This window comes from Phalacrocorax carbo, chromosome 3 (genome assembly GCF_963921805.1).
Source record: "Phalacrocorax carbo chromosome 3, bPhaCar2.1, whole genome shotgun sequence".
NCBI classification, from domain to species: domain Eukaryota; kingdom Metazoa; phylum Chordata; class Aves; order Suliformes; family Phalacrocoracidae; genus Phalacrocorax; species Phalacrocorax carbo.
The window spans coordinates 87797047-87869135 of NC_087515.1; the positions used below are offsets into that span (position 1 = coordinate 87797047).

The 72089-nt window shown below is 39.1% G+C and overlaps 1 protein-coding gene across 6 annotated transcripts; it reads left to right on the forward strand.

The window, feature by feature from the left end:
• Window positions 1-6993: 6993 nt before the first annotated feature.
• On the forward strand, window positions 6994-59245 carry MAP3K7 (mitogen-activated protein kinase kinase kinase 7). Of its 6 annotated transcripts, none has more exons than XM_064447615.1 (17): window positions 6994-7702; window positions 20918-21028; window positions 22654-22719; window positions 23629-23674; window positions 24326-24464; window positions 25591-25715; window positions 30093-30221; window positions 32250-32380; window positions 32792-32873; window positions 34055-34206; window positions 34852-35011; window positions 37627-37707; window positions 44053-44120; window positions 50597-50705; window positions 53563-53624; window positions 54174-54289; window positions 56137-59245. In XM_064447615.1, the coding sequence occupies exons 1-17, from the start codon at window positions 7613-7615 to the stop codon at window positions 56315-56317; spliced, it is 1848 nt and encodes a 615-aa protein (XP_064303685.1). In that variant the 5' UTR covers window positions 6994-7612; the 3' UTR covers window positions 56318-59245. The 6 variants fall into 6 exon arrangements, with proteins under 6 accessions (XP_064303685.1, XP_064303686.1, XP_064303687.1 ...); XM_064447616.1 differs by having other exon boundaries at window positions 44056-44120; XM_064447617.1 differs by lacking the exon at window positions 37627-37707.
• The last annotated feature ends 12844 nt before the right edge of the window (window positions 59246-72089 follow it).

Consider the following 72089-nt stretch of genomic DNA (forward strand, 5'->3'; position numbering starts at 1 on the left):
GTTTTACTGTGACTTTTGCTCCTATCTGATCCCATTTAATTCTGAGCATCATGTGTCTAGTGCTCCCACTAAATCAGAGGGCAATGTCCATATTTCATTACCAAACAAGTGATACAACAATATAAACCGCTTCCTTCCGTGATTGTATTTGCTTTAGCCTTCCACAGGTGAGACATGTTATCTTGATTAAAGATGATTTTGACTGACCATTTGTTAAGATGCCTTCTAGAAAGATGTACCAGCCTAATGATGTATGGCAAAGCACATTGACAAGTACCTCTTTAAAAAGAGCCAGATCTTTGTGATTTTTATTGTACATTACAAAACACTGACTTTCAGCACATTGGTTATATAACATGTGAATCAGTTACCAATTAGAAATATGACTATTTGGTGGCATCTTTGATTCCTCCACATGGATACATAGGCTGTTAGCCAAACACACAACTTGTATCCATTGCCCATTGTCTTCTCCATGTGACTTTTTATGAAGGGAGAACCTCCATCCTCTTTGTAGCTGCCATTTAAGTACTGGAATACTGTGATGAGGTTCTCTCCTGAGCCTTCTCCAGGGAGAAAAGACCTAGCTCCTTCAGACTTTCCTCATAGGGCAGGTTCTCCATTTGACCTACAGGTCTACATGTTCCTTGTTTCTATCAGCTCTAGTTGGTCTGAAACCAGAAACTAAGCACACAGAGCATCTATTCCTGTTTCTCATTTAAATAGCAGAATAGATCTTCTAGAATGGGAAGATTTTGAAGACAAGTTCCTCATCCACAGAAGCCTCAGTGTACATGTACTCAGGCTATGTTAATCTTTATCCTCATTACATGGTGAGCATCATGAACAGTCTCCCCTCCTACTTCCAGTCCACTGCTCCAGTGCTTTGTGGTACTCTACCCACTTGAGTGTCTTGCGTAAAACATAGAAGCCTATCACCTCCCTTTTCTAATACTACTTCAAAATCATACATGCAAGAATTCCCTCCTCTTGCTCTAATTCATGAGTGTGAAGCCTTAAAAGATGAAAAAGAGATTGATATTCTTTCTCCATGAAATAAAAAAATAAAAATCCCACCCTCCTTCCAAATTGCACCCTGCACTTCAGAACAAGGCCTTATTCACATACTTCCATCAATATAATTTTTAATTCATCTTAAGAACATACCAGTTCATTTCAATGTATACTCAGCTAAAGAAAGATCATGATAAGAATTCATTTTATTATTTACACTTTCAATAGCACTTGCTTTGGCAACATATGATTGGAAAAGACCTCCCTAGGCAATGAATACAGTACACTGCTCTCTCAGACAGTTATGACAATTAAATGATTTCACTGATCAGGCACCATCCAGTGAAGCAACTTTTGCCCTGATAGCAAGAAACCTTTTTCAGGTTTCCAGTCTGCATGCATTAACAGGATCGTTGTGCCAAAAGAAGTTCCCTTTTGCCTGAACATCACTTTTCCATCAGTACTGTTTACCTCCCCAATATCTTTATCTTTCCAATCTCTTTAAAAAGAGGCAATGTACATCCTCTCTGTCTTTGTTTTGCAGCATTAAACATGCCAAGTTGTTTTATTTTTCCTTCTGTGGTAATCCCTCTCAATTTTGACCATCTTTGTAGCTTTTTTTCTGCAACTAGTTAGGTCTCATTCATTTTTCTTGGAAAGCAGACAACCAACACTGTAGAGTCTTTTAGATGGGGTCTGCATAACCTTGTATAGCTTTATTGGATATATCATACAGGAAATATAAGCTTGTATATTTTTTCTATGCAGATTATCTACAAGACTCATACTCCTCCTAAAACTAGCTAAAACATACAAGTTGTATTCTTCTTCATCCCCTCCCAATAAGTATGTTATAGGATAACAAGATGCTATGAGTTCTCAAATTAATTAATGAACTTGCACTCTAATATTTTAAATATCAGCCACTTTATTTCTCTTGTCCTTGGAGTCACATAATTTTTCCCATTTGATGTTCTTATCCTCCTCTCCATTAACTATGCTATCTAAGCTTGCGTCACCAGAATCACTGTCACTCTCTTAATTCTCTTATCAACATCATTAAACAATTTATTAAGATTAAAAAGGTTGCTCTCAAAATTGAATCTTTAAAAAAAATTCTATTAGTAACTTCATTCCAATACTTCCCTTTTGATAGTCCCCATTGTCTTCTGACTACTCCCCTACTCTCCTTACCCACTCTCAGTTCTTTTAATGATTCTTATCATGCCCAGCTTAATTAATAATTTCCCACAGGCAATATATCAAGTACAATCAAGATAGTTCTATCCATTTCCTTTGCCTAAAAATATCACAGAATTTATCAAAAATGATCTTTTGTTAATCTGATATAATCTACCTTTGATTAAAAAGATATGACATTTCATTTCATTTACCTCCGTGCTCTTTATTATTCTCTCCTTCACATTTTATTTTAAAGCCTACTGAGAGCAGACCAAAACATACGTAGATGTCTGGATCAGTTTTTGCACCCTTCTAAAACACCTTTGCTACTTTATAGTTACCTGGTAATATTTCTGCCTTTCTCTAACACATCTTTCTATGAGAAATTTCATGTACCAGATCTTTCAGACCTCTCAGTTGAAGATCGGCCAGTCTATTGCCATCTGTCTCTCCTTCTGTGTATTACATTTTTAGTATCTTTTTTCCCACTAGCCACTTAGCCAGCCCCAGCTGCTGACAGCTGAAACAGGGAAAATGCGTTAGTTTGGTTTCAGGACTGCATCTAGATAATTTTTCACTTTTACTTTGCCCTTACTGCACAGTGGCTGCATTACACCTCTTTCCTAGCTCCTAGATGGTTTAGGCTGCTGGAAAACAAGAGATCTAACATGCCTCAGGTTAGGAGGCAAAATAAGGTTCAGAAGCAACTGTGACCATTTGAGTTCCTGTAACATTCATACAAGAGAACTTCTTTTTCTTTTTACAAAAGTGAATACAGTTCCTTGCACACAGCTGTGTTTGATATTTAGCAAAGCAGCTCATGGATTTATTTTGCCAGGCTTTTATTTTTGAATACATGCATTTTATCACAAATGAAAAGGCATGCCACAATTGAAGGAATTCATACCTCTTTAGAAGACTTTACACAGCGTGAGGAAGTTTTCCCAGAAAGGTAAAGAAGTAATAAGACAACACAAAGAGTGTTGGGGCTGCTATCTCAGTGTATTTGGCGGAAGACACCCTTGTGCTGCTTTGCAAAAGTTTGCAAACCACTCATGCAAAACAGAATTTGTGAAATCATTGAGATTCATAGTGAAATCTGACACACAAAATGTTGCAACCTGCTCTTGGGAAATCTTAACACAAGAGCAGAAGGAGCTACGTGAGAAGAGTGGACTAAGCAACAACTCTGTCATGCCAGGCAACAGAAATCTTTCAATACTATCATGGTGGTTTGCCCTCACGAGACATTGTCACCGTACCTGCACTGGAAAAAGAAGTGGGCTTCTCCAGGGTCCCTCCCGGCTGGGACCTGAATTTGTATGGCACATGTTTCATGGTATGCTCCATACTGCTGGTCACCAGGGACCTCACACTTGCAAGGCAATGCACAAAACAGTCCATGCACCAGTTCTTGTCATTCAGTCATCCAGGCTAATTCCTCTCCTTTTAATCCCTGCAGATTTCCTATGAATAGTGTGCATCCAGACGCTTGCCAACACACAGGTGAGATGAGGCTGATGACTCACAATCAGTTCTACAGGTGGTGTCAAGATCTTTAATCGCACAAGGTTCCCACAGACTGAAATGACAATAATTTCATATTTACAAGACAATATTTAACAAGAAAAAAATAGTCACCCTTGTCAGAAATCTGAACTATTCCTGTGCTTAAAGCTATAAGAGAACCTTTCTTGTTGTAGGTATGCCAGCTGTTGAGACCATCCAACACCTTGCAGCATTGCTTTCTAGTATCATTCTTCTATTGCTTAAAATGAGATATTTTAACTGGGAAAAAACCGCATATACTGAAAATATGACACAAGTTGAAATCTTTTGAAAGAAATCACTTAGCTTTTTTCTAAATTAAGTTAGAGAAAAATAATGCTGGTTTGCTCTCAAAAAATACTACAACTGTTATGTGGAGTAATTTTAAGGGAGGTGGAGACAGGTTAGCCAGGATAATGTCTATGCCTTTATCTGTACTCATTAAAATGCGCCCAAATTCTAAGCTGTAAGATTCCGTATATGTTGGATAAATTTTAACTAAGATATGCAGACATTAGGGCTAAATCTCAGGTCTGTTAAGCTGGCCATGTCGACTTATTTTATATTTTGCATAAGACCCACTTCTTCTGATCTTCTGAAAAAATATAGCTCTTAAACCTGCTCTGTGACAGGAGCTACAAACATGTCTGCAGCAGTTATCTCAGGTTTGAGCATCTGTGCATGCTCTGACCATGGTATCCTGAGACTTCCAACAATTTTTAAGTGTTCACCTTCCCAGCACTGTAACCTCTTTCCAATGTTAGAGACAGGCAATTGAGACCCAGAATGTGGGCTTCCCAGGTTCTAGGCTTTTTTTCTAAACACAAAGGCAGCTTGGCTCCAAGATAAACACAGCCTGTGGTGGATGCAGGTTTTCTTTTCCTTCACCCTTCAGCTGTGTTTGTTGAATAAATATTTTAAATATTCTATTTTGGGGGTGTTCAAGTTAGACTCAGTCCCCAACACAGATAATTAAGACTGTGTCAGTCAGAAAACAAAATTAAGTTAGATCAAAATTACCACATCCTTAAAACCCTACCTGATCTTCATGGTAGTGACATTTTGATAATGATGATGACTCTGCCTTCACAAAGAGAGAGCTCATTATTTTTGAGATACATATTTCTACATCAATTTCTGAAAGGAAATGAACGTTACAAGCAACTATAATTGGAATGCTCTCCTCTGCGCTCTTAATTCTCATCAACAAAAAAAAAAAAGGTAACAGAAAAACCTCACCACTAAAATATAAAAGACTGGAGCTGGCACTTGCCTGATATATATCCGAGAGAGAGGTCTGTGAAACATAACAAAAAGCCATATATTCAGTTACTTTTACTAAAGATCAACAACTGCCACCTGAAGTACCACCACCCATCTGGCAGTCTTTCCAAAAAGCACTGATATAGTTCACCTTCCCCAAAATGCATAACATACATCTGCAAAAAAAAAAAAAACCAAGAGAGAGTCTTAAGTTCAGAATTCTGCCTGACACCACACTCAAGATTGCAACTAGGTATCAAGACCAGCAGTGATAGATTTTCACACGTTCTTTTTTTCATTCACTCCTGTTCCTTGGCTTCAGTTGACTTTATGTGTTGGCTGCCTTGAATCCCAGTCTTAAAAATGTTGAGAGCTGAAGCAATTCATCCAGCACTATGAATTGATCTGAGAAAAGTCTGGTTTTCATCTGAACTGCAGTTTCTCAGTACCTCAGAAATCCATATCCTTCATCTTCCAAAAACCAATATATTGTGCACTCAGCAACTGAGACAGTAGCAGCTGCTTATCAAAGTAATACACTTTTCTTTAAAAAGTCATCAGGTCCCGGTACAAACGTGGTACTTAGTGACTCCATGTCACATTACGATCAAGACAGGTACTAAGAGTGGCTTTCATGAAAACAAAACTCAAAAACACCTCTGAGAAACTAGGTGCTCTGAATAAACCCATTCCTTGATGAAGCAGATATTAACCAGACTTTATGGTACCTGGAACCTTCACATCTCTAACAGAAGCCTCTTTAGATCCTTCTAGATCAAATCATACCAGAAAAAATCAAAAAGCAACAGGAACTTCACACATTCAGGATACGAGTCAGCTCCCTATGCACACACAGATCATTTGCATGATGTAATCGCACTGACCCAACCTGTTCTGGAGACTAGTTTGATCTTGCATGCAACACAGTCTACTGGTACCTGCTTGTCTGGGATTTCTGGATTGCTCGACATCCGGAAATCCTGGACAAATTACTAAAGCTGACAGAGAAAGGCAAGAGGGGAGCAAACAACAATGATGGCCTGTCCTCGATTTTCTCTTTCCCGGCTAATGGCTTAAGCGGCTTTCTTAGGCTGGCTCTGTACACCGGCTCTATCGCCCATATACAAATCTTCACTGCAATGTACAGACATTCACTAGCATTTTAGCAGAGAAAGATCTATGAAAGGTTACTAGATCTACTAAAATTACATACTATTAATAGTATTGCATAATAACATAACTTTTTATACATAGCCCCGAGGCTAAACACATCAAAATGATGCACAGCTGTTTCAGTGGAACAGGGAAACTACATCCACTCATTCCCACCCTGATTTCATACCGTGGGTCGTGGGTCACCCTGAAGCCTCAGCCTGGGAGATTTACCACAGGAACATTGATGTGTTGCTCTAGCCAAAAGTCAAAGCCGGCACTAGCTGTCAGAAGAGTGGGCCAAAATTCTTATTAGCTGGGGACTGGAGAGGGAGCAATTAAGGTGTATGTTCACTCCCGAGTCCTATCCCTTACTGCTATGTGTTTACATCATTTGCTTAATTACCCACTGCTCCCCAGCTACCCTCCTACGCTCAGGCTTCCCCCTGAGAAAGAGGGGCTCAAGAGCACAGGCTACCCAACACTGCGCTGGGCTTCTGCGTTCAGAGAAAACACACGCCCCCTGTACGGACACCTCTTCTCCTGGGGAAATACACGTATACACATATATATCTATGAAAAAGAAAAAGGCACATTCACTGCACTCGAGGCGCGCTCCGGCACGGAGCTAAGGCGCGGCGGGCAGCTGCCTCGGCCCCCCCGGGCCACCTCCACCCCCACCAGCCTCCTCCTGACCCTTGGCCACCGGCTCCCGGTCCTGCCGGCGCCAGGAAGAGGAAGCGCTGCCGGGGCCGCCGCCGCGGCTGCTCCCTCTGGCGGAGGCGGAGGCGGGCGGCGCGGCGGGGCGGGGAGAGACGAGACCAGACCCCGCCCTCGCCCCGCCGCCCGCCTCCGCCAGGCCGTGGGCCCGAGGAGAAGCTGCTGCCGCCGCCGTCGCGTTTCCCCTTCCCGCCCCGTCCCTCAGCGCTCTCTCCCCCGCCTCCCCGGCTGGGGCAGCAGGAAGCGGCTCTGATGTCAGCGCCGGCGGCCGCGGCGCGGCTCTGAGCGGCTCCCCCACTCCCGCCGCGGCCCCCCCTCGCCCCGCTGCCCGCTCCGGGGCTGGCGGAGGCGGCCAGCTTCGGCCCCGGGGGCGCCCCCCTTCTCTCCGCCGGGGACGCGCGGCCGAGGCGGCTCCCAGGCTCCGCAGAGGCCGCGGCCTAGGGCAGCCGCCGCGGCGCTCCGCGGGGGTGCGGGAGGGCGCGGGATGTGGAGCGGCGCCGCCGCCGCCGGCGGGGCCTCCGCCCGCCGCCACTGAGGCCCGCGGCCGCCGCGGATGCGGCCTCGGCCCGCCCGGCGGCGCCTCGGCCAGGCCATCCCCGACCTGCGCCCGTGCGGAGGGCAGGAGTCGCCGCCGCGTCCCGCGTAGCCCCGGCCCAGGCCCTCCTTTGCCCAGCGCCGAGGCCCCCGCTCGCGGCCTGCCCTGGCCTCTCCTCCCCCAGGTGAAAGAGGAGGGATGTCCGCTGCCGCCTCCGCTGAAATGATTGAAACCCCCCCGGTCCTCAACTTCGAAGAAATCGACTACAAAGAGATCGAGGTGGAAGAGGTGAGTGAGGGCCCCGCCGCCGGGCGGCCTCCCCACGGGCACCCGGCTGCGGCCTGGCCCCGGGCCGCCGGCCCCCCCCCCCCCCGGCAGCCCCCGGGGCTGCCCGCCTCGGCGCCGGCCCCCGCGGGGGAAGAAGGGACGCCCCCCGCCCCGGCACGGTTCCCCTGTCCTCCGGATGCTGCTGCCGAGGTTGGCAGCGGAGAACAAAGGCGTATGGCCGGGAGCCGAGGTGCCAGTTGGCTTGCACCAGCCCTGCTGCTGGGCGCTGCGCGGTGGGGTTGTGTTTAAGCGGCATGGGTTTTCTCAGGACTTTAAAGTTTCGCCGCCCGTTTTGCCACCCACTTCAGTATGGGTGGCAAGCACAGTTGTCAAACGCCGTCACCAGAGGGAACTGTTAATTCTGATGTTTCTTTCGGATCCCTCTTTCTGTACGCCCCTGCTGTCTCCTTCTGCCACCTAACTCAACCGTTGTGCATGTAATCATCATACCAGTGTTAATTACTTGCTAAATTTACAGCTGTTAGCTGTGTGTATAGCTCTTTTTTAATTATTTTTTTTTAACGTAACTAGTGATTTTGCACTAATGGATCAGTAATGATCCACAAATGAAATATCGTTTGTGACCTGTGCATGTTACCCAGGAAGTGATATTCAGTTATCATATAACATAGTTGGAAGAAAGTATTTCGTTGGAAGCAAATATTTATTCTTCTTAGAAAGTTTTGTAGTAAAATTATTGCCTTGAATTCTTTGAGCCAGGAATGGGATGGATGAAGTACAGAATTTTGTGTATATCTTTCGTCTGCCTGGATTTCCTGTGAAAGTGGGATGGGTGTAACTGAGGATAGCTTACATGCTTTACTAAAGGACTCAGTAGTGTGTATATACCACAGTGTTGTTTAACTCTCAGAATCACACAAAAATATTGCTGCTATTGGATTTTTGTCTTCCTACTCTCCTGCTAACATGTCTAGAGGAATGAAGTTGCTTCACACAGATCCATGCTGAATTTGATGAGGCAAGCTTGGTCCTAACAGATACCCAACACTGCTGAAACAGTCTGTGCTTTTGTTTGAGGAGTAACATCTTTCTCGTTCAGCAATAATTACCCTCTTTTTCTTACAAAGGTGGAAGTTAGTTTAGTTTTGTGTAGTAGCTTTTACAGATACGACAACCAGTTTCTCATGTTTTTAAAGTGGTTTGCTAGATACTGGTTTGCACATAATTATTATGCTGGGCTTGCATGGCCTGGGAGTGTTCACAGAACATAAAATCTGCAGCATTTTCGTATAACACCGGGGTGCTTTCTGCTGTATTCAAGTAGTGATGTGGTGAGTTTGGCTTTCACAGTAGCAGACATCGGAAATTCTCAGAAGATAGTATCTTCCAAAAGATTGCCTTTTTCCCCTTTCTGTGAATATGGCAACCATGAAGAGTTTTTACTTTGTAAGTCTAATCATTCTTCCTCCCTTTATGCATTTAACTGTTCTGAAGAAATAAAATTTTATGGCACTTGGGAACTGAAAGTATTTTTGCATTTGATAATATGCTAATGTTTTTGCAACACTTATTAATGGACAGGGATCAACTCTCATACTTTGGGAGAAATGGCTTTTCTCACCCAAAGAAGACAATAAAGTTGATAGGAATTTATCCATGATAAAAGGTGTCCCATGATGACTCAAAGAAGTGGGTAGCACATCTGATGTTACACATAGCACTTGGAATGAGTAAAACACTATACAAATCTTTAATCCTCACAACACCCTTGAGAAGGCTGTTAGCAAGGATTATATTGCTATTTTACATGCTGCATAGTGTGTAATTGGTGTAACTAGAATTCATCATTCGAAGGTTTGGTGTTCAGAGCTTATCTGTATACGCACAAAAATGTGCGTAGAGACAGTGCCTAAGCAGTAATTTGTGCTTTATGTAATGTGATTGTTGCATTAGCCTCAAAGTAGTATTTCTGTTGGAGACGATAAAACTCAGGTAGTATAAGCAGGGGATCTCTGATGAAGTGTTCTGTCCATGAGGAAATCTGATGACAGCTGGTGTAGCATTTTGAGCTACGCTCAGCGTACCTGTCCTACCAAAAATTCTTATGGGCAATGGGGATACCATAGTGCTGAACACAGTCTAAGCATCATTGCACAGAGGAAGAAATAAGATCTACTTTATAATAAAACAGGTGGATTAGAGGCCATTACTTAGACCTTGCTTTTTTCAACTGTGGGTGTTGACCTTTTACTCATGATGCAGTTTCAGTGCAGACAGTCAACTCTGCAGTTGTAAGAATGCATACATCCTTACTGAGGACCTTCTGTGCTCTCACTTCAGGCTTGGAAGTTTTCAAGGATTTTAAAATGGCTGTGAGGACTCAAAATGGTCAGATTTTAAAATGCTTGGCAAACTTCAGATGTTTCAAAATGGAGTGTCAACAGATCTACACTGGGAACTCAAACGAATGCTTGTATAATCATAGCTTTGCTGTTGTATTATCAAGACTGTCTTGTCAGCAGATAGCAGTCCCACTCTGCCACTGGTTTATTAATAGATATTGAAGTTCTGGAATACTTGCAGGCCCTGAGTCCTTGCTAATAAATGTGAGATCTATAAGTGCACTTTCATTTAGGTTTGGCTGGACTCTACTGGATAATATCGAGAATATACCATATTTTGTTTTAGCTACCATGCACATGACTAACTGCACTGTAACATTACTTCCCACCCGTCAAACATGTCTCAAACTTCAAGCTGCCTTTTCATTATTTAAAGTGCTTAGATTGAAGTAAAATGTAGAGATAAGTATTATGAATGAGTTGGAGTCCAATCAAAATTGATGTGACACAGCGGGAGCATCTTCAAAACTAGAAGGGGAAAAACAGTGTAAAACTTGGGTTCAGCAGAAATGTTCCCTACTTTGCCATGCAAATTTTTGACAGTGAGAATGTCCTCTCTTAAGCTTTCAGGTATTCAATAGACAAATCATTAGAAACTGAATAAATAAAACTACAGAATTTATCTGAAAACTTAATATAACTGAAATCAAGTCAACATTCAAAAGCCTAATAGCCCTATTTTAAAATCTGGTATTTAAATCTAGCCTAAATATTGCTGTCTTTTCTTCCCAGAGGAGTTTTCACATCTAAGCAACGAACAGACTTTGGTTTTGAATTGTTCTGGCAACCTGCTCCCTGCCACTCTTTCCTGAAAATCCCACAGCCCTTCCTCCATCATGTAACTCGATAACAGTCCCATACATGACGAAAATGCAGACCTCTTCATCACATGATGTGTGTATGCCTTGGATTGCACAGCCAAAAGATGCATGTCTGGTCATGTATGCTGTGGCCCTGCCCAGTCACTCTCTGATGTAGCCAGGTGGAAAATCATTGCCATATTTGTGTAGTTGCAAGTTACTTTTTAACAGTCTGAAAGTTTAAATTATTTGAAAAATGTTGTTTAATTCTCTGCTAGTATACTGTAGTATACGCTGAAGTTTATTTTCAACAGTCTGGGCAACAGTAGCTAATTCTAAGGACATTTAGGGTAGCGTTTTTGTTAGGATGAAGAGGTAAGCTTTCTAAATATTTATTTTAGAAAGCCTACTTAAGGTGACAGCAACTAAGGAGGTGCAATTTATGGCATGCTCACCTACCGTAGACATTTCTGAAACAGTTGAATAATTTCATTAACTGTCGGAGAAGTGTGCTGAGAACTCATGTGCTCCTCGCAGTTATGGAGCAGAGCAGATCAGAGACAAGACAATGAGGAATAAAGTGAGACAGCTGGGTTTTGCTCCCCTTTATAGTAGTTAACTTTTAAAAAGTTAATGAGATGCAGTGACCAATTATGTCCATTACACTACAAGGCAGAGCAGATTGGTGTAAGCTGCTGCTCAACATGGAGTTGTTACTACCTCCATTGTTTCTGTCTCCTGGGGGACTGTGTCCAGTTGTAGAATACCAATCTGCAAAACTGGAAGAAAGTTGGATAGGAACGGCAGGTGTGATTTGAGGTCTGAACAATATCCATGGATATCTGACATGAGTACGAAAGGCTTGGTTCTCAAGAGCCAAGGGTGGTAGTTAGGAATCCATTTGAAGTCAGTCACATCTACAGTTTCTCAGCCTTTTTCAGAAAGTAAATCTTCAAGGTGCCAAGTTGGGCGTCCAGCAGCAAAGGCAAAAAATTAGTACATGGTGAAAACATATGCCAGAATTTGCTGTGATTTTACTCTAAATACATTTCTCATCTAGTTCAAACCACTATTTAAATTTTGTTCAGTTACACCAGTGGAAGATTCTCTTCATTCATCTACACAAGAAAATAGCTGGAGTGTGAATTTATAGTGGAAGTTACACAACACCAATTTCATGTGGATGAAATTTAGGGTGCAGTAAGTGTCAGAAGATGGCTAATACGTTCATTAAACTGTTAATGTAAGACTTTACACTTATTTCTATACATGCAGATTTATTCAATGAATCAATTTGTGTCCTGTAAAATAAACTTACATTTTATTCTCACAAAGAATGCATGGGAAAGAAACCTCACAGGCTTTTCCATTCCAATGATGAAAGCAAGATGTGTGTTTATGAGACAAAAAAAGTTCCGTGTCTAATGCAGCAGCTAAGGTCACAACTAAGGGACAGTGTAAGTGCTATCAGAAACTGGAGGGTGGGGAGGCCTTTTCTTTCCCTAAAAAAACCCCTAAAACAACAGAACAAGCTTCACATGTCCTTTATTTATCCCACCCAGTGGATTCTAGCAGTGTTTTAGTGACTGCAGAATGATTATTTGTTTTTCAGAGACCAGTAATTTTAGACTTTGCTAGCCCAGCAAGCCCATCTCAGGTTGGAGTCCTTCACCCTGAGTGCCTCATTACCCAGCATTTTGTGTCTAAGACTAGAATCTGCCGTCTGGGTTGCTGTAACAGAAACTGATTCATACTGGAACGCCAGACAAGTGTTTTGTTAATGTTTTTAAATTACTGGTAATTAAAGTGGGTTCAGCTCTTGACAGATGTGTAAAAGGCTATTAGTGTGTGAAAAGCTGGAATATAAGTCTAACCTGATAAACTGTTATCTTTGCTTGAGCTGCTCACATTTCTTAGAATGACTGAGCTATCGAAATGCAAAGAGGGTTGGTTGTGTGTTTAGAGCAAAAGGAAGAATTTCTGTAAACACCTGCAATTTTAGGAACATATATGATGGTACTTTGATTCTCCATAAAGATGTTCTGAAGAAGTTGAAGAGAGAATGATTTCTTAAAAAAGAAATCAATTCAGGTAGCCAGGTCACTAAATAATAACTGTACAGTGTTGTGCAGCTCTAGCAGACTGTGCTCAGAATATGGACCAACTGTATTAGTTTGTGGCAAGCAGAAGTTATATATATTTATTAAGTATATAAGTTGATTTTTAATAACTGATTTTTTTCATTGTGAAATATTTTTTCCTGCAACATTTTGTATAACTTTAAAGTTGAAGCTTGGAAACTAAATCTAAACAAAATTACTTAGTTCATTTAAAATTAGTGGGATTGCTTATGGGATTTTTGGGGGGTGAGGGCGGGCATGGGTTAGGTTTTCTTTTGTTGCTTTACGAATCCCAGAAAGAGAAAACAACATTAAGAATTGTTTTTGCTCTACAGTTGAGCACTAGTTCAAATAAACTTAACCAGCCAAAGAACGTAGCTGTAAGAATTGGCAGATCTGAACTCCTTCCGAAAAGTGCTGCCAGGGTATTGGCCACAGTCATTTGTGGCATGGGGCCGATTTGCTTCAACCTGCTTAATAAAGCATAGCACACACAGCAGAACCAAAGTTGGAATTTGAGGCTGGTTGAATGAATGATAGAAAATGTAGGCATATATTTTTAGGGGCTTTAAACTCTTGTTCATGGATTCTTTTGGCTCTTAATTTTTTTTTTAATCTGTATGCTTTCTCTGTCGTATGGGCAGATGTGTGAAAAAAAATGAAAAAATTAGCATGCTTTATTGGTGCTGCTGGAACTTGGGTAGATAGAAAGAATAGAAGCAACTAGATTTTAAAGTGTGTTTTTGTTTTTACAAAGCATTGTAAAAAAATTTTTTTCCCCCTCTGTCTTACATTATGACTGAAGCTTGAGAGATCCAAAAGTTTAGTTTGCATAAACCTTTCATTTGCAAATATACCAGTAACCAAAGGGACACGGATATGAGGAAGAAATTCTTCACTCTGAGGGTGGAGAGGCACTGGAACAGGCTGCCCAGAGGAGCTGTGGATGCCCCATCCCTGGCAGTGGTCAAGGCCAGGGTGGATGGGGCTTTGAGCAACCCAGTCTAGTGGAAAGTGTCCCTGCCCATGGGAGGTGGGGTGGAACTAGATGATCTTTAAGATCCCTCCCAACCCTAACCATTCTGTGATTCCATGAATAAAGATAATTTAGAGAGATTGCTATCTGTTTAGAAGCACAGGTTTTGTTGGTTTTGTGTTGGTTTTTTTTTTAACTCCTTGCCTTGCTTTTCAAAATCATAAACAAACATGTCATGTAGATACTGCAAATTATAAAGCCAGTTCTCCAAAGAATACTACATCTGCTATCCAGGGAGCTATTACATTTTATTGCTGTCTAATATATCCAGCAAGGTTTTAGAAAGAAAAGCACTACGTATCTAGCATGCAGAGCTAACTAACATGGAAACTTCACGGGAAGAGAACAACTTTGTATCTTTATATTTTTGAGTGAATAGAAAACCTGTGCAGTTAATGCAGAGTAGAAATTAATTTTTCCAAAGTTTTGATATTTCATAGGGGAATAGGGTGCATAAAGAGATGCATTTTTCTTGTTTCACTGGGGGGTGGAGGGGCGAATTACTGGTCACATCCCTTAGGACAAAATACATCCTTGAGGGCTTAACATATCTGCAGTCTCTATTTCCTGCATGATTTCTAGTCTACATACTTACCAGTCAGTATAGTCTACATACTTACAAGTCGGTATCATGTATCTTTGTTTATGTACAGCATTTGATACTGTTTGTACACAGAGGCAGAGGTAATGTTTGTTCCAGGGATCTTGTATGGTTCATATTCTTTAAATAAGACTCCAAATACATTATCTGGAAAACATGTAAATGGCACTCTCTTTCACCACGTCACTTTGTCGTAGAGTAAAATATAACTTTTTACTGGTATGAGTTTTACAAGGAGAGGATTAAAATTGTATATAGTTTTCATTCTTTAAAGCCCTTTAAGCATTTCTACCAGTTTAAAATGTGTCTGTGTCATGTACTAACAGAGTGGTTCTTGACAAACTTAATTCTATTCTGTGGAAAAGTAGAAGCACTGGTGTTCTATTTCTAAACGTGTTATCTGCCCTATATTTTCCTTTTTTCTCCTAGAAGATATTTAGAGGGATAAAATCTTTTACCAAAAGAATGCGTTTATTTTTAGATCATTTTCCAAACATATGCAGTGCTACAGATCAACTTCTGTTTATTGATTTGTTGTGTCAATAATTCCATTAACTGTGCTTCATATAATTCAGAATATGCACTACTGCCCAAACATATGGTGTGGCACCAACAGCAGGGGACAAGAAGGAATGAGCGTGAAGAAACTAAAGTTCAGGCAGCGCCTCCCTCCTGTGCTATTAAGTTACTTAGTTCCAGCACACGGTGTTGAAGGAAACTACGTAGCATTTAAACTGTTCTGATAAATTCCAAGACTTACTCCCTTAAACAATAAGTTCAGAGGAAACTTAAAGGAGGAGAATGAAATGTAAGTGGAATCCACCACAAGCTCCATTCTGTCGATTGTAAAGGATGTTTTTATGATCAGAAAGATACTTTTTCCAGATTAAGTAAGAAAGGCATACTAGGCTTTCACATACAGTAAACTTCAAGTTTGTATCAGATCCGTCATTGCTTCTGACGGTTGCTGCGTTCGTATGCTGTCCAAGAGGCTGAGCTGTTTTAATGGAAGATTAGCTCTTCTCTGTTTTCCCTGTATCCTAGGTAAATATTCAGTGCATTCGTGTCCTCTTCTCAAGTTCAACCCTCTGCCTAAGCAGGCACCAAGTCACCGATAAATTGTTATGAAACCTTGACTGCATAGTCATTTATCAAACTCTTTTCACCAACCATAACATTCTAATATCTGATGGTCTCTCACGGCTTTCTTTTACATAATTAAGATTTAGATTGCCTGGTAACCTCTTCCTGTTGGTGCCTGACACTAATTTTGCGACACACATACATACCCCGCCCCCCCCAGTCATCAGCAGGGCTTCATAAAGTGCATCTGATTCTTGGCATCTATTCCACTTTTTAACTAGATCCCAAGTATTGTAACATTCAAGGCACAATGTAAAACATCCCACTGGGTGATACCCTCATTTATCTTAGTTTATTCATTGAATAGAAATGTTATTTAAAAATTTGGCAAAATTGAAAAATTATGGTTTCTCTAGTATGTGAACTAGAAATACATGTACCAATTATTGGTATTAAACTTGAAAATAGTCATGGGTTTATCTTCAGGGGAACAGTATGCAATTGTATTGGCTTATGGGCTGAATTTGACCACATGGAATCACATGCAAGAGATACTGGGGCTTTCTTCTTTTTTTATACATGTAACTTTATTTTTAATGCATGTGAAAAATAAATATATTTATTGTATAAAAAGAAAAGTAGTATATATTACATAGTTATAATATTAAAATTATATCCATAATACATAACGTATTTGTACCTATGGACATATACAAGTCTCTTCATCAAGGAAACATATGTCTAGCCATAAAAAATAAGCCTGATCCATCACAAACTGACGTATATGCACTGTTTTCAAATAGCAAATTTTTTTTCCATGTCACTGAATAAAATGTAGCCAAATGTAGTCAAAAACCATGAGAGAGTGTTAGAAAAGGTACATTGAGAAAAGAAGCCTTCTAAAAGAAGTCTCACTCAGCGTTGTTCCATGAAGCCAGTTGTATCCAGCTAGGAGAAATTATATGCACCCCTGCTTTTTCCCTAAGTGGAGGGAAGAATTCTTCCCAGTTACTTGACCAGTTTGGGTTCCTCCATATCATGGGGGAACAGCAGACCTTCAATTGCTGCTGCTAGTGCAATTTGTCCTGCCTGAGTTGCCCTGTGGCATCCTTCTCTCATTAACTGTCTGTCCTTAGTACTTCCAAGGTGTGAGCAGGCTGCTGTCTGAGTTACGTGTGCTTGCACAGTGGATAATTTTCATGTGCTCGGTAAATTAGCACTTCTGTGAAATGCAGACTTAAGTGCACAGAGGCTGATGAGATTTTTTTTTTCATATCATTCATATTGATTGGTGTTTCCAACCTCAGTCATGGACTGCAGGAAAATAGTTGGCATATGTTATATCAAGAGAAAAGTCAAAGCTCTATAATGCAGCTGGAGGAGAAGGTTACAGTCAGCAGGTCCCTGCTTACATGGGGCATGTTCTGTGGATCTGCTCTGGATGTCTTGTGGTAGACTCAGCCTATGAACCACTGTTGTGGAGACTGAGAAGCCAGGAGATCCTGGAAGGCTAAATGCATGTTGTAATGTAAAAGAGAAAAATACTTCTTTGCATGTATTAAAGAAACCAGAAGAGGAAAATGCCATTGATCACCATTCCTGGGCAGCCGTCTCTCATATCCATATGTAACCTCATCTTTCTTAATGCAAAATCTTGATTATTTTTTTAATTTACACTTTTCCCCTCTTCAGATTGGGCCTTTGATTGCAGACTTTCTCATATTCAGCATGAAAGTTTAGCAGATCTTGAGCTATGCACCTGCAGCCTTATCTGCCCCATTCTCAGGGGAAATGAGCTTCACTATTGATTTATTTATTAGGAAAGCATGTAGTGAGAGCCTAACCCAAGGATGGTTTACATACGTGACAGTCAAGGTGCTTTGACATGGAGCCTTGGCAAGTAAAATCTGGTGCTTGTACATTCCTGGCTACTGAGTTCCCTTCTCTGGATCAGCACTCTTAATTTACGTTCCAGGTTATTACTGGCATCTCAAAAAGAAAGGTAAATTACAGTAAAATTAAATTTTGCTATAAATAAACTGCTATAGTAATTGCATTCATAAATGCTTCCACACTACCCTCTCCCTACTCCACTTCCTTACCCTTCTTTTCTCATTCACCTCCCAAAAAAGTGTGGGTTTTTTTCGCTAGAAATGACTGCTTTGATCCTCAGGATACCTGCAGTATTACTTGAAATCAAGGATTAGGAACATGAGCACAGAATGGTGTTAAAACCAATGGTGAAGAAAGGCTGCGAGGGCCAAATACAGAATCTGAGTCCAGCCCACCTAGCCCCTTGTCCGTTTCTTTCCCCCCATCCTTCTCATCTGTTCTGCCTTGCATTTTTTTGAATTGGAGGAGCTCTTATCCCTTAGCTTCTTCTGTTCCTTTTCGTGCCTTCCATTTCCTCCTCCTCTTCTCTCCACCTTTTGGGCATATGCATAACAGTTTGCTTGTCTGTGCATTCCTGTGGCAGCTAGAGTCACTGTTTTGGTGACACTTTAGTTTCAACTTTACATTGCATGTGCATGTTTTGTTGTTGTTTCTGTATCTTGTCTTTTCAGCCCCACCCCACCCCAGAGAACAAAATTTAAAGGCTCGACATTTTAATTTACCTTAGTTTATAACTCACCAGTAACTGAAAGCGACCTCATAGGAAAAGGGCACTTTTGTCTGTCCTGCTTTCATTTTTGTGCTTGGTTTCCAAGAACTACTCCAAATAGTGGTGGTGTTAGAGCTTCTTCACAGCAAACATTAAAGAATTCTTGAATAGTATAGTATGCAGAAGCTGCTACTACTGCTTCCGGGAAGTTATGGTAGAGAGTAATGACTCTTGTCTGGTTTTGTGTATTTTTAGGCAACATTAATTCCAAATAAACTAGAAAGCAGACATCAACAAAAATAGAGAAACATAGTTTATAAAGACACTATGCTTATACAGACACTATGCGGACTCTCTGGAGAAGTTATTGTTGAGGCATCTGTGAGAAAATGGATAATTTTAAGCACATTGAACACCTCATGCAGGCTTCAGCATAGGTGTGTGCAGTTGTTTGCATATGCATTTAAATTTCAGGATTTTGAATTCCTATTACTAGCAAGCATAAACAAATATGGCAGATAGATATAACTTCACTGGTCAAATCTATAAAAATTAATTTGCCATCATTCCCCTAACTGTCTTCTGACCAGATCTTGTTTGAAATAATTAAGATCATGTTTTTCTGAAATACTGTTACTGCATGTTAATAATACAGTGTTTTCTCTGTGTGTTTTCCTATATCTTCTGTAAATGATGTCTGGAGGAAGCTTAGCTAATCTCCAGTTACTCTTTGACAGCATAATATTAAATTGCTGCTGCAAAATGCACAGTCTTTAACAGTCAGACCAGTTATCCCCAGGGTATTCATCCCCCTGAGCTGGAAGGCAGGGATGGGGAGCAGAATAAACCCCTTATAACCCAGGAGAAAGCAGTTAACAACCTGCTGCATCACCTGGATACTCACAAGTCTATGAGGCTGGATGGGATCCACCCGAGAGTACTGAGGGAGCTGGCGGAGGAGCTCTCCAAGCCACTCTTCATCATTTGCCAGCAGTCCTGGTTAACAGGGGAGGTCCCAGATGACTGGAGGCTTGCTGATGTGAGGCCCATCTATAAGAAGGGCCAGAAGGAACATCTGAGGAACTACAGGCCTGTTAGCCTGACCTCGGTACCGGGGAAGGTTACAGAGCAGATAATCTTGAGTGAGGTCACCAGGCATGTACAGGACAACCGGGGGATCAGGCCCAGTCAGCATGGCTTCAGGAAAGGCAGGTCCTGCCTGACCAAACTGATCTCCTTCTATGACCAGGTGACCCATTGAGTAGATGAGGGGCAGGCTGTGGATGTTGTTTGCCTGGACTTCAGTAAAGCCTTTGCACTGTTCCCCACAGCATCCTCCTAGAGAAGCTGGCGGTTCATGGTTTAGACAGCTGTACTCATTGCTGGGTAAAAAGCTGGCTGGACGGCCAAGCCCAGAGAGCTGTGGTGAATGGAACTTAAACCCATTTGGAGGCTCGTCACAAGTGGTGTTCCCCAGGGCTCAGTTTTGGGGCCAGCCTTGTTGTATCTTTATCAATGATCTGGATGAGGGGACTGAGTGCACCCTCAGTAAGTTTGCAGATTACACCAAGTTGTGTGGGAGTGTTGATCTGCAGGAGGAAAGCTCTGCAGAGGGATCTGGACAGGCTGGATCAATGGGCCGAGGTCAACCGCATGAAATTTAACAAGGCCAAGTGCTGGGTCTTGCACTTTGGTCACAACAACCCCATGCAACGCTACAGGCTTGGGGACGAGTGGCTGGAGAGCTGCCTGGAGGAAAAAGACCTGGGGTTGTTGGTTGACAGCTGGCTGAACATGAGCCAGCAGTGTGCCCAGGTGGCCAAGACGGCCAACAGCATCCTGGCTTGTATCAGGAATAGCGTGGCCAGCAGGAGCAGGGAGGTGATCGTGCCCCTGTACTGGGCACTGGTGAGGCCACAACTTGGGTACTGTGTTCCATTTTGGGTCCCTCACTACAAGAAGGACATTGAGGTGCTGAAGCATGTCCAGAGAAGGGCAACAAAGCTGCTGACAGGGTCTGGAAAGCAAGTCTTCTGAGGAACAGCTGAGGGAACTGGTGGTGTTCAGCCTGGAGAAGAGGAGGCTGAGGGGAGACCTTATCGCTCTCTACAACTACTTGAAAGGAGGTTGTAGTGAGGTGGGTGTTGGTCTCTTGTCCTAAGTCACTAGTGATAGGACAGGAGGAAATGGCCTCAGGTTGTGCCAGTGGTGATTTAGATTGCGTATTAGGAAAATTTTCTTTATTGAAAGAGTGGTCAGGCACTGGAACAGGCTGCCCAGAGAGGTGGTGGAGTCACCATCCCTGGAGATGTTCAAAGAACCTGTAGACATGGGACTTCAGGGCATGATTTAGGAGGCATGGTGGGTGGTGTTGGGTTGACGGTTGGACTTGATGATCCTAGAGGTCTTTTCGAACCTTAATGGTTCTATGATTAATTCTGTTCTAGGAAAACACGGTTCTGTGTGTCTTTAGTTTTCTAAAATAAATTTATTTTCTGTTTATGAAGTCTTGCACAGCAAATGAAACCATTTCAAGTTTTAACTCGAGTGTTTCATATTATCTTGTTCTAGGTTGTTGGAAGAGGAGCCTTTGGTGTGGTCTGCAAGGCAAAATGGCGAGCTAAAGATGTAGCCATTAAACAGATAGAAAGTGAATCTGAACGAAAAGCCTTCATTGTAGAGGTACAGTAAGTTTGCTGGAAAACACAGGGTAGAGCTTGTTTTCTTAAATTCATGGCTGTATTTAGTGTACTAAAAGTTATGTCTGTATTACAAAGTAAATGCAGCCTATGGTGTACCCGGTATAGGCTTGAACCCTTTGTCATGCAGAACAGAACACCTGTCAGAGCACATTGCAGCTCCTTTAGTTCACTTCCCATAAAAACTGGAAGGCAAAGTGGGAGAGGGGAAGGCACAGAGGTTTGGGAAACACCAGTTCCTGGATTCTGTCCCAGTGTGGAGTCAGAATGCAGCTGAAATACCCACCAAAATCCTGGAGCTAATTAACGCTCCAGGGGCTACAGTGTAGGTTCTTCATACAATCAGGCCCATAGTTGAAAGTGTTTCTCTCTTTTTCAGCAGTTCTAATAATTTCATTATTTTTTCTTACATATAAGTTTATTAATACATGGAACTCATTTAAGGACAATCACTCTTCCCATTCAATGTCTACTTCTTCAGAAGGATCTTGAGTAGTTCAGATGTACTGATAAACTTCCCAAGAAACATAACATTTTCTAGAATCAGAAGTTATCCATGTAATTTAAATGAGATTCATTGTGATGTGCTGGTTAGTACTTAGTAAGAATCTTGGATGTTCAAGATATACAAAATATGTTAAAAATAAATATCTTGATTTTGGAACTGAACATATAACACGCTGCAGGACTAAAGAAAGCATATTTGTAATAGGCTTCTCTGTGTAAATATTAATATGTTGTTCATTACCGTGGAAAGTTTTTAATGTTATTAATTTGAATCTAAATTAATACTGAGTAGATCTGATCAGTTTCCTAGCATTTTTGTGTTAGAAAGAGATCTAAGAAGATAAGCCCAGAAATATTTCAGTAATTACTGGGATTCAAGAAACCCTACAAAGTGCAAACATCAGTTATGTTACTCCATTCTGGTTTTTTAGAACACCTGAAGTGTACAGGAAAAAAAATAACATTAGCTCCCTGTATGATGAACAGCATAAGCTGCCCCAGAAGTTTGTGTAAAGGGAAAAAATCCTTTTACTACCTACTGGTAAAGAAAAAATCCAGTGCAAAATAGCCTGATTGTCAATTAGTAAAAGCCCCAGTAGGTTCTTGGAACTATGTCATGTTAATATTAAACTGGCTGGCTTATTTTATAGGATTGTAGGGGTTGGGTTTTTGGTTTGGTTTTAGGGGAAATTTTTGTTTGGTTGTTTTTTTTAAGAACAGTAATTTTCTATATTGTGAATAAAGCCAATATAATGCAGATTGTTTATGAAGTCAGACAATCAGGATTCCAAAGTTGGAGGCTCCCAGAAGAGTGCTGAACCTGCTGAGGTCATAGTTGCACAGTGTTAATGACTTGAGTGATTTTACTACACCATAAAAAAATACTTTCTTTTAGATACAGTTCCAGTCAGACAGAAACCTAATTACATAAATTAAAATGCAAACAGGGATATCAGACTTGTAATTCCTAAAATCACCATCTAGTGTTATGCAGATATATAAAGCTGTAATTGCTGTTGTGTTGTATGAATTATAGATGTGAAAATAAAGCATTAGCCTTTTTTTCCCGTGGTTTGAAATGAAGTGTGATTTGTATTGCAGCTTCGACAACTGTCACGAGTAAACCATCCCAACATTGTCAAGTTATATGGAGCCTGTCTAAACCCAGTAAGTTATAGCTTTGTCAGTATGACAGAAGGTGGCTAGCTTAACACAGGCAAGCATCAATGCACAGAATGTGTATTTTACACACAAAAATATATTTTTTATATGTACTTCATATGTTTTAGCCATAATAAAGAAATACACAGATATGTAGGCTGGTTGATATTTTCAGATTTTGGGTTTTTTTCTTTCCCCTGCTATGAGAAAAAAGTTCTTTCAAGAAAACCCCAAGTGTTGTTTCTAAATGCCAATTACACTTCAGTTTGTCAGGATGGCATCTGGTGTATTACATATGTGGTGTCATTCATATCTACAGTCCTATTAAGTGCAAATCAGCAATACAAGAAAGAAAATACATTAGCAACACATGATTCATAGCATGTAAATCAGTTCCTATTCTCATGCAGTTTTCAGTATTTGCTTTCTTTCTGGCACAGCTGCAAGCAGTCCCACAAATACTTAAAGCAGAAAAGCAAGTACTGTGACAGGACAGATGTATCCATAGCTAATTCTAGTATGGGCTATTGAATTGGTTAAAATAATGCTGCATCACTTTTTCCTTAGTACTAGTTAAATTCTTTTCACGTAGTATTTAATTTTTTTTGTAAGCCACTAAAAAAAAAAGAAGTAAAGTTAAATGACTTGCAGTTTGAAGGCAGCATTTGCTTTTCAAGAATGTGGGGGGAAGGTAAATCCCTTCTTTCCTAACTTACAGTGGGAACTAAGTATAAAACTGATTTCTGTTTCCTACATGTAAATATGTACCATTCAAACTGACTCTCATAGATAAATATTCCATTAGCTTAGGTATGGACACTTTGCAGTTCCTCTCAAAGAACTTTCAGTTTACAAAAGCTGTTTTCCACCCCTACATTTAAAACATCCCTATTTTTTGTCCCCCCCGCCGCAAAGGTGTGTCTTGTCATGGAGTATGCTGAAGGAGGTTCTCTGTACAATGGTGAGTATCATTTCAACATAGTGTCTTCCTGGAGCTGAAATGGTAGCATTAGGGCAAACATGATCTAAGATATAAAGTTGTTTCATACATATGTCTCTATCCTTGGAGATACTCAGAAGCCACCTGGACACAGTCCTGGCCTGCTTGACCCTGCTTGGTGGACCTCCAGGGGTCCCTTCCAATGCCAACCATTCCGTGGATCTTTGAAATTCTTAATTTTTTTAAGGAGAAAGGACTGTAATTTTAAAAACCACTTTTCAGTCCACTGGTTTGTTTTTTGATATCAGTTTATTATATTTTATACAAGTCATTTAAGTTTTTCCAGTGGGACGTGTGAAAAGATTCTTCCTTAACTTGTAAATTCGCTGAGCATTTGTTTAACACAGACTTTACCAGTGTTAGTTGAGAACAAGCAACACCTTTCATATTGAATTTTAACATCAAAAATTATGAAAAACATATTAAAAATTGAAAATACTTTTACATTTTCATTATTTTAACAGTCTGCAGAAGCATATTTTCAGTTGCAGTGATGAGGCATTGATAACTACTTAGATTCCATAGAACTTTCTGACTGGTATGTTGTTAACTCTGATGTATCTGTTGTAATATGCAATAAAGTTCTTTTTAGTTTGTGCCTTTGTTTTGCAGTGCTACATGGTGCTGAACCTCTGCCTCATTATACTGCTGCACATGCCATGAGTTGGTGTTTACAGTGTTCCCAAGGAGTGGCATATCTCCACAGTATGAAACCAAAGGCTCTAATCCACAGAGACCTGAAACCACCAAAGTAGGTTTATGGCTCACATTTTGTATTTTTTTACAACTGGAATTTAAGACCATTTACAACAATTTCATTGCATTTAAAAGAAATACCTTAATTGGTACTAACTTTATTGGATGTACTATATTCTAAATGAATGCTGTGCATTTGAAACTTCAGTTGCAGAATGATGGTGTATGGTACAGGAAATTAACTGTACTCTGTTACTTTCTGTTAAGCTGGAAAAACATCCTGCTTCTGCCGTGCATCACGGAAGAGGATTTTGGTAGGGATAGGGCTTCTAACCAGAAGCATTTAAAATGGCCCTGTTTCACAGTGGGTTGTGGTGTTCAGTTAGAGAACATTAGGTGGGGCGTTGTTTGGTTTTAGCATCGTATTTAATCTGATACGTTAGAGCTCTTTCCCCACATAGCCATCCTCCTTTATCCTTTCCTTATGCCTGTTCCACTACCCCAGCCAGAATCTTCTATCACTTTCCCCTGAAACAAAAAAGAATAATTTTCTGTGCAGTCAATTTGTTCTTCTGACTTATTTTACAGCTTCAGATCTGGCTCCTCAGATTAGGTAGAAACAGAGATTTGGGGATCAGCAGGATCACCCCTTTTGGTGGTAGCCTGCAGTTATTACCAGATAAAATTACAACGTGAAGCCACACTTTCAATCTTGAATTCTTTCTTTTATCCCCAGTGTTGATTTGGAGAGCTGTTAACATGTAACTTTGAGTGCTTTCATTTATTTAAATAGCTACATTGACTGACATTAATGGGAGACTTGATCGTTCTTCTTTTGGTAAAGTTGTTACAGCACTTCTTGTTTTTCAGCCTCTGGAATGTGAAAGACTAATTTTGTCAATATATGCTTAGTGGTTTACTTATGGCTAAATTTATTGAAAATATAGCATGTATAAATATTAATAAATTATGTATATTTGATTATTTTAAGATTTCGTATGTTCAGATTAGGCACAAGTGACTTCACATACTTTTCAAAATATAAAACTAAAGCACTGAGAAGCAAAACCTTTGATATTCAACTATATTAGAATTATAGTTGTTGGGATAAAAATATCAGCGGTTTGTTACCAAACTATTTCATCCTACAATTTTAATTTTGGTTTTTTGTACTTTGACAGTTTGCTCTTGGTAGCTGGGGGGACAGTTCTAAAAATCTGTGATTTTGGTACAGCCTGTGATATTCAAACACACATGACCAACAATAAGGGAAGTGCTGCTTGGATGGCACCTGAAGTTTTTGAAGGTAACAATCATTTACAGTGTCAATATTATGTGTTATTTCTAGAGATGCAGCTGTGAATGAATTTGATGTAGGAAGAAGAGCATCATGTAATCTTACTTTATTTCAATCAGTGTACTGAAGTTTGAGGTAACAGCTGAAAGAGTCTTGGCAGAGGTCTGGATCTAAAAACCTCTATGATTGTATATTGCCAAATAATTATGCAGAGTTCCAAAGAGCAGCACTGAATTGACTCTTATCATGTTAGTATTAGTTAATTACACGAAGATGTGGAACCTTTGTGTCATTGCTGAGATTTACATACGAAGTACCTTTAGACAGCTGCTGTTTCTTACTTTATAAGCAAGTAAAACACAGCCAGAGGGCTATTTCCCTGGGACTGTGCTGTTTCCAAGATTCTTAAGTCATTTCAAACTCTTCTGACATTTAAATACACTGTCATTACTTTCACTCCCTATTCTGATCAGCTTTTATCTTTAGAATTTCCCTGTTAGTGTCTCTAAATTGAACATAATTGCCATCATTTTCATTCCCCCACTTTCTTGTAACTCCATCTTTGTCTGCTTTTTGTGTAATCTAGAGGTTTGATATACTTCCTCTTTCCTACATACTGAGGAACTTGCTGTTAAAAGTTAATTTAGATAAGTAGGAAAACAAGCTGTTTCTTGGAGTGTAGCTGGGGAAGACTCATGACACTTCATAATTGGATATAATTGCTGCATGACTATCAGAGAAATAATCCTGTCAATATTAGATTGCAAATTAAACACCTTTCAGCCAGTCAGTACCTTAAATTCCCATTGCAATTAGCAGAGTGGACTGGAGAAGTCAAATTCCTGCTTTAGGAAGCAAGCATCCTGGCTTTGATGGATTTGGCAAGTGCCTGTGTGCAGCAGTGGTTTCCCAGATTCTGGATCCAAGTGGCTTCTTTTCTTTTACTGTCCTTATTCCAGAGAGCAGCAAATTATATATGTCCATATACGTTTTTAGGAGGTGTCTTCTCCCGAGCACCACCTTTGGAGCTTTTGTTTTGAAGGTATCTTTTTTTCTTCTGCATATTGCTTAGAGGACACACCCAAGGGTGATCTGTTTCATTCTGGTGCCTAAAAAATTTCCATTATGTCACTTTATATTGAGGCACCTACTTTATTTCTTTAACTCTAGCTAGGAATGCGTCTTTCATTGACATTAAATTGCTTACATTTTAAAAAAAAAAGTTTACTATTAAATGAAATCATAAGAAATATTTTTTTCTTTTAGAAATAATAAATTGGACAATCATGTTAAAGCTAGGGTTTTTTGAGTGAAAAATCTTAATCTAAACCAGATTTTGAAATAAGCAAATTTTAGTAGGGATTTACAGTGCATATACTAATTCCTCTGGTGTATGAATTCAGCAAGGCAGAACAAAGAAATCTCGTATTGCAAATTTGTTGTTGGACAGCAGCAGAAGCCTTTAGTTTACAGTTGGTTTTATGTACTTTTGTCTGAAAGCATTTACTGATAATGATACAAAGCTTTTATACAAGTATCAAGGAAAGAAAGGAATCTAGTAGCTTCTATGATGCAGCATATCAAGTTAGTCTTGAAACACTCATTAAACTACTAAAACTATCATGTCAAATGTCAAAATTGTTAACAAATTATTTGCTTATGTTACTGCATCAGAATTCAACAATGGAATAAATACTGATATTGTTTTAGTACTGTTCTAGTACTAACGCTTTTAGGTGAGAACAATAAAGGCACAAGAAGTATCTGTTATAGATGGCAGAGTGCTCATTGAAGTAATTGCCCTAATATTAAGATTTTACCTCCATTTTAAATATTAGGGCACTTAAAGCCTTGTACAAATCAAACAGTCTAACTGAAAACAATATAATTTAGATCAGCATAAAGTGAAAGAGAGCGAGTGCTCTAATCTCAGAACTCCCTTTAGAAGGAACTACTTTAAAATTGGTTTGGGATAATTGCATAAATCAAAGAATGATGTGTCTATCTGTTATCTTACCTTGGTCTGGTACATAATGAAACAACACAGAATACTCTCTCATTTCTTGTGGACTCTCAGTTTTCAAAATTAGTTCAAGACTTCTTAGCCACAAAATAGAATTTCCTTGCTCAAACAGGAGAATAACACTACTTGCCTGTCATAGGCTGTGTGTCACAGAAGTGCTGTGGCTGCACAGATGAGAGGGACTGTTTTGCTTCTCTTAGAAATCTGCCATTGTTAACAGATACCTTTTTTTGTTCCAGCACCTTTGGAAAAAAGCTGACTGATAAAGCTGACCTTGCTATTCCCCTTCAATAACTTTTAAACACATTAGTCACATTCAGCTACTTCGATACAGGTGTAAAGAGTTTTAGAGATGCCACGTTCTTAGAGTTTTGTAAAATCAGTAGCTGGGGGAAGTCCAAATTAGTGCCTTCACTTAGAGAGGTCTTGTGGTTCATTGTGCAGCCTGTCTCTCCTGTCTGCCTTGCAAACTTACTGGTCACAGAATCATAGAATCATTAAGGTTCGAAAAGACCTCTAGGATCATCAAGTCCAACCGTCAACCCAACACCACCCACCATGCCTCCTAAATCATGCCCTGAAGTCCCATGTCTACAGGTTCTTTGAACATCTCCAGGGATGGTGACTCCACCACCTCTCTGGGCAGCCTGTTCCAGTGCCTGACCACTCTTTCAATAAAGAAAATTTTCCTAATACGCAATCTAAATCACCACTGGCACAACCTGAGGCCATTTCCTCCTGTCCTATCACTAGTGACTTAGGACAAGAGACCAACACCCACCTCGCTACAACCTCCTTTCAAGTAGTTGTAGAGAGCGATAAGGTCTCCCCTCAGCCTCCTCTTCTCCAGGCTGAACACCACCAGTTCCCTCAGCTGTTCCTCAGAAGACTTGCTTTCCAGACCCTGTCAGCAGCTTTGTTGCCCTTCTCTGGACATGCTTCAGCACCTCAATGTCCTTCTTGTAGTGAGGGACCCAAAATGGAACACAGTACCCAAGTTGTGGCCTCACCAGTGCCCAGTACAGGGGCACGATCACCTCCCTGCTCCTGCTGGCCACGCTATTCCTGATACAAGCCAGGATGCTGTTGGCCGTCTTGGCCACCTGGGCACACTGCTGGCTCATGTTCAGCCAGCTGTCAACCAACAACCCCAGGTCCTTTTCCTCCAGTCAGCTCTCCAGCCACTCGTCCCCAAGCCTGTAGCGTTGCATGGGGTTGTTGTGACCAAAGTGCAAGCACTTGGCCTTGTTAAATTTCATGCGGTTGACCTCGGCCCATTGATCCAGCCTGTCCAGATCCCTCTGTAGAGCCTTCTTACCCTTGAGCAGATCAACACTCCCACCCAATTGGTCTGCAAGAGCTGGCCCGAGAACATGCTTCTTTCCTCGCACAGTTTGTCAGAGGTATGGGGGCAGGGGAGGATTGCTCATAGGTAATGTGGAGCCCGTTGCAACTGGCTGCTATGTGATGGGTATCCATGTGAAAGTAGGCTGCTTTAATTCCACTGCTTATGAAATGTTTTGTCTCAGTGATGCTTTCTGATTACATATTAAGAAAAACATCTCTTGGACACTTGATGCCAATTTTTTTCCTTTTTTGAAGACAGACAAGCAAATCTCTATAATTTTATTCACACATTTGTTATGTCATTAGCCATTCATGTTCGGTTTTAGTATTTGCATGAGTTACAGCTACAGAGCATACATTCTTTGCAGTTTCTCAACATTTTAATTCATTATTCTATATCACCTAAATGTCTTCTGCACCTATAACAGGAGTCTTTGAAATATTGAACTTATGGTGAAAGAACTTTAATTCAGCAGTGATATGATGAAAGAATCATAAACAGGGAGGAAATAAGATGGTGAGGAATTGAGGAATCTGCTGATTTGTTACTTACTAGTTCTTACTAGTTCTGCTGAAGACCTGTAATCAGTAAAGAGCAATGGATATGACAGAGATGTTATTGGCTGGCATATTGTGACTAACATGGAACAAGTGAGTTGAAGAAGAATATTTAGAGGATGCAAGCATAGTCAGTTAAATCCTGAAGGCAAGAGATGTTTGAAACCTAATAAATTGCATTTTATATTATGTAAGAAAACTGACGCATTTTATCATTTCAGGGTGAGTCCAAGTGGAAAGGATTGATTTCCAGAGAGAGGCATTCTTAATGATCCTACTGTCAAATTATTTCAGACTTAAGTTAACGTGAATCAGCCAGCTTTAGAAAACTGTTTTTTCTCAGCAAAATAAATGTGAAGTGAAAGGACACATATAGAGCTATTTATCAGCTCAAACTGTACTTCTTTTTAATGTGTTATATAGAAAAGAGACAAATTGTATTGATGGCTTTCTTCCAGGTAGCAATTACAGTGAAAAATGTGATGTTTTCAGTTGGGGTATTATTCTCTGGGAGGTAATCACCCGTAGGAAACCTTTTGATGAGATTGGTGGTCCAGCTTTCCGCATAATGTGGGCAGTTCATAATGGTGAGTTGAAAATACTTTATTGCATTTGAAGTTGTGTATTTGACCTATAAATTTGCTGAACAGTTTTAACTGGGCAGCTTTAAATTACTCGTTTTTCCATTTATACTTCATTAAATATGCATTTTTGTCATAAAGGCTTAATAGACACTCCTACTATAGTGTCAGTGTGGGTTTTGTGTTATTTGACTGATTCAGTGCTTGCACTTCCTGCTACATTTAACTGGCATATGAACAAACACAGGAAAAGAGCCATGTTCTTTTTGTTATGACGCTCCATTTTTAAAAGTGATCTGAATCCTATACTACAAAAAAACCTCCCCAACCCCTCTGACTGGATGAATTGATGATTTTATTAGCCAGGTTGGGGGGTTTTGGGGGTTGTGTTTTTGTTTGGTTGTTTTGTTTTTTTTTTTTATTGGGCGTCTACAGTAAACGTGTGAGTTTAACTTGACCTATTTTTAGAAATGCTAGAAACTGTCCAACTCCTGCAGGACCATTAGGTATTAAAAATGGTACTTTGTTTTTTTTTTTGTTGTTGGGTTTTATTGGTTTTGTTTTGGGTTTTTGTTGTTTTGCTTTTGGGTTTGGGATTTTGGGGTTGGTTTTTTTTTGTTCTCTTGTTTGAATTGTTTTACCCTTATATCTAGGTACCTGCAGTCATGGAGCAGGACTCTACTGTGCTAGGTACTATACAGAACAGATTCTCAGGAGCTTAGAATACAAACAGGAGACAATGGTTGGATTCAAATGGACAAAAGAAAGCAGTGGTACAACATTGGTCAGAATAATAGACTGCAGTATCTTCATGCTAGTGTTGTAACTTTTTTAACAGTGTGTTTTTAGGTACCATGCCAAAGCAGAGTTTTAAGAAGAATAAAATAATGATAGTGAAGTAGTTCAGTGAATGTCTGCAAAGAGTTTCTGCCATTTGTGAAAGACAACATCAAAGAAAGCACGAACTTGTTTGGAAGATGTAATTAACAAACAAGCAATGAAGGCCGGTACTCTGCCTGGGTGTCATTGCTTCAGTACTAAATGATAGAAGCTTAAGGTGAGCACAGGCATCCTATTTGATGAAGAAGAGAAAGGGGCAGACAGTGATAGGATGGATGAGCATAACATTCATAATAATGCACAAAGATAGATGTTTGCAAATGGCATTTTGAATGAAGAAAGACTCCATTTCAGTTTTTCAAGGACATGAGTCGTTGAGACTAGGAGTGATGAGTGCCTTGCATAAAAGCATTAACTGTAAAAGTAAGTGTAAATGTAATAGTCAGGAATCAGAAACCTTTGGTAAGGTGCGGAAGTATCTTTTAGCGGACGACAAATTCCCTACCTGTCCCTACTTTTGCTTTAAAAACTTCTCATTTTCCCCCCCTTCTTCCCCTCCTTTTCTCCCCCTTCTTAGGAAGAAAGTGTTAGTGCACTTCATCTCACTTAAAACTATTGTGGCACTTGTTACAGTTGTATTGTATTACTTGTTACAGTTAATATATTTTTAAATACTTGCTGTTTTCTATGCAAAATGTCACTACATCTGGTGTATTAAACACAACTTGATGTCCATTAATTGTACTCATTGTTGAAACAGTAAAAAGAGTAGAAACTTGAAGCAAAAAACAGCTGAACAGTTATACAACAGTTGAAGTAAAATATATAATAAAAACTGTGTATAGCCTGTGAAAAAGTCTACTGAAATTGGTACTTCCAGTTCTCAATAATTTTTCAGGAATTTCTTAAGAGCAAAATCAGCCCTCAAAAGTACTTTTTTTTCTTTTTTTTTTAATTTTTTTTCTTCTTGTGAGTACAGCATTAGGAAACAAATGTATGTAGTGCAAAGGAACTTTTTTGGTCAGTTTTTTGTTCGTAAGGGAGAGAATTAAGTACAGGCCAGTTCTTTCAGACTACAATTAACTATATGTTTTCCTGTATCTATTTAGCAAAATACCGGAGCAGGATCAGTCGCTGTCAGTCGTCTTGTAGTCTGTTTAACAAATTAAGGGTTTTTTCTAATTTCAATTATAGGTACTCGGCCACCACTGATCAAAAACTTACCTAAACCAATTGAGAGTTTAATGACCCGTTGTTGGTCCAAGGATCCCTCACAACGACCATCCATGGAGGAAATCGTTAAAATAATGACACACTTGATGCGGGTATAAAAATTTATTTTAGTATCTTAGTCATTTCTTAACCTGTTAGGTTGGGAAATTGAATAATAAAAGGTACACATTTTATCACACTAAAGCTTGGCTTACATGTTTTCTTTCTCCTTCTCTCTCTTTTTGATAGAAATTGTCAAATTATTATAGTAGAGAAGGGAAATAATTCCTCTCCTTATGGGAGAGGTATACAAACTCATAACAGATTTGGGGAAATTATTAAGAATAGTCACAGATGTCTTTTAATGTATTAGTAAAATAATTGCATTTATTGCTTTTCTAAATAAATTATTATAAACATAACATATAATTTATATTTAGAAATTATGTAATGAGGTACTATTTAAATATTTTTTAAAAAATTGTTAATTACTTTTTTATCAAGTCATTGGTGTTTTTTCACAGTACTTTCCAGGAGCTGATGAACCTCTGCAGTATCCTTGCCAGTATTCAGATGAAGGCCAAAGCAACTCCGCCACCAGTACAGGTACACTTGTATAAATAAGAGGAAAGAACAGCAACATGAAATGATGCAAATGAATTATAAAGCACATTCTCATACTGATTTTGAGTTCAAACTGGGAAAGGTAGCCTTTCCAAAATCTTAAGCATTGCAGGAATCTATTTGTTTCTTAAGACCTCATACCACATTGTATTTAGTGTTCTCAGCCAAATGGTTTTGCTGAAGTGTACCTTTAATGGAAAACAAGCATATAATAAAAGCTGTCTCCAAATGTCCAGGTTTAAGGTATCTTCCTTTTTTCCCCCATGAAGGTTGCTAGCAATTGACATTCTTTCGGTTATATGTAATGTTTAGGAGCTGGCATATTAAAATAATTTTCCTATTGAAAGCTACACCTGCTTTCAGTTATGATCTCCACAATTTAAATTTGTGGTTGCTTTATATTAAGATGCAGTAAATACAGTAATTTAAATTAAGTGCAGGGAAATCACTAGAAGGGTGAATGGAACAAAAGGTGGGCTAGGCTCTCAGGTGTCTTGCCCTCAGAGAAATCCTTTTAATAATAGAAAATAAAGATTATTTGGTCTTCAAATTTTTTAGAGTACAGTTTTCCCACTTCAATTGTTTTTAATCTTAGGTGTCTTCACCTTCCTCTGCTTGGTTGGTCTGTTTTCTATCTCCAGACAAATTGCTGTTACTTCAGATAAAGTTTCCTTGGCTACTTTGCAACTTAGTGACCTGTATATTACAAAATCTTTTCAGTTGAGGCATTGTACTGACTGTACTAGGTGTTCATGACCCCTCAACACTTATTTTTAAGATACAATTTATCACTTTGTAAATATATGTTCTCTGTCATTTTTCAGATATTTGTACTCTTCTATGTTTAATGATGGCCTTTGTCATTAACTGTGAATGAGGTTGCTGGTTGTATCGTTAATGTAAATCTACCCCACCAATTTAGCAGCAAGCTAAAGATTGACTTCAGAATGTCATCATAGTACTTAGTCATGTATTCTTTTTCACTCCTTTTGCTTTTTACATTAATGAATCTGTTACAATCTTGCAGCTTGCCTTTCATTAAAAGTTTTCAAAAGTGTTGCTTTAAAGCAAAGTTAGGCTTCTGAGAATGCTCAGGTGAGGAGATGTACTTTCATATTTTTAGTGGAAATTCTCAGATGTTTTTCCTTGTTATTTATTTCTAGGTTCGTTCATGGACATCACTTCTACAAATACAAGTAACAAGAGTGATGCTAACATGGAACCAAGTGACTTCCAAGGAGCTTCTACCAACGACACTATTAAACGTTTAGAGTCAAAATTGGCACAGCAAATGAAAAACACGGCCAAGCAGCCGGTAAGCTAATATATGCAATTTTGAACCGTAATAATGAAGTTGACAAAGACAAAAGTGTTGTAACTGCTATGAAACATTAGTGTCTTCTTCCAAAAATATTACAAAATTGGAGCCAGTTAGTTATAGGAAAAGAACATGAAAGGGGATGGGAAAATATCGAGTGATTTGAGAAAGGTAAACTGGAAGTATCTAATAAGATCTCCAATGCAATAAAAAAAATAGTTCATTTTATTCAAAGAGATTCATTAGATTTTCAAAAAATATATTTGAAAAATCACTGCCTTAATTTAGAACCAAAATATTAGTATGACACGAAAGGATTAAACATTTATGTGAATTTTGAAAATACTATGTTTTATTTCAAGTAGGATGAAAAAATACAAAGATTCTCTTGTGACAATATTGGCCTAGCTCTGCTAAATTTTTATCTTCATAAAGTTAGATTCTTTTGAAAGTTGCAGATGTTTGGTTCTTATATGCCAACAATAGATGAATTATTACCATTTATTGAATTAACAAATTTTAAATCTTGTCACTTTTAAAACGCACATTATAGGAATATATTTTAAACTACAAACTGTGCATATCATGGATAGGCTTTTGCAGGAAAGTTTTTTCTTTTTAAAAATGTGACTGTTGAAACAGGGTGATCCTGGCCGTTTGAGTTTACCCCCATCTCGTGGGAGCAGTGTGGAGAGCCTGTCAGATGTTCGCGCGCGACCACAGTCAGCCCTTGTTTCAGGAGAAGCCAAAAGGATGAGTGCTGACATGTCTGAAATAGAAGCAAGAATAGCTTCCATCACAGGTAAAATTAAAGGATGTTGGGGGGATAGACTAAGGAATTGGAAGGAAGGAAAGGAGCAAGGAAGATGTAAAACATGCATAGTCTCACAGAAGGTTAATACCATTAGCCATATGAAAATACTTCTACCTTTTCATGTCGTCTTCATTGTCCTTTATTACTTGTGGGGAAAATGGCTTCATTCATGGTTGTACACTCCACAAGGCTGAGTATTTTAATTGGGTGCTTTTAAGGTTGCGGAAGAGGTTACTTTTGTTGGATTAGACTTTGACCTTTTTAAAAAAAATCATTATGAGACTTCTAAATATCAGTGCATTTCGAATAGGACTTTCTCCTTTGTATCTGAAATAATGTTATTCCACCTCTGCTAGCATAATTATTCCTAAACCAGCATTTCTTTCAAGGTTATTCCTATAATATTTTTAAATTAAGGGTGGGTTTAAAGTTCAGCATGTTCCCAAATAAGTTTTAAAATCCACTTTGACAGATTTTAGAAAGAGAAACATAGTTAGATTTTATTCATCAGATTAAGAAAGCATTGGTATCTTGAAGCATTGGTATCTTTTGTTTAAAACAAACAAACAAAAAAAAAACTACAGGTGTTTTGCCAGGTTTGCTTCAGGCAGCTATAAACTGTTGTGTCTAAACATTGAATCCTTGAGTGAATTGGAATTTATGTGTAAGTATAAATATATAATTTTATGGTGAAAGCAATCTATATTCTTCCCGGAAGAGCAAATTAATAAAAACGCGTATACCCGGCAAACACTTTCTTGTCTTTTTTCTTCATCAAAGATATTGTTCATTAATCTGTGCAAACTTCAGGTTTTAAGTTTCGTATGTGAAATTTGGTTTTGTTACGGTATATAACCACAGTTTTTAAATAATCAGACAAAATTACTTTTGTTAGTCCAGGATTATTTAGCTGCTCTGGTATTTTTCTACCAATCTGAAAATTAGGGTAATCAGGTAGCTGTAATTAATAAGGAAATATGTATCACATTTTGGCTTTCTTGTGCACCATGACTATTTCTTTTTGTTCTTCATTGTATTATGATTACTCCAGGATTTTGTTTTACTAAATACTGAAGTTACTCATGAAACAGTATTTATCTTGCCCTAAACACTTTTTACTTTTATGTTCTTATTTTAAAGCCTCATTCCAAGACTTGTCTTTTGTATTGTTAGTCTTTGACTGAATGATTGTGTAGCACATCTCACCCTAAATATCTCTAAAGGTTTCCTAACACAGAAGGCTACTGTGTACTTACCTGATAATAATAACATGCTACTTCTATTTTAAAATACGTCAGGACTCACTTTGGTCACTGACACCCTAAAGCCAATATAAGTTTTTGATATTAGTGGAGATAACCTGGCCCTCCTTTGTGTGAGTTCTTAATTTTCCTGGTTTGTCTTCCTTAAGTACATTGCTCTGAATAGTAACTATTGTTTCAGAATATTCTAAGATTTTTTTTTGTTACGACTGTAGGGTTTCTTTTTTTTTTGAACCAAAAGTATATATTGAATATAATAGTTAGTTTTTTGGGTTTTTTAATTAAATCGCTTCAGTCAGTAGTGGACTACTAGAAGTGAGGTCAAAACTGTCTGACTGTAACGTTTTCAAAAAGAGCTGAAACAGCACTGTATAGGTTTTGCTTTGTTTTTTAATTTTGTTAACTGTGTGACAGAAATAACATGCTGTGAACCTGAAAAAAACTTTTGTGGCTGCGTAAAAATTGGGCTGTTGTTAAGAGTAAATCAGGTCAAGAATTGTTTAGTCTTGTTCCATCTATTGCTAGGTTAAGTGTAAGGGTAAATCATACAGTGCACATCACTATTACTTACTAAGTCTGAGATGGATATGCTGCAGTGTTCTACCTTTGGGAGATGTATTCAGACTTTTCTCTGAATGGGAACTATTTATCTCAAACTACACAAGTGGTAAAATAAAAATTAAAGATGTATGATTAGATTTTATTCCAAAGTATATAATGTTTCTTGAACATCATTCAAAAGTGAAAAGGTTTGTAGTGATATCCAATTTGCAAAACAAAAAATCTCCACTAATAGGACAGAAGAACGGAAGGCAGGAATGATTGTCCAATGTAATAAGTGTGAGCATTTTTTCAGAGACACATGAGATTTCCTTTAGAAGGAGGCGATTTAAAGAAACAGAAGTACCGAACTATTACTCTTGTTTATAAAATAGTTTGTACCCAACACTAAAGAGAAAATGTTGTATAAGTTCAGGCAATCAAGAATTTATTCTGAGTATGCAGGTGATCTGAAATAATTTAATTTGTTCTGTTTGGATAATTACATTTGGTTTTCCCTTCCTTGTTGCCATGCTGCTTTCTGTGTTTGACTTTTGTGTTGCTAACTATAACTAATTACACGGTGTTGTAATGACGGCTAGTTCTGCATTTTTTGCTTTTTAACAGTTGCTTTACTATGTGTAAGCATGAGTGGAAGGCAATGCAGGTTATTCTGCATGACACATTTTTGCATGAACTATAGTTTAACCAAGTTTACGAAAAATGCAATATTAGGAATTTAATAATTTTGCTATTGCCATTTTAGTGTTTTGCATGTGTATTGTATATGTATTTTTTCAGCCTATTCCAAGCCTAAACGAGGCCACCGTAAAACTGCTTCATTTGGCAACATTCTGGATGTCCCTGAGATCATCATACCAGGTATCGCAGACCAGGTGAACGGGTCAGTTGGTTAAGATGCCGGAATAATGATCAGACTGCTAAAAATACTTCTTGCTCCAGTTGCTCTATGACAGATCTAGACATTATCCCAATAATTTTTCATAACATCTCTGTAGAGAGGAGCATGATATTTTAGCATAAACTTAACTTCTATCAGTAAAGGATTTGATCTTATAGTTTGAATTTACTTTTATTGATTAAGGATTTTTACCTTTATTATCTTCATGTTAAGAGTCATCTTACAGAGCAAAACTATATATACAGTCTTGTATTGCAATACCTCATTTGGTGGAAATGGACTTAAGTTGAAAAAATCCTGTCTAGGTAATTATCTTGCCCTTTTCTTTGTTGTGTTTGGGCACCCATTTTTAATGTAATTAAATATTAGTAGAACAAAAAACTTAAATACATTATGTACGGAACTTCACATCCATGTGATACTTGCAATTTTTAAATATTAACGCTTAATATATGTAATTATTATATTTGACTACACTTTTCTAGAGCTAAAATGTGTTGCCATGAGGTATTTCTGTTGTGTTTTTTAAGTTAATGCAAACTAAAACTATTAGGATAGGCTTCTGACAGGAAGAAAATCGGTATAATCAGGCACCATAGCTGGTAATTTCAGTTGGGACTTTAATGAATAATCCTCATCTATCCCAAGTCTATATTTAGTTAGCAGCATACCATTTTTCCTTTCCCATTCTTTTTTTGTTGTTGTTTTTGCAATCAAAGTGGATTTCTTTGTTTCATTTCATACTTCTCAAAGCCTAAAAATAAGTATACTCAATCCCAAACTTGATAGGTATACCACTAGCGGTATGCAAGTTGCTTGTAAATGATTCGTCAGAGGCAGGAGATGCAAGTAATAGTATCTACTGCTAATCTAGAGAGCCATGAAAAACCGCGTACCTGCTACTCTAAATTTGTGTCATCTGAGGAAATTTCCTTGTAAATCTTGACATTGTTTGGTATTTTAAAGTTGAATACAAAAGATAACTTTGCACAAAAGTGTCTTTCAAACCAGTTTATTGAAGTTTTACATATTCCAAAGAACAATACCACTACCCATGAGAAGAAAACCTGTTTTCATTGAGGCTAACAAATTGGCAAGAAAGTTTACCAGTGTGGGTTTCCACTGTAACGGTCCTGGCCTGCCGTGACATAAATGAAGTTCAGAGAGAGCAAGGAAAGAAGTGATCTGTCTAGCTTTGCAGTGTCAACATGTGATGAGAGCCTGGTAAATAAGCACTAGAAGCTGACTGAGTGCCTCTTGTCTCTGCACACTATCTGCATGCAACAGCACTGAGGCTTCCAAGAAACCTTGAAACTTAGAGAATAATCAATAAGTCAGTGAAATAAAATGCTGTGGTTTTTTCACAAAATAGATTGTACCAATATGTTGGTTTTACTGATTTAGGCAGAATTCAATCAGATATTCTTCACCTGGACTATTTTAATGGAACTTGACAGGATGAGAATTCCAAGGTGAATTTGGACTAGATACGAGAGAAATAGAAACCTGAAAAAATGAAAGAAGGTATAGGATTGGAGCAAGCATATTAATGAATTTTCTCAAAATTTAGTCTTAAGGTATTTAATCTTAAATAAGCGATAATGAAATTCACTGTAAATGCTTTATCAGAAATGACTGTTCATAAAGAGGAGGATTAGAGCATCACACAGGGTGAATTTTGTTGTGACTGGGGAAAAAATAGAAATAGGGTAAAATCCAGGGTCATTCACTGTGGGTCATACACGAGCAACAATTTATTTTAATAAGATGACATGGGACCATAGCAGATGCATGCAGATTAATCCCAGGTAGTATAAGCCACTAATGTAATGCAGTTGTGAAGAACTGCGAAATCTTAGGGTTCATCTCCAGGAAAGATAAGGAAGCACGAATGGTATTTACAGGCCCTTGTTGAGGTTTAATCAGGAATTCAACATAGTGTTCTGGGCAGCCATACAAAAGAAACATATATGTACTCTGAAATAATAGCAAAAAGAGCTACTAGCATGGTATGGAGAGTACAAAGAATCTGAAAGCATGGCTTAGCCCACAAAATGAAAGCTGAGAAATGAATAATTATTTTCTATAGAAAAATCTGGAGCTAAAGACTAGGAAGAGAGAACTACTTAAGCTAAAAGACAGTATTGGCACTACAGAAAAAAGATATAAATTGTCTGCAAGTAAGTCTGGGCTGTATATGAAAAGTTTTCTGGTTGTCAAAACAGCTTTCCCGTAAGAATCCCAAGGCCAGAAAAAAAAGAGATTAATCGTTACGTGACAGTGATGTCATCATCTGCCCACTAAACTAATTATATTGATCTGTATACTTAAAGCAGTTATTCACAAGCACCTTGCTCAGTTATTCTTCTAAAGACAATATAACATGGCCTGTTTCTCACCTCTCCTTTCCTTACGCTCTCAGCACAAGGCTTTCAGTCCTGGCCTCTTAACATGCTTTTCTCCTTCTAGTTACCCTTCCAAGACCCCCAAACTGGCACGTCCGTCTCAATCCCATCCCGTTACGTTCCTTAGCACTTCTGCCACATACCCAGCTCCTCCGAACTTCCCTGGGCATGTCCGTCGGTGGGGCGAGCAGCCTGCCTCTGTCCTCGGGGCAGCGGCAGTGCTGACCCAGTCTGTGCTGCTGCCTGAAGTTCTGCTGAGCACATGCTAAAGCAGCTGCTTCCCGGAGAGGGGAGGCACCACGCAGGCATGTTACCATGAGTCAGCTGCTTTGGGGCAGGGCTATTTTAGAAGTATGAGTACTGCATCTGCTATCACTGGGGTTTTTCATAACGTGTTGCCTCAGCTGCTTTTCATCCATGAACTGATTATGCTACTGAGGTGGTAAAATACAAATTTTTGCAAGTGGAAGGTAAAATCTTGGCAGAAGTAGAAGCTTTTAATATATAAGTTAGCTCTTCATTCTAAATAGGTTTAAATAAGGGTGAATAGAACGTTCTTTCATTTAATGTGCTATTTTGTGTTACTAGCTTACAGAACTTAAAACTGAAAAATGAATCAACTAGTTCCTTTTTTGTGTAACAGTATGGCAAATGAGTTTTCAGTGGTGGTATCCTGCAACCAGATAGCCAAGTGAAGTATCGGGTTTTTTTTTTTTCCGATTTGTAGTGTATATATTATATATAGTATAGATAATAAGCAACAACTTTTTTTTTACATATACATATACGAAAAATAAAACCCTAGTAAGTACAAAAGAGTTAAGTAGCTATATGTTTAAGGAAACAAAAAAAATCTAAGTATAGTTTGTAATATGATAAATAAAAATAATCTGAACACCTTTTCGATACAACCTAATCAAGTAGCAGTAAATATACCTTCAAATACAGCCTTTTCTTCACGGGCAATGTTCAACATCTCATGCATATAGCATGCATGCATTTGGCTTTGTAATTTTTTCATCTGAAACTGTGCCACGGCATTAAAATTTTTATAGCCTCGACACTGCATAAATAATTGTTTGAGATAGACACATTTTGTTGACTGTCTTTAGAAAGTGAACAGGAATTATAGATGCATCACGTCTCTAATTTTTCCATCTACTTTTAAAACCAGTATAACCCAGAAATCCCACCTTTGTCTCCCCATATCACTTCATTCTTCTCATTCAGATCCATGTTTTAACTTCTTTACAATGTCTTCTAGCACTGCTACATGCACAGATCATCCTGCACTGTGAGAGAGGTTTTGGTCTTGTAGGTGTGTAAGGAAGAGAGAGTACGCAAATAAGAAAGTGTAAAAGGAGACACGAGTATCTGCTAAAGGGCAGGGAGAAGAGTACATAGCTGGTCTGGATACTTGGGGGAGGATTCCAAAGGCTTAAGTTGTACAGTTTGTTTTTGCTGGAATATGTGGGGCAGCACACAGTGGAAGTGTCCTGATCCTTTTGAATTTCATTTTAGGAAAAAAAACCAAACCAAAACACAAAAAACCAGTATGTGAAATGGGTTTTTCTGAGGCCAGGAAGTATCTTTGCGATATTTGATTTTTAATCTTACACTACATCAGGATTTCAGCGGTTTACAGGATTTTATCAAGCTACTGTATATTAACTTCTGTGCATTTACAAATCTCAGTTTTTACAATGCAGAAAAAAATGTTTTAAATGGATGAAGAGGTAAGAACAAGATGAAAGCTGTGAGCAGAAGGCATAGAGAAGTAGCAGTGATCATTTCAAATAAAAATTATATGTTCTGTATTTTTCAATTGAAATTTGTCTTGAATCTGGAGCAATAAGTATTTGTTGATTCGTAGTCTGTTTCTGCTTTGTCTAAGCTATTTGCCAGATGTCTGCAGTAGTTACACTAATTAAAATGGCATTGCCTAGTAGAGCTTGCTCTTCCCTCATGCTACTAACTTGAAGATATTTCATTTAAAAGTGTACATTTATTACAACACAGTAGTTTTGGCCCCTTTTTCTCCCCCCAAGGCATTTTCTTTTCTTTCTTGCACCCCACCCTGATTATTTTAACATTTTGGCAGCCATGTTCTAATATTTCAGCAACACATGTGCTGGGTTCTTTAAATTCACAAATGTTGCTAATCTGAAATGAGAATTTCAGATATTTTTGCAAGCGTGTTTCAGCTGAGCTAATTTTATGACAGTGTTGTTGAATGAAATGTGCACATAATTTTGTATCATTTGTGGGTGGATCGCCCATATCTTGAATATTGAGATGAGCTGTGGCAGCCAAATGAAGTATCCGCAGCACAGAATTCTATTAAGTGTATAATCTTGTTTGTTAAATGATTGGGTAGTGAAAAAGTTCACTGCAAATGAGCAAGTTCAGAAATTTTGATGTAGATTTGTCATTCACACAATCTCTGGTATTGAAGTATTAAACATCATATAGCCCTTGTTTCTTAGGTAAGTATATACTTTCCCTGAATTTCAGAAGCAAAAGATCAAAACCACAGAAAAGTTGCAATTCAGATTCATTTGTAGTCAGAACAAAGAATACATTCCTGTTCTAAATTCCTTATTGATTTTCTTATATGCTTGTTTCTCATAGTACTTTCTGTAAATCTTAGACTATAAAATGTCACGACAAATCGGTAAAGTGACACTGAGAATTTTGTACTGCTGTTTTGTGGTAATGTGTTCCTACATGTAATAGTACCTATATTTAAAAATTTAAAGTATGATACCATTAAATGTATTGATTAATATTAACTAGTCTTACATTTTTGTAATAACTGTTGCAAATCAAAACACCTGTCAGTATAGGCTGTGGAGTCATATGGAAATGATGCTGAATAAGAAGTATCTAAAAGGTTAAAAATGTGATGCCTGTTACACAGGGCTTTGAGTGAGCTGGGTTGGCTGTCGGTGCAGGGTCGCTGGGCGAGGGGCTGCCACGGCTGCAGGACATGTTTCAGATGCTCCCCTCCAGCAGAAAAGTTACGTAATGCAGAGCTGAGAGCAAGAATTTTGAGCATTGTCAGCTGTTACTCAGGACGTTTTTGGTGTTTCCTTTTGGACAGCTGACCAGCTCTCAAGAGGCAATATAAACAATCACCGTAATAAAAATCAAAGTAGCTAGGGAGATGCCGTTGCATAATCTCTTTTTATTTTTAAGGAGACTTTGTTTCCTGGAAATGCCTTTGATTGCGTGTCAGTGTTAAAATTTAAACTGTTTTATGTAGCTGTCACTGGTGGATAATTGCAAACAGGTGGAAGGAGAAGAGGAAAAGATTACAGCATTGTGCTCAGTAGGTTGATGGTGAGATGTGATTTAGCTGAACAGTCCCCTTTTCACACTTCTCAGAGCATGAGAATAGGACATAGTTTTGTTCATATGAAGGAGAAGGGCCAGAAGGAAGTGCTTTTGCTTCTTCATTTTTTGTGAGGGGAGCAGCACACAGGCAGAAATCCTTGCTGTGTTCCTTGAGCACACTAAAGAGCAACAGGTTAAAGCTGGCAGTGTGTTATCTTCGCGGTCTAGCTTTTAGAAATCCCCATAACGTAACGCACTTGAAATAGATGTCGTCATCAGCTCCTGCCCCGAGTATTAAGCCTGACCAAATACATGTGACAGAAGATGGTGGAGTAGGGTGCAGCAGCTATTCATGTGGTAGGAGTGGTTATTGTATTAGGATATACTTTTTGTTGACAGGCCAGCATGTTTTGAGTTAAAATTCTGCAGCTGTCTCTCTCTCCCCCTCTCTCACTTTCTCTCTGTGGATTTGTACAAATTCCAAGCTCCTCTGCAACAGTCGCACCCTTCTATTTTGTTCTGAATAGATTTCACTGGTTTGTTTTTGTTTTGTTTTTTTCCCAGCAGGAAACGGACAGCAGAGGCGCAGATCCATTCAAGATCTTAGTGTTGCTGGAACAGAGTCCAGTCAGGTAATGTTTTTCTCATCTCTTCTTTATCTTTCAGTAAAGTCAACATCGAATCTGTACAGGGAAACTGGTCTGGAAATCTTCACCTTTGATGCTTTCATAGAAACGATGTGGAAGCTTGGCAGACTGTAGTGTCATTTGTATTGCATTTAAATGAGATTCCATGAGGGTAATCTATGAATGAGCTCTAGATGAGAAGTGTTTTCTGTATAGCTCAATAAGCATTTATCATTTTTATGTATACATAGTTTTTGTGTACCACTTAATTTGGCTGAGGGCAGATATTATGCAGGAAAGCCTTTTCACCCCTCTGTGTATAAAAAACAGTAGTAATTACTACTTATGATTGTCTGAAGCAGTTATACATACATTAAGCTCACTTTTTGCATAAAAATAAAAAGCACATGCATCAATATTACAAATGTATCAATCTCTGAACCCTGAATAATAACTTACAGTAGTATCTCTCCATTTCTTGTGAAAGGTTTACAGGAGGGTGCTGTCAAAAAGTTTTGTTTAAAAAAGACTATCTCAATAGGGTATTTTATAACAACATGGCTTCTTATCTGGTATCGTAAGTGCCATGGTAACACAGTGGTGTGCTGCATAAAATTGAAATTAAACTAAGAACAGATTAAACTAAGAACACGTTAAATGAGAAAAGTGCAGCTAATGCTTCATTCAGATGTGTTTATTTTGTGTTTTTAATTGCTTCATTGTCTGTTTCAGTAATTCACGGAGGCTGTTTGGTTGTTAGTGTGAATTGGCAACTTTGAGATCCCTGCTATTCTTTGGATGTGGGAAACTGGAGCTTAGCATATTCATCAGCTTAATCAGGTTTCCATATTAAACAACCTACTGCAGTAATCTAAAATAGGTGGTAGGTTTTGGGGTGTGTAGTTATCAGGGAGATCAACATTTGATCCTTCTTTAATTCCGTGGAGTGTGATAGCCACAGAAAGCTCATCAATCCCCCAGGTATTATTAATAGAATTTACTATGTACATCTACCAGAAAATAACAAATGAGTCTTAAATCCTTTTTAATATCTTCAGAGAAGACAGGTTTATTAGAAAGAAATTAATCTGCAAAATTTAGTAAAGAAATAGATTAGCCTATTCAGTTAATTGTAGAACTAAAATTTTGCAAGACTTGGGGAAAAAAAATTAAGTGACAGTACATCAGTTACGCCAAATTGCACTGATTGATGTACAAATATATCTAATTATAGGATTTTTATTTAAAATTCTTCATTCTGTTCATTTTAATAAATGGTTAATATTTAAAAATATAGGATTTCAGTATTTACTTCATATCTTAATAACTATTATAATAATATTTCCTTGAAAGCTGTTTTACTGCTTGTATGGATGTTCTAGGTAAATTGTCCTTGTGACCAGGAGGATACAGAAAAGGTTTTTTTTCTTAACCTCACCAATTTCTGATCAGGGTCTGTAGAAGTACCAGAATCACATTTTACTTTCTTACTTCTGATACTGTACATTTTGGAAATCTAAGTGGAAGAATTACAATTATATGCTTCTATATCTTGAAGGTTTTGGAAACATTATGATAAAATCTGAAAAACATAATATTTTAACCGGCACGAGAAATGCCCTTTGGAAGAAATTTTTGAACTGTCCATATAAATGAATAATGAATTTTCATCCCCTTTTTGGTGTGAGAGGAGATAGAAAAGTTTGCTGAAACTAATGCTAACTTTTGACATACATATATTTGTATTTTTTTAAAAAAAGATAAAACAGAAAACAAGGAAGGAAGCAAGCACAGTGTAATTATGGCAAAAGACTTAAGATTACCCTTTGTGGGTTTCTGTAGCTCTGGACCTCACTGCCTTGAATTTTTATTAAAAATCTTGAACTTCTATCCATATAAGCAATCTACTAGCCAAAGCAGAAAGACATCTGTGACTAGCGTAGCTCTGGTCAGTTTATCGTATCTCCACATATGCACCGTACCATCTAGAGGTTCTCCTTTCTAATGTGAAAATCCCCTTCCCCCTCCCTCCCTTATTGCCAACTTCCTTCTTGCCCACATTCCATTCTCCTTTACACCCACCCTGCAGCACAGCCTTCAGCGAGCTGCCGTGGCGCTGTGTGCCTCCGCTCCCGCACCCAACCCCTGTAAGCCCCTATCCCACTCAAAGTTGAAGGATTGCCATGGTGCTGCTTTTCTGTTTTTTGTCTTTTTTTTAACTATTTGACTGACACACTGAATCTGATCAGAAAACGTGTTTTTCCTGAAAATTGCCACTGTGTCAATAGAAACTTATTCTGTTGCAACTTTTTTTTTTAATCAGGAAGGTTTTTCCAGTTCAGAACGGAATTTTTGTTAATCATAGAATGCCCTGAGTTGGAAGGGACCCACAAGGATCATCAAGTCCAACTCCTGTCCGTGCACAGAACAACCCCAAAATTCACACCATGTGCCTGAGGGTGTTGTCCAAGCGCTTCTTGAATAGCGTCAGGCTTGGCACCGTGACTGCCTCCCTGGGGAGCCTTTTCCAGTGCTCCACCACCCGCTGGGTGAAGAACCTTTTCCTAATACCCAACCCCAACCTCCCCTGGCACATCTTCCTGCCATTCCCTCGGGTCCTGTCATCGGCCACCAGAGAGAAGAGATCAGCACCTGCCCCTCCTCCTCCCCTTGTGAGGAAGCTGCAGACTGCGATGAGGTCTCCTCTTCTCCAGGCTGAACAAACCAAGTGACTTTAGCTGCTTCTCATACAGTTTCTCCTCTAAACCCTTCACCAGCTTCATGGCCCTTCTTTGGACACTGTCTAGTAGCTTTATATCCTTAATGTACTGTGGCACACAAAACTGCACACAGTACTCAAGGACTGTTAAGGTGGAGGAAAACACTGGACTTGATGATAATAATAAATATACCAAAGTTTGGGGTGATTACCTGAAAGGGTAGACCAAGACTCTTGTCTCCCTGCTTAACTGCTGGTCTGTTTTAAACTCACCTTCTTGTGTGTTTTATGATTGTATGCGTATTTTATTTCAATGTACTGTTAGAATAATTTTTTTGTTGTTTGTATGGCTAATGATTACTATTTTTATGTTGTTGAGACACTAAAGGCATTTTCCGGTATTGCTGTTACTGATGTTATCAACAGCAGACAGTCATAGTGCCTTGCAGATAATTTTACTACTCAACTGACCCTTCTACATCAACAGTTTAATTAAGAAAATATGCTAAGCCAAAGGTTTTCTATCATTGGATCAGCTGTTAGAGTGGTTCAGTGTTGAAAACGTGTTTAAATCCATTTTTTCACAAATTTCTCTAGTGCTTGGTGACTTTGGACTAGACCTTACTCCAAGTGACATGAGCAACACGGATGCAACCCTCTGCACAGTCAAGTGCTACATTTACGTTTGTTTCCATCCATATACTGTGATTCATTTTTCCACATAAATCTTTTTTGCACTGAATTGTTTCTTCTGCCTTTCCATTTCCCTGTACACATGCACTTTAAAACATTGTATTGTGCCTTCTGTCCAGTACTACTGCTCTTGCCGAAACACCTTTGTAACACAGAAACAGATGCGCAGACTCTGACCTGTAGCCATAAATACTTCCAGGGGCTTGAAGGAATACAGTGAAACTGCTATTTACTCTGCATAGAGTCTTTACAGAATTTGATATTATACAGATACTGAGAAATATATTTGGCATAATCACTCAACAATTGCAGGTTGTGGTCAGATGCCTAGTGAGGTATCCATGTCTTTGCCTGTGTATCTTTTATAGAGTTGGTTGTTTTGGCACATCATCCTTCACAGTGCTATCATGATCTAAAAATTACCTCTTCTAAACCTTTTTTTTTTTAATAACTTGTTGGGCCTTCATAACTCTTACAGTTTACTTCAAAGTGGAAAAAAATTCAATATATTAAAGAAAACCATGTACTGTATTGAACAGTTGAGAAGCAAGGTCAGATGTACGTGCCCACATGCATGCAAGCTAAGTGTGATAAATTGGGGGATCTGATATTATACGGATGAATCATTCTGTCAATGAGATTGTGAAATTTGTCACAGATACACATGGTTTTTTATCTCCCCTTTCACAGCAAGATAAAATCCACAGATGAGGAGACAGGGCTAGTAACGATGGTTTCTTTAAATTGGGTTGCTCATTTAAATTAAACTTAAGGGGGGGATTATTCACCAGAGCACACCAGCTTTTCAAAACTGCAAGTCTCTGAGAAATGGAAGCTAAGAAGCTAACAAAGCCATGTGGGTTTGGCCACCTAGCAAAGACAGGCTTACCTGTCAGAGGGGCTGGCGTCCAGGAGGCCTAAAGCATCTCGCTGAACACATGCTCAAACGCTGCCATCTAACAGGTTTTCCCACTCTACTCAGCGCTTGTCAGGTCACACCTGGAGTACTGTGTACAGTTCTGGTCCCCGCTATACAAAAAGGATGTGGGCAGGCTGGAAGGGGTCCGGAGAAGGGCCACCAAGATGATCAAGGGACTGGGAGGCCTGCCATATGAGGATAGGCTGGGAGAACTGGGCTTGTTCAGCCTTGAGAAAAGGAGGCTTAGAGGGGACCTCATCACCATGTACCAGTACTTAAGGGGTAGCTACAAAGAAGATGGAGACTCCCTTGTTACAAGGAGTCACATGGAGAGGGCAAGGGGGAATGGATACAAGTTGCTCTTGGGGAGATCCCAATTGGACGTGAGAGGAAAATTTTTCACATTGAGGATAGTCACCCATTGGAATAATCTCCCCAGGGAAGTGGTTGACTCGGCCACGTTGGACACTTTCAAGAGTCATCTGGACAGAGTGATGGGCCATCTTGTCTAGACTGCGCTCTTCCTAGAAAGGTTGGACTAGATGATCCCTGAGGTCCCTTCCAACCTGTGATTCTGTGATTCAGTTTTGGGAACTTCCCTTGGACCATGCAGTGCTTTTTAGATATTCTTCAGATACAGATCCTTCGTTTCTGTCTCTAGTAATTTTGTCTAAATAACGTTATGAAGGAAATGGAGTTTTTTCTGCTGATGGATCAAAACAATCTAGTACAGCAAGCAATCTAGTACATCATTGAGAAGTTACTGTGAATACTTCTCAGGTGCCCTTTGCTATCACCTGTAGGTACTCAACCAATCTCTTTTGCTTAAAGGACTTAAATGCTGTTAAAAGTGCTTGCTTTGTCTTCTGACCTTTCACATCAGGAGAATGTTTATCATTCATATCTGAAGATACTTGACAGTAAGCTTGGCAACTTAAACCTTGCTTAATGTCAACAAAGACTCCAGTGCAAAAGCTTTTTCAAAATGTCTGATGCCGTCATCCTGATAATATCGTCCATCGGATTATTTTTACAATAGTTTATTGCCCTGTTTCTGGCTACTAACATAAAACACTAAATGGTTAATAAACATTACGGGAGAAATGTAATGCAGTTGAAATAATGGATATTTCAGTGTGTAGAATCTTGTTACTCTTTGGATTGTTACTTGGCTGAAATCCTGGCTTTTAAAAATTAAATTAAGATAGGATATTTGAAAATTAAAGTCAGAAAGAAATACAGGAAATACAGTTTCCAGGTAATTTATATTTGAGTGCTTCTTTTGAAAAATAGGGACAATTTCTTAATCCTTTCATGATAAATATACCATATTCAAAATAGTTGTATTTAATAGCATCTTTTCTTTTTACTTCTCACTGGGGTTTATAGTCTTAAGTCCTTTTTATATCGGTGAGGGGGTTTATGAAATAGAAGAATATTTATTGTAAATAATCTAAAAAAGAAGCTCAGTAGAATAATGAAGTCTGTACTATGTTTTTGTGCTTTGGTAAACAAAAGGATTGGAGGAGTCAAGCTGTGTATAAAGAAACTTCCTACAGAATTTTGTTTTAGTTCTTAATTTGCTTTGTGAAGGAGAATGTATTCATTGTCTAATTGTTTTGCTTTAATTGATTGGTCCTTTTTGCTTAAACACATTTTTGATGTTTTCTGAAGATGAATCACTGAAGAACCATAAGAAAACTGTAGCTTAATACACCACAGTCTAGTGCAGTTACTAAGCTGCATTCCTTTAGTTGAATGTAGTTCCATTCATTGATTAAACATTGGAAACAAACTATTCCTCCATATGTTATGGAGCTGGTAGTTTTCACTGAATGGTGGTGTGAAAATCACTAGACATAGTGTCATGCCTTTATATAAAGGTCTTGAACTGCTCAGCACTGCTTTTTGTTATGCTGAATAGCCAAATTATATCAATTTCTTTTTATATAGTAAAGGTGGAGTAGAAATGGCAATGAAATTATCCCTGCACTACATGTAAAGTTTATCAAACTATCTGGAGGGCTTTCAGGGTAAAAGCTTGAGGAGGAGGGTATTTAGGTATCTTTTTAATGATGTTTTTTTAAATGAACCCTTAAAAAAGTCTTCTGTTAACTTCTCTTGTCATTTTATTTTGTTTTATCATTTCAGGAGAGTAGAAACAGCAGTAGATCATCTAGTCCTAGTGTGAGAATGATCACTACCTCGGGACCAACCTCTGAAAAGCCAACTCGTAATCCATGGACACCTGATGATTCAGGTAATCCTTTGTTCACTAGTTAACTTTTTGCCTGTGAAAATATAAAATACTTTATGGTGTGGGGTGTGTGCCTAGACATTAACAAAATTAGGCTGTGAAAGTCACAGTCCATTTTAGTTCTGCTTAGATTAAATCATTACATTACTGCTTTGTTTTGCATGCTGGCTTTAAGAACTTTTTAAATATAGATTATATAAAGTTACATAAACTTGTAATCATTTGGCTGTAAGAAAGTGCTGTACATATGCAGTGATAGCAGTATTTAATACAAGTCTTTTAGCACCAGTTTTTGACTGTGGTGTGGTTTTGGGGAGTTAGGGGAATAAGCATCGCAGAGCATTTTAGTCGTGTGCATTTGTACTTATCAGTGCACAGTTAAAGCTTTCATTGCTCTGACTTCTGGAATGAAAAGCTATGTAGGTGAGTATCAGCTGGAATACGTTATTTCTGTTTTATCTCTGGTGTAATTTTGCTTATGCAGAATGTACATGTGTACATAATCTTACCGTTTTTAAATGAACTAACATAAGTGTGTCTGCAGAAGTGTTGTAAATATTTCTACTCTAGCATCACTGTTCTTCTGTTATGAAATAGGATTAAGAATGAACACAATTTAAGGTTGGACTAGATGATCCCTGAGGTCCCTTCCAACCTAAGATTCTGTGATTCTGTGATAATTTAATAGTCAAATTTCATTTTAAAAGTGATAATACGCTCCATTATGAAAAGAACAAGTACTGGACTGCATGAAAACAATGGATCCCCACAAATTCCTTTTTAGAATATAAATAAGAATTACATTTTAGTTACCAAATGTACATGTTGAATCTTAAACTTCGTCTCAAACTGGTACCTCATAGTGCCTTAAACTCTGAAGTCTCTTTCTTGTGATCCGTTTCATCTTTGGCTGATCAGACTCTTTCATTCTTTTCCCATAACCAACTGCAAAATGGAAACTCACATGTGGACTGACTCTTGCACACACTTGTATTTTACCAAATATAAGGTGATTCTGTATGGAAGATGTGTACTTTTCTTCCCCCTCTCCCTGCCCCCTCCGGCCCCGTTTTGGTGGGAGGAGGGCAACAGACTCTTGTATTTTGCTTCTGTGCTTTCCTCTTTCTGTCCATTATTGCTTTGCCTGATCACACTCTATGCCTTGTCACTCATAATTTCCCATAGCCCTGCCCACTGCCACAGCCCACCCTGTGACCTTTTGTAGCATGGGTCCTGAGTTGCTTTAGGCAGCGTGCACTTATGGGAATTGCTGCCTCACATGGCAGCAAGCTCTTACCCAATCAACAGTTCATTGGGAACTGAAAGTTGCTGATGATATGCCAGTGCAAAGGCAGTTTGTCCCAAGTCTTTGGCCTTAAATGCAGCACAGCACTAGAGTTAAAAGTCAGGTCTGTTTTCTGGCCCACAGAAATACCTCACCTTATACTCAGGTAAATGCAGAATGTACCACATGTGTATTTTATCCTGTTAGGTTTATGCAGTCCATGAACAAAGAATTGTTTGAATTTCTAAAGGGGGAGATCATTCTAGTTTTCCGTAAATGAGGGTACGTTTTTAAGTTAATGAGCCAAAATGATAAAATGAGGATGCAGCCAAATCTGGTCAATCACCAGAAAAGTTAAAGTTTTGTAGCATGGTGCTGAAATGCTCAGGAATGTAATCTAAAGTATTTTGCATGTATTGATGTATTTGAAACATTGCAATAATTCCTTTGCTCTAGGAGTATTCCATATATGGCAATAGTCTAATGTAGGGAAGGACTTCTTATATTGTTCTTACTTAAGATACTGTGGTGATTAAGTCTCTGGTTTTAGGGTTGTTTTATTTTTATTTTTATTTACCACCTTCCAGTTTCCTTACAAGCATACACTTAACCACTTTTTCTCCATTCCCACCCTCTTATTTCTGTTTTCTTCTGAAGCTGCTCTTGGAGATAGCATAGTCTTTGAGGGCAACACCTTAGTTTCTCTACCACGACTACTCTGTGGCAGGTGCTTTTGGGGTATGGGTAAGCAGCCCCTTTTTTTTCCCCACCTACCCTCCTCCATATAATCCTCTAGTAGCAATAATGCAGCTATAAAATCAGTAGTTTCTCCATGTGTCTTTACTCCTATGTCTCTTAAAGCTTAACAGTAACCTTGTCATCCCCAGATTGTGGACTACCAAAAGACAGGATCTATGAGAGTTCAAAAACATGCTGAATCTGGAATGAAAGCACTAGAGAAATCCAGAGTAACTGCAGTGTAAGATGAGAGCAGCCAGGCCCAGGAGACAGACTGGTTATTGGGTTCATTGCTACCCACGAAGTATCTCTACAGAGCAGGGAAGGTGCCCTAGAGCATGTTGTGAGGAAGATACTTAGACCTCACTGGGAGCAGGTTTCAAAACTGAGCAGGAGGTTGTGCTTATTTTATTTTGGCAGAGCTGGTTTGCACAGCTTCTAATTTTAAAATCATTAGATGCATGGGCTGGCTGGCTGGCTGATCCTTCATAAACAAGAATGAAATGGCAATTTTTTTTATAAATAGAGAACGTAATTGCAAACTGTTCAAAAATAGTATTTTTAAGATCTGTCTGCTGTTACATAGCTTCTAGAAGTGTAGGATGATAACGTTAATCTTTATTTCTTCTTGGTGTTGATAGACCATATTTTTGAAGTTCTTAACATTATCAGAAAAACAAAATGATTCATCTGCCTTGGGATTGGAACGCTGCTATTTCCATTTGCCTTTCCACATTCAGATTGTGTATTGTGAAATGATTTAGAATTCTTGTTTTTGTTCTATAAGAATAGAAATAAATCCGAAAGTACATTAAATTTTTCTTGGTGTTGTTACAGAGACCAATGGGTCAGATAACTCCATCCCAATGGCATATCTTACATTAGATCATCAGTTGCAGGTAATAAATATATCTTTTATTAGAATCTTGATCTTGCATTTCATTCTAAAGTGTGAATTTTGGGCTGCAAAATATAGTACCACATATTTACCTGTGTTTCTATTCTGTCTAACTTTTGACCAAGGCTAAAAAAATATATTATGTAATCTGAGATTGGTTGACTCAGATTTGATCAAGCTATTAAAAACAAGCCCTGGGAAACATGATCCCTAAAACCAAATGTAAGCTGAGTTTTGACTGTCAAAATAAGACATTATTTGCTTGAGTGTTACTTAATTAAATTGTAGTATTCACTTTATTTCTTGTGTGTGGGATTAAACACTATGATTTTTGTGACGGGGAGGGTATCAGATTAATAACTGCAGAGCTGGGGTTTGAGTCAACTTTGACATCAGTGCAGTAACATTTTTCTAGGGCATGGTTTAATGCTTATTTTTAAAAGCTTACTGGTTTTTAAAAGACGTTATAAATACACTGCAGAGACATTCTAACACACTATATACTAAGATATCAGTTCGTTAGTTTTTAACATGTCTGATTTATTTTCAGCCTCTAGCACCATGCCCAAACTCCAAAGAATCTATGGCTGTGTTTGAACAGCACTGCAAAATGGCACAAGAATATATGAAAGTTCAGACAGAAATTGCATTGCTGTTGCAGAGGAAGTAAGTGAAATGTGTTTAACCTTTTCTGTTCTTCTGTATGTTTCTTTTACACGAAGTCTGGTATCTGTGACTATTATTTCTGGCTTTATGAAGTAATATTTCATAGGGCATAATTATTTTCCAGCCTTAATCTCAGAAATACCAAACTGCTCAGTACAGGTGAGATATTTAGAGCAGCTAATTGAAAGATGTAATTAATATCAAGACTCTTCTGGACAAGTCCTACTTTGAAGTGTGTGGCACATCTGTGTGTGTAACACGCTACTGTTTGTTTGTATCATCTCAAATGAAAGACCTGGACTGTTGAAGAGCCTTGGAATTTTATTTCCAGTGCTGTCCAGTAAAAGATTTTCAATGGTAACTTGTAGATAATCACTTGGATAACGGATTATAGAATTTTGAGTAATATGTCCGTGTTACTCATTTTGCAGTTAGGTTTGTATCTTATCTGACTTTTGTCAATCGTGGCATTTACAGCAGTATTATCAACACACATCTTGTGTCTTTCTACCAGGAGTTTAGGACCTAATCCTTAAAAGCCATTATGTACCTTCTTATCCTTGTGCACTAGAAGTAAACTCTTTCCTCTTACATTGTGTACACATGTAAGTGCAGCAACTGCATGTGTTGTTGGATTAGGGCCAAAGTTATTCCTGATTCAGAACTTCAGTTTGCAATATGTTCTGTTGTGCTCTGCTTCTCATCATTTCTGTTTCCTGACGCTGGGGAGCAGTTCTGAGAGGTCATACATACTCCCATGCTAGACCAAGTTACCAGCTTGTTACCCACCAGTATCTGAGGCACTGCAGGCAAGCAGTTGTTAGTGAGGAGCTTGCCTTGGTGTTTGTGGAATAGCTAATGAGAAAAATGTGTACATGTGTGTATAAACCCCATGTGCATTAGAAATAGCATACAGATTGGGGAAAAAAGCTACTGTAAGATCGACCTCCTTCATCTATTCATCTTAGCAACCATCATTGTCCATAGGTGTTAAAACAAAAAAATAGTCTTGTGATGGATGAATTTAATGCTGGTTAAGGTAGTTATTAGTTCAACCTTTATAGAACGATGACATTTTCTTTCTTTAACTGTAATTACAAACCATATGGCAACAATTAATTAACATGAACTTTCTCCTCTACTGTTTTGTTGCTAAAACAGTGCTGGCAGCTTGCCTTCTCGTCACCTCATAAACAAATAGTAAAACAAACTGCTTCATCAGTTTTGCAGGATAATTTATAGCAAGTTTATCAGTGTGTTTGTTCCTCTAAAATTGTTGCTAAAAAACATATTGAACACTTATGGCACAAATTAAGTGAAATGACAGTTAGAAAGATAATTTGCTTAATTCTGCGTTTCCACTCCTTGAAGAAGTTTAAGTCCAACAGAAAACAGCACTTCACTAAAAAGTTACCAAAGTTATTGCAGTTTTGTCATATGAGTTGCCTTTTCAGTTTTTAAATGTACATATAGTTAAGCTGAATTAGAGTTGAATATATTTATAAAATTCGGTGTGGATCCTTAGATGTTTTACTGTGGCCGATAGAACTACATCTGAAAGGCATTATATAAAGGACAATTTCAGAGACTGAGGCTATGGCTTGCAGTTATTTTAAAGTTTAAATGTGGATTTGATTTGGAAGAGAATTTTTTCCCCCAACTGCAGAAAAGAATAAGATAGAACAAGATTTCTTTTTGTCAACTTATTTTGGTTTTTTGCACAAAATATCACCAGCCATGAGTTCAGGCTGATAATCAAAGACTGATCTGAAACATACTAAGTCATCCACACACAGACAGAAGTAGATTACAAATGACAATTACTTTTGTTGTTGTTATTATTTTAGACAAGAACTAATAGCAGAACTGGACCAGGATGAAAAAGACCAGCAAAACACATCCCGTCTGGTACAAGAACATAAAAAGCTGTTAGATGAAAACAAGAGTCTCTCAACTTACTATCAACAATGCAAAAAACAATTAGAAGTCATCAGAAATCAGCAACAGAAACGGCCAGGCACATCATGATTTCCTGGGACCTTTCAAATGAAAAATATGCACAGAAAAGACTGGGGGTTTTTTTATTATTAATATTATTATTATTATTGTTATCCCTTATTATGACAACTCATGAGTGTTACCTTCTTGGTGTGATCTGTATTTGTCTGCTACACTTAACATCATTTAATTTTCTTTTTCCTATGGTGGACATCCAATTCAACAGGTTAATCGAATAAGGTGAGAAAACAGTGACTTGAATTAACCAACAGCCCTCAATTTAAAGCAAGAACAGTGGCTGTATGCATGCTCCTTGTGTGAAGGCTAGCCTAACAAGTGTTACAGTGGCTGCTAAATTGTAAGATCCTGTTTTTACTTTTTGGTGTTACCTCGATAAGAGCAAAACAAAAACTTCCCTGTTTAAGAATAGTTTTGTTCCAGTGTCTCATCTCAGACTATTAATATGATGATTATTTTCAGGATTTAAACATGCAGCAAGCTGCAGAGATGATGTTGGCTGACCAGAGTAATTCATGATGCATAAGCGATGCCTTTTACCTGTAGACATAGTGTATTTTTTCCACATGCAAAACGATAGGCAAACTGATGCCAGCATCCTTGGTTCGGTGCTTGATAGCCCTGCATTTTGACTAATATATTTCTTGTAATCTTGCATTCATAAAATATTTGAAGTAAAAGGCTGTATTTTCTTCACTTTCTTGGGGGGAATGACATGCAGTTTCATTTAGTTACTGGGCAAAAGTTAAAAGTTGTGAAGGTGATTCACTGGGCACAGTCCCTTATATAAAAGAGAGAACCAAAACTGTGTGAAAGTGTTTTGAAACAAAATCTTTAAAGCTTTTGTCCCTGTAGCATCTTTGGAAGGAAATTCAGAAAGCAAATTAATTCAAAACTTTAAATACTTGCTCCCTTTATACCCTTTATTCTTAGGGGTTTTGTTTTTCTTACAAATTATTTGCAGAAAAGCGTTTACCATAAATGTAAATAAATTTGTTTTAGATAGTGAGAGAAGGGTTTGGGGAAATGAATTTATTTTAAATAGCAAATTATGAAATGGAGTTGAGTAAACAAATAGCGGAAGCTATTAAGCAAATGAGGGAAATGGCTTCGATCTCCATCAGGAATCTCAGTTATTCCGCTCATTTGAACATAGTTCAAAGGAAGTCCATCACAGAATGCCTGCTGCCTTTGTGACTGAAGAATTGCATTTAATGAACTCAAGCCGTAGATGTAATGATCAGTGTCATTATTTACCATTATTACGTGGGGGGAAATGACTACTTGTTTACATTGCAGATTGATTATTCGGATTATGAACTAACTTTTAACTGGTACAAAAATGAGGCATTTATAAATATGATGAGAAATTATTCCTTACATAAGCTCTTGGTGTATTCAGTTGTGGGCAGGGTTTTAATAACACTCTTTTGCAAAAGGAAAATAGAAAATTGAAGTTTAGCTGCTGAGCCCTCAAAATATAAGAAAAGTAGTCTGAAATTCGACTTAGGCATATTTTGAATTAATAATTATTCATAAAAGCCCATGAGTAGAACTTGGAAAAACATTAAGGGTAAAAACTTCACAACATATTTTCTCTTCCCCTTTCTGCCTACCTGATAAAAAACATTACTACTGTTGTATTCATCTGAGAACAACAAAGATGACGAACAGTTTACTGAACAGTGTCATCCTGTCTTGAGAATAAATCTATTGCTGGCAAACCCTTGGGAGTTAGAAACCCATCCCTCATTTTATTTAAATAAAGGAAGGGTTATCATTCCCAAAACCTTAGCAGATAATTTGATTAGTTAGCTGAAACTGATATTGGGATCAACTTAAGGGCACACATATTTATAGCAAAATGTAATTGGCAGAGAAAATAACTGTAGTATTAGGAATAGCACAAGTTATCCAAAGCATTGCTGTTCACATACATCTGTCCATCTACCAAAATGGACACACTCGGTGATCAGCAACTTACTTAACATACGCTAAAGCATGAAGTAGGGCAGCATAAATACTAATGCTCAACTTCAGATGCATGGTTGATAATTACATGCACAAAATCGTTCCCCAGGACAGCTTTTACAGCTTGCCTTGTCATAAAACAGATATGCTTAAGGTAAATCAGTATTGTATGTGGGAAGTAACTTTATGGCAAAGTTTGCATCATGAAACTGAATGCAATGCTAACTTGGTGGTACATAACACAAAAGTCTAACAGTTGCTTATGACTTTTCAGGGTTTACATTAAAAAGGGTCTCAGATTGTAAAATAAGTACTGTGCTACCATGCACTGTTGAACTCTGCTCCGTTTACTAGTTAGGTTATATTGCTCTTGTAATTTTCAAAGGGAATTTGGAGTTTGACCTTTTGCCTTCAAATTGTCCCTTTCCTAATTCCACCGAAAATTTAAAAAGCGTTTGACCAGATTTCTCAGTGAAGCGTTCTGTGTGGCAAAATCTGTCTTTCATTTAAAAAAAAAAAAAATTAAAACAAACCACAAAACTATAAAGGAAGAATATAGCAGTTTGGGCTAAGAAGAGTTTAACAGCTTAACTTTCAGTGACCTTTATTATTTTCATAAGGCTCTTGTTTTAAAGTTGTTTACAAATGTACTTTTATTCTTCTGTTAAGCTATCTGGAGTGTTCAGGAATTTTTTTCATGTAATCTTTTGTCCAGTTAAAGCTGTTCCTCTAGTAATGGAGGTGAAACATCTAGTTTTGTCTGGGCACTGCCTTCTCGGCATAGGTGACAGGCTCTGCTTTTTGTTGCAGTATGTGTTCTGTAAGATACTGTGTAATTGAAAGTATGCTTCTGTACACTGCAGTTCTGCTAAAAATGCTTTTTTTAGGCTTTTTGGTTTTTTTTTCTGATGAGAAGTTGAAAATTGTAATTCAAAACTTGTACATAAAATGGTGAATGATTTCATATGATTCGGGAATGAGCAGTGTGGCTTTCTGCTACAGGGTTTTATTGCGTTGTCAGGAATCTAATTAATAAAAGCTGAGAGACTTCCACAAACACGTAGTAATGCCCCAGCACTTGCCAGGGCATCCTTGATCTCTGATGGAATCCCGCACAGGGTGGGAGATAATCATCACGCAGTTGTTCCCACCGCCGAAAGAAAATTCTTCTGCTATTAGCTCTTCCCTTCCTCTGTGCAGAAGTAGGGTGTAGGATGAATAGTCCCACTCATAACTGAGCGTCCAGATATTTTAAGAATGCCACATCTTTCATACGGATGTTCCGCAAAAAGATAAGCACTCGTCTTTCATTGTTCAGTTCGGGCAAATTCCACTCTCTGGAACTTCTCTGTTTTGTTCGTAATGGATTTTACTGCTTGAGAGTTTCTGCTGCCGTACCACAGACGGAGACAACCCCTTAACTGTCTCCTTGCCTGTGAAGAGCACAAAATTGTGCTTCAGATCTGTTCTGAGCTGCTCTGAACAACTTGGCCCTTTCAGGTGCCCTGCTGAAACCTGCAGGAAAGTTTGAAAGGGTAAGAGCGAAAAAAGGTGCGGCACACTCAACCCCAGCAAATACAGATTTCCCTGTGGTGAGCTGGTTGAAGAGGAGGGTCTTATGAAAGTAAGCCTGTGTACGTGTGTACGCATACGTATACACACGGTTAGGTACTTATGCGTATAGGTGTAGAGAGCTGCTTATATCGCATCAGACTTGATAGATGTCTTTCTATTTCTAAAATGTGAGCTTTCTGTAGTTAGCTTTTATTTACTTTAATAATGTCTCAGGTGAGCGGTGCCCTGAGCCTGTGAGGATCGAGTTCGGTGGAGACAGATAAATACAGGGGTGTGTATGTGAGAGTGCATCAGTTATTTTCTGTGCCCGTGTAACCATTTTCTACTTCTTGCAGGGCCAATTCAGATCTCCCGCCGCACTTGGACAGATTTGCTACAAGTGTTTTGACTTTGAACCTGCATCCTGACTCTGGTCATGGAGGGGTACTTAATGAAAAAGCAAAACTGAATTTAGACCAAATACTTTAAAATTTTAATTATTAATAAAATACTGTCTTAAAATACTGAAAGAGCACTGCTAGTCCTAGGGCTTTAACCTAAACAAGCATTAATGGAAAAGAGGTTTTTATTCATAGCCGTGTGCTTTACACTAAGTAGCTAAAAATTTGAGATACTCCAAAGGATAAAATAGGCTTGTGTTCACATAATTACACACCATTTGTCAATACCCCCTTTCTAACTTGGATAAAGGCAGCCCAGCTACTCCTAACCCTTGGGAACTGTTGGCTTTTACGGATGGAAAGAGAGAAACAGATCGTTGCATTATAAGAAATTGAAAGCATATCCAGCCTTGTGAAGCGAAAGGCACTGGGAGAGGCAGACCTGGAAGCGGATGGAGTGGAGCCCCTGCCTCCTTGGTGTGAGCCCAGAGCTCTTCACCAGTGCTGGGGGAGATGGGGGGTGACACAGTGCACCCCAACTGCGGCTCCCTAGCAGTGTGCAGGCTGCAGCTGCGAGTTTTGGCTTCCTTCAGACCTCCTGTCCTTAAGCAGTGGGTGCTCCCTGGGTAAATAGGAATCCGCTAATGCTGACATGCAGACTGGTGGAAACGCAGTGGTCTTCCCTTTTGCTCACCACGCTTTTACCTCCCACTGGTGTTGAATGGGAGAGGCTGTGGAGCAGCTGCACGTAGGCTGCTCTCCGGTTCTACTTAGGCATAGGACTGAGGAGTGGCTTGCATTCATATAACCTATGGGCTCAGTGCGTGGGATGGGACACAATTTTAGCTTGTAGCAGAAAATTAGAAAAAAATCCCTAGTTGTAGGAGACTTGAAGATCGTATGATGAGGTGGATATGCCTAAGAGCTGCATCTGGGTCTGTTCCTCTCCTTTTTCATGAGGAGCAACAAGGCGGGCTTCACCTGTTGGGCTGCCTTTGAGTGACGCGCAAAGCCACCACAACTGTCGTGGTAGCTCCTGCGGTGTGAAAAGCGGGGTGGCCAAAAAGCTGCTGAAGAAAAGGAGGGGAGCTGTTTGCGCTGAGCCTTTTATGCAGCGTTGCTGGTGTCAATACAATATACGTTTATGACTACCCAGACTCCTTCCCAAAACCAGGCAAAGTTACAACCATTAGGCGAAGAGAGGGGATAAATTGTCCCGTCACCTGAGGATGTCCGTATTTGGCAAGCCGCAGCTGCAGAGGTGTTCCTGTGAACATCTTTGTTCTCAGAGGTCCCAGACGAGCCTGCCTGTGCCCAGCACCAGAGGACTCCTCGAACAGCTGTCTCCAAAAAGTTAAACCTGGTACGTGCAAATCAGACTCTTATTAAAGTTTCTTACATCATCGTTAGCAGCGTGGCTAGAGCATAGCCGGGAATTGTTCGTGAGGGAGGAGGTGAAGCGAATTTAGCTCATCCTCTGAGGGCTGCCTGGGGTCTGTGGGGCTGCCGGGCACAAACTGCTTCTGTCAGTAAAGTGCTCGGGTAGGACCTAAGAGGCAGAGACGGCACAAGGAGCCATTTTGGTCGGTGCAGCTGTGCTTTACATCAGAGCACAGTGCTGAGGCTGAGCGTTCACAGGCCTGCTGCTGAGAGCCGGGCTGCTGGTTTTCATTAGAGGTCTTTAGCCACCACTCCAGGTGTCCTTGAGTGCTGGCAGACACCGAAGCTGTAGCAAAGTGTGAGGGTTAGGGTGATCTTTTTATGCTCATCAAAAACTCTAGGTACTAAGAGATGGCTGAGGAGGGATTTGGTTTATTTCTTTGGGGGAGGGAAGAGAAAAAAGAATCCCCTGATTATGAGGGTGAGGGTCGTGGAGCGCCCTGTATCCCACATCTCTGGATCAGGGAAACACGGCACAAGCCCTCCTCTGACTGCACTACCAGAGGAACCACGTAGTGAAACAAATGGTGTCGTGGAAGCTTTCACAGTTGCTTTCCTGAGTGCTTTGACTTCTCAGACCTGAAAGGAGAAAGAGGAGAAAACCTTACCAGCACAGCTGGGGATGTGAATGTGGCTGGCTTATTGCTTATTTTGCATACTGTGGCATGCCCCCCACAAAAGTGCTATAGGTCAAACTTGAGTTTTTGATCTCTGCTGCTTTAATTCTATGGGTTTAGGACCATGTAACCTGCACCTCCTGGGCAAACCTCAGCCTTCACTGGCTTTGGGCAGGTACCAGCTCCTTTCTGAGAGCAGAAGGAGCCAGTGTACTCATGTGAGAGCTACCAGCAGCAGCAACTTCTTTTCTCCAAGTCAGTGACTTGAGCAAGGTGGAGGGGCAGATGAATTTGCCCCTCCATAAAGCATAACTTTTTGTCTAACTGCTTCTAGAGCAGGACTTCAGGTTAAGAATTTGACCTCTTTTTAAGATAATCCTATTGTGATAAATCATAAAATGTGCGAGAAGGGATGAATGTTAAGAATCTAACTTAGTTGTAATTGTCTGAGAGCTCAGATTTCAGGGATTTTTTTCCTTCCCGGATGGCCAGTCTCAGAGCTAGAAGAGGAGCTATCTGATACAACCAATTGCACACAGCTTTTCTGTATTCTGTTTAGCTGCAAATTTAGTCTCTGCCAGCGAGGCTCATGTACAGAGATTAGGCAGTTGCTAAAGAAAGTCATAAAATCTAATTACAAAGAAGATGGCTCTAGAGAAGTTTAGCCTTTGCTTGATTTATTTGGGAGCAGATTTTGTAACACTGAAGTGAGTCATTTTCAGAATATCTTCAGTAGGGAGAGCATCAGTCCAATGGCAGGTGTTGACGTTACAAGTTTTTAAGCAGCACTGTGCCTTCGTTTGCCTGAATGGTTATTTCTAGTCTGAGTACTGAGGTTGCTGGGGGAAAAGAAGAGCTTTGCGTTCGCAGAAAGTGAACCTGCAAAGTCCCTTTCTGAAATCAAACAAAATGCCAAAATCTCAAAAATTTGCAAGGAAAACGAAGGATTTCCTCACTGGCATTCCAGTGAGGAAAATGAATTGGCAGTCAATTTGGCATGCTAATCTAGATGTCTAAAAATGGACGGGCAGGGCAGCAAATGGTGTATAACCCTCACACCTGCACGAGGGAGATGGTGTTCCAAAAAAATTTGCTTTTTCCAACCCTGTCAGTTGGTCTGAGAGGTTGCTACTCTTCCAGCAAACCATGCCTGGCTGAGACCCTTTCACTGTCACAACTACAGACAGTATAGCACTCTTTGCTCTTTAAAAAACATCAGGCTCCCAAGACTGTACAGTCCTTGAGGTGTAGCAGCACGTGCAGGGGTAGGAAGAGGGTGTGTTCCTCCACATTTCCCAGGAAAGGGTCACATATATCACAGCAGTGGCTGCAATGACCAAATTTCTTATGAAAGGTTTATAGTGATAAGCAACTTGCTGCTTAAGGTTCCTTTGTTTGAATTGGCTTCTTGCACCAAAAGACAGCATTTCTCATAATTACTTATTCCCACCCCCCACCAAAGAAAACATTAGAATCAATTAAAAGGTAATCTATAAATTAATATTTAAGAAATTTTAGGTTTAGATCCCTTATTAAAAACAAAAAAAAAAAGCTGTCCGTGCTGTCAGTGTAATATATAATTATCTGGAGTAGCCTGCTGTCAGCTGGTGCTGCCAGGTCCCAAGAGCCCTTTTTGCTTGCAGGTTGAATGAGCTGAATGTTTTAAAAAGTGCTTAAAAGAAGTTTAAAAGTGCTGACTGATTATGTTCTGGTTCAGTGTCCCTCCTGCTGTGTAATGGACAAATGTGCTGTAGCTCTAAAATGCGCCTTAAATACAGAAGCACTCAGGCGAAGCTTTTATTCGTCCGTATTCAAGCCACTACAGCAGCCCTCTACGTTGTGAAGATTTTTGCAAGATCATCGGAACAGATTTCTCAAATCACAGTGCTATCAATTCCATCGTCTGCACTGTGGTACAGCCTGGGCGTGTCAAGAGAAGAAAAGTAGTCGCCTCCACGAGCCAGTCAAAAATTGAACACCGTATCAGTGTTGCTGCAGTCAGTTGCATAAAAATATTGCTGTACAGTATGGCAATGAACCGCAGGCCATGCTGTTCACTTATTAACTTGGCATAAATACAAATCCCTTCAGAATCAGATGATGAACACTAAGCACTTTGAGCTCCCCTGAACCTTTATGATCCGGTGTCTGGTATTTACTTGGACTAATGTTCCCTACGGTATCTGCTCAGACCTAATCGTTGCTGTGTGAGTGATGATAATGCACTAATGCCGGCTCCCCTTTCTTTCAGGCACAGCAGAGTTCAAAAATTTTCAACGTGATTATAAGTAAGCTGTGGCTCTGGGGATCTTTTTTGTTTTGTTCTGAAGAGGCGAGGAAAAGAAAACTACAGGGTTTTATTTTCAAAAGCTGAGTGTGCTTGTCAGGGTTGAAAAGCCTGCTCAGCGTATCTAGGACAGCAGCAAATGGAAGAAGTTCCTGGTGCTTCAATACTGAGCTTGAAAATACACAGCCTTCTCTGTAACAAGGATCAGGGTTGTAGAGGAATGATGCTGTCTCTACTCTGTATATGGATATTCTTCCCATAGTCACCATTTTCTCAGAGCTCGGCCTTGGAGCAGGTAACTGGAGGGGTTGTAGAAGTATTCACAAAGATGCTTTCTCCCACTTGCTTTACAGGCAAGAGAGAGATGTGTTCCTCCACAGTAATTCAAGCCATGAGCTTGAATTTAGGCTCCTGAAGTGGATGATGCAGCACAAGAACTTTGCCTTGCGAGTCAGCATCCCCATAGACTGGATAGGTGGATCTGGAGGAGATTGCGCTCAGATGCCTGGAGTTTAGCATTTGCTAATACCCCAGGAACTCCCCATTTGTCAACATCTGCCAATGAGGAAACCCAGAGATGATACGTACACCCATTTTGATTCATCTATTGTGTTTGTTCTGCTGAACATGTTCTGGACCTTAAAATCATTTCATAGCCAAATCTGTAATTGACCTGCAGTTTTCACAGGAGAGTGTGTAGCATAATTTGCCCTGTTATGTGGACCAAGGCTAATAATTGGCATATAATAGCCAAGTTTATCTAATTATCCCTAGAGTTAGTAGTATCAAGAGCAGCACAGGCCATGTGTACCCTTGGTGTGCCTGCAGGAAGCCCTGTGATACAAGAAGTCTTGTAGCTACCACAACTCTTCACCTCAAAGAGCAGCAGGGGTGTTAAGTTGTGGCGGTGGTTTTGCAAGGTGAATGCCTATAATCTAGGCTAACGCCGCCGATTTGCTCTGTGTTTGCTACCCAGCAGACAAATTAATGGCGTGAGTCATTGTCAACTCCTACTAAATAAACCAGTGACCTAGAGATGAAAGGCTCTGTATCCAAATTGTTTTCATTAATTGCACTGTGGGGCAAGGATAGATTTAATTTCAAGGACAGGAATATTAACCTCAATTCCTTTCCTTAATTGAGTGTGGAGAAACAAGAGGCATAAGCAAGGGAAGCAGAGAACAAGGACATGGGTCATTAGCACTGTCGTCTGGACTCACAGGCAGCAGCGCTTGTAAAAAATGTTGTTGCAGCAACCAGGAGGCAAAAGCTTATTTGGCAATGTACAGAGCATAGGTAATAAGAAAATTTACAGCAGTGGTTGGATTTTCACCAGTATTTAGGTGCACAAGTCTCAGCACAGGCTTGTAATGATAAATCAGTAACTGGAGCCCATCTTCCAACAATTCATAGGCCAAAATCACCAGCGAAATGCTGCAGAACAGTCTCCATGGGTGATGCTGGCCCCACGGGAAGGCTTTAAGAGAAAAAGATGTGGTCATTAGGCCTACTTTCATTACGGATATGTAACGCTTGCAGAGTATTTCTCACCTGAACGCTTCAAATCACTTTCCAAAAAGCATGATTACAAGGAAATAGAGGCCCTGGGGAGTGCAACTGACCTTCCAGAAGGTCCATACCTTGTTTGGGAATAAGATTTGAGTTTTCTGCCAGTCCATCCAGTAATTTACATAGTGGGCTCCAGTGATTCTGCCCCTGATTAAATATCAGTTAAGCAGCACAATGCTGGATAGGTTTCCTGGATCTAGCTTGGCTAGAGAGTACATCCTTTTAGTCAGCAAGGATTGGGTACTTTTTTTATTATTATTTTTAACTGCTGTTTGCAGCTAAGTTGATTAGACTGATACAAATGGAAGAAAACCAATTACAAACCGGGTCAGCTGTTTCTGCAAAAGTGGGATAGCAATGAATGAATGGGTACATCTTTTGGATATGCACAACAGGGTGATGAAATTTCATCTTAATATGAGATATGTCTCCTACATATAAAAGGCTTTAATAAAAGACCATGGGTTTTGGGCTTACTGTAAACTAGCTGGCTGCTTAATCTTGCTTGGGGTCATAACTATTAATGAAATAAAACAATCCAAGAGACAACTTTCTGGTAATGCTCTAAAGAACTTTATAATTCAGGGAGACAGTAAAATATTCTAAACCAAACACATTGGTTCTTGTTAACTATCCTGTTAAAAGCATTTAAAAATTATGGTATCATTTTTTTGTTGAAATAAGAGGTTGACAGAGGTCTATTTCTGTTATACATTTCAAGATCTTGCTTACAAGTGACTATGCTTAATTGCATTAAAATGCTATGCAGTTAGGAAAGAATGTGCCTAAAGCACATGCAATGCTCATAAGAAGAAAGAATTTCTCACCAAGCTCAAATTCTTTCTTTTCTACTATTTAGAACACAGGAAATGCAAGATCATCTTCCTTTTACGAATCCAGCAGTGACTGCAAAGCCATAAATAAAAATGCATTACTTTCGTGTGACACCAGTGGAAGAGCAAATAAAATTATATAAATGCATGTTTTGCTTACATCTGGAGAAAACCTTTAAGGCTCTACAAAATACTAAATTCTGCTAGTCTCTTGACTTCGGTCAGTTACTCTTGGCTCCCTAAAGACCCATTATTTTGAGACTGTGGCCTATTGGGTTAAGAAACTGGGCCAAACTCTCTTTAAAAAAATAATAAAAAAAAACCAACCAGAGTTTCTTGCAGTAATCCAGAGAACACAGCTGAATTCAGGAGGGTACAGACAAAATCCAGCATTATTGCCGTGTTAGTCAAGATCTGATCTGTCATCTCTTGCTGGGAGAGTCGCCTTTTTGAGTTTTGAGAAATTTCTGTACATGCTTAGCTTGGGGTGCTGTTGCCCCCCGGGGACTCTTGCCCAGCCCCGGCCAGGGAGCCAGCCAAGGCCAATGCCTGTCCAGTGGAGCATGCTCAAGATCTGTGCCACTAATACGCTAAATTATGACTGAAACGATCAATTGGGTTTTTGATCAATGGCTTTTTCATGCCCAGCTCAGGCTTCTTTTTCCCATATTCTTCATCACTGAAGTTTAGGCAAGTACAGAGGTCTTTTGCAGCCATCTTGTAATTTCTGTTGTAAGACTAAGCATGTGCACAGATGGGTTTTAAACTACCTAATTATTGACCTTATTTGGCAATATCTAGAAATAAATATATAGAAATAAATACGATAGACACAAATTAGCCTCTAAATTCAAGCAAAGAGAAAAATTAAAATCTGTTGTTATTCTCTTTATTGTGCATACTAGTAGAAAAAAGCAATATATTTTCACTATGTAAGTGGTAATAAATACACATAGTTTTTCTGCAAAATTTCTCAGTGTCAGTTTTGCAGTAGCCAAGATGCTGCATATATGCTGGATCTGCAAGAAATCACAATAAATCTGAAAAAGTTAATTAAACAATACTGAGACTGCCAGTGGGGGCTAAATCACATCATAGTATAACCAGGGTTTCCTGGAGGTGAGAGAGACTTCTGCTGAAGGAGGGCTGAGCAGCAGGAGAAAGCTTTTTTTTGAGCTATATTGTTCATGGAGCCCTTCAAACTGTGATGCTCTGCTCCGTAACTGCGATGAGACCCTGAATAAAGACCTGGCAGCAGAAAAATGGTGCCAAATAGCCCTCATAATCCCTTTTGTGCAAGGCAATTTTTCCCTTGCATTAACATGTCAGAGCACTGAGGACTTTGTACTCACTAAGACTTTTTGTTTTGCAATTTCCCACAGAGCGGTGAATTTTGTACTACTGAAAGCTGTGATTATGCAAAAATATGGCTTTCTTTTTTCCCCCTCTTGCCCCTGGAGGAATATCACTGCTTTTGAAGAAGTGGCTCTGCTCTGCAGAGAGAACTCGGCAGGCCTGGTAACTTAAAACTTTGACTGCCAATGAGCGAGTCTTCAGTTGTGTGCTCATTTCATTTTGACGCAGTGGCCTGGGAGTGTTCCTGAGCTAATTAAAATGCACTAAGTACTCAGCTGGCAGTGCTGAAAGCTGCTTTACAGCTTGGAAATGGGAATTGCAGTGGTTTCCTCCTCCTGGTCTGGAATTGTTGGCAGGGAACGTCACATGGAGCCTGTTCAATGCACAAAGCCTCTCTAATGGGTGCAAAATGGTTCTGTGTCTGAAATTAGACATTGCTAATAATTTAAAAGCAAAGAAAATGTATGCTTGGGTAGAGGCTGGGGTTTGCAGCTACTACAGTGAGCCTGCTTAAAACCCAGGCTGACCTTGGTGACAGCTGGACAGGTTTGGACACAAGAAAGAAGTTGAAGTATAGCAGTTAACAAGAAGTAATCTTAGAAATATCTGAAATTAGCCTTTATTTATTTTTAAGAAACACCTTGGATGTTATTTTTGCTTTAGGAGTTTCCCCATTTGAAAAAAAAAAAACAAACACCCAACATGGTACCTAGGTCCCACAGATTAATTACTAGAGTAGCCTTTGAAACAACTCAAGCGGCCAAAGGATGCTTGCAGTATTTGCGGCTGCTGCATAAGAGCAGAAGGGCAACTGCAGGGCTCTCCTGCTCCAGGTGGTGACTGCCATGGGTGAGCCTTGGCGTAAGCCTCATACCCATAGTGGCTTCTTATCTTTAACCCTGAAAGGATTCAAAAAGTGCTTGCTGGAGTCCAACTTCTGCTTCAGCAGTGGGCAGTGCTCTCTTCAAGGCAGAAGTGTAGTGTTTGCACTGCTCTCGCCCTCCTACCTGGCAGACAGATCACCTGAGATGAGGCATTTCTGCATTTAACTTCTTGGTCCCTCTGACTATATTTTTTGCAGCAGTGCAACCTTTCTAATCTTACCGGTGATTTACCTGAGTGTGACAGAAAGGAAAACAAGGTGCATTTTTGCATTTCCTTCTGCCAAATGAGCGTCACAGTCGCCTACAGAAACCAGAGGGGTGGAAAAGTGAATTTTCCTCTTCTCGCTGCAATTTAAAGAAAGTATATGGAAACTATTTTGGTGGATCTGCAGTCTGTATCATATTAAAATTGTCCATTTAGTAGATTTCCACTTACTCTAGCAGAGCTCTGGTGATTTACATCAGTTAAGAATCAGCTCATCATTTCCTTTAAAGCTACTTATATCATTCTGTGGTTATGAGCACTCTACACAGCATTTAAGCTGCATTTTTAAAGAGAAGAAACCGTCAACAAGCTTTCTGGTATAAAGACAAGGTTGAAGTGATATTTCACAGTAAAACCGGTTAAGTTTCATCTTCCAGAGATTTTAGTGAGGTTTAGTGCTATTTTAGATATAATAATCAGTATAATAAAATTGAAATGTTTCATCCTGTTGGTCTCTGTGTCTATTTGTACTTTATATTGTTTTACAAAAAATCATTATCACAAGCCGTTTTATTTAAACTCAGCATATTAAACATGGCTTTCCTGAAGCTCTGATGTACTATCAATTATTTAATAAGCATGAAGTTTACAACTTCGCTAAAGGTTATCATCTATAATAGATACATCTGCTTGTGTTTTCCCGAAAGGCATGCATTTTGACCTTTTTGCTATACAAAAGAGTAAACTGTTTCTGTGTCTGTACAAACTACGGTGACACTGTGGTTTTCCTCTTTATTTTGCACTGCTCGCTTTACATGATCTTGAATAAAAAAAAAGGTTAAGTTGCATCAGGTTTACGCTGGAAAATAAACACAAACACTGCTGTACTCTCTTGAACATTGCCATTACAATATGATGTAAAACTTTATATTAAAAATAATTTTGGGTGCTGTCAGATTGGAGCTCGGAAGACACTCCTGAGGACACCACTCCTTTCAGGACCAATTCAATTTTTCTTGCAAACGAGACCAATTCTAGTGAGGCAACACTTTTTTCAAAACAGCCAGGTGACTTGGGTATCTGAGCTGCGTGCTCAGAAGGGTGTTTGGCATCTCAAAGCCTAGATTTCCATTGAAGTCAATGGGGCTTAGTTTCATAAAAGCCCAAGTCACTTTTGAAGATGAGTGCTAGCTGGCCAAATCATTTTCATCTGGCATCACAGTCCTGTAAAACATCTGCTCTTTTGGCATGTATCAGCAAGGCCAAGGACACCTTATTTTTACTCCTTCTGTAGTCACCAGTGTCCCTGAAATTTAAGCCCTTGGACTTGGGGTGACGCAGACCGCAGCACTTTGGCAACTAACCTTCCAGATACAAAAGTAGGCATTGCTGAAGAGTGGTCCAACAATCCCACAGCGAGGCCCTGGTGAATGGGCCCAAGTCACCATCAGTGGCTGAAGGGATCAGTTTTCCAAGTACATACATTTATTCATTTTAAATGGGACATAGGCTCTTAAATCATGCAGTATATATAAAATTTTTAACCTGGCCCTACCAGATTTACAATTTCAAAGACACCCGGAGGAGTTTTGCATTTGTAGTGAAACCCCAGAGCTGCTGCATTAAGTATTGGGGGGTATTGTTGTCCCTCTGTTACTCATCAGATGAGGAGGAACCTCACCATTGGGAAGAAAAATTCCTGAACTGCTTCTCAGTGCTGTGGTACCTGGGAGTTAGGTTTTGGATGTGGTCAGCTGCGATGTTGTTTCTCTGGTTTACTCCTAAAGGAAGCCATAGCTGAGAGCTCTCTTTGTTCCTTCCGTGAACCTGTACTGAAGCAGGTAGGAAACATTAAGCAATCCATTATTTTAAAAGAAAGATTGTTTAAACCAGAATGCCTGGAAGCACCTTAACTCTAGACAACTGGAAATCATTTTCTAAAACCTCTTATTCAGTAAGAATCATTTAATTCTTTGAAATGTAAGCTATTTTCAAGTCATTTTCTACAACAAATGGGACCAGCTCAATCTGTTCTTCACATTTTAGTAATTTAAAAGGACATAACTGAATTTTACTTTAATGGTAATTGCAAACTCATGCAGAAAATGTAAATGCACACTTCCCGATTAGCTTGCAGCATAAACCATGGCTTCTATTAATGTATTCCAATTTGTAATTCTTTGCACAGTATGAGATTTGAAAGCTGTGATTAAAATTAATTAGGTTAAGTAAAGTTTATCCCCCCTGAGCACTGCTATTTGAAGAAAGAAATAGTAAAACACTAGCTACATCTGGCACTGCAGGAGGCTAAAGCATCACAAGGGGTAGCAGCGTTGCTTTTTCAGAGGAGTTGTGTGCTGCTTTTTTGGCATACCTTAAGCACCATGTATTCTTTTCTACAAGCTAATTGGGAGCTGTTAAGTTACTCTTAAGGTAAGCTTTTTGTAAACGCTCTGGAGCTACAACATCTGTATGAGCATCTGTCGAACCAATCTTTGTAATACAGTGGATGATATTAATTTACAAGTGTCATCATCACTACCTAGCGAGGGTTATGCTGCTGCCCCACCGCCATGGGAAATGAGTCTCCCAAGTTCAAGAAGCAACAGAAATGTTGTCCCAGGGGAGCTCCTGGAGCTTCTGATCCTTCTCTTCTGGTGCAGTAAA

What these genes read in the sequence shown, in the direction of transcription:
- MAP3K7 (XM_064447615.1), top strand. Translation starts at nt 7,613, where the DNA reads ATGTCCGCTGCCGCCTCCGCTGAAATGATTGAAACCCCCCCGGTCCTC. An exon ending in AAGAGATCGAGGTGGAAGAG is followed by an intron (nt 7,703 to 20,917) that starts GTGAGTGAGGGC and finishes ATCTTGTTCTAG; the next exon opens with GTTGTTGGAAGAGGAGCCTT. An exon ending in AAAACACGGCCAAGCAGCCG is followed by an intron (nt 34,207 to 34,851) that starts GTAAGCTAATAT and finishes CTGTTGAAACAG; the next exon opens with GGTGATCCTGGCCGTTTGAG.